The sequence below is a fragment of the Apium graveolens genome, chromosome 1 (genome assembly GCF_009905375.1).
Source record: "Apium graveolens cultivar Ventura chromosome 1, ASM990537v1, whole genome shotgun sequence".
In the NCBI taxonomy this organism is placed as follows: Eukaryota; Viridiplantae; Streptophyta; class Magnoliopsida; order Apiales; family Apiaceae; genus Apium; species Apium graveolens.
In genome coordinates, this window is record NC_133647.1 from 178,911,273 (window position 1) to 178,983,361 (window position 72,089).

Here is a 72,089-nt window from a genome sequence, read left to right on the forward strand (position 1 = left end):
TTGTTACTATATTTAGTTGTGTTGATTAATCGTAATTAGTACTATCTTTTATCAAGTAGATAAATTTCTAGTTGGATATATGGCCATTAAGCATGCACTAACTGACATCTATGTCGACTACATCCCCAAAATTATTTTAAAAACACTGATCTCATGGATTATTAGTTCATCTTTTTGTGGTTGTTTATTCTAGTTTGTGTTCCTCTTATAAAATGAGTGACTACCATTAGGTTGTTTAGTAGCTAGGCAGGTAGGATCATACTCTTTGTCAGTCATTTGATTTCTGTTATTGTCTTCCTTGATAGGATTAGTAACATTTTTGTAAATAATCTTCTGTCAAACAGTTTAATTGTTATGCATATATGATTACGCACTAGGTAAAGCATTGGCTGATCCTCTGTTTGTTAAATTTGCAGTACTGACTTAATCTCGTTTAGACTAGTAACTAGTTCTTCATAAAGTTGTTCAATTTCTATTATTGCATTTCCTAATTTCTGATGAAGTTAGTTACTAGTTCTTCATGTGTTATCTACTAGAGTGTGGTTGGGTATAGTTGACTAGGCGTTAACCGAGTACATCATATGAGTGTAATTACTAGTTCTTACTATTTTTTTACTAGAGTGTTGTTGTGCAAAACTATCTAGAAATTATGTTAGCGCATTACGTAAGCATAATTATTAGTTCTTATCATTTCTACTAAAGCGTTGTTGGGAAAATGTGACTAGGCTTTATATAAGCGCATTGTCACTGAAGATAAGTTAGTTACTAGTTCTTACTATTTTGTACTAGAGTGTTGTTGGGCAAAGGTGACTAGGCATTGTATGAGCGCATTGTCGCGAAGATACAGTTACTTACTAGTTTTTACTATTTTCTACTAGAGTTTTGTTGGGCAAAAGTGACTAGGCATTACATGAGCGGTGAGCGTAGTTACTAGTTCTTACTATTTTCTACCAGAGTGTTATTGGGTAAAAGAGACTAGCATTATATGATCGCATTAGGTGAGCATAGTTACTAGTTCTTACTATTTTCTACTAGAGTATTGTTGGGTAAAGGTGACAAGGCATTATATGAGCGCATTATCGCCGAAGATATAGTTACTTACTAGTTTTTACTATTTAATAATCTTTATTAATAAGCGAAACCTCTTTTTAAGTGGTACTTTGGTTTCACTTATTTTTTGGTTCCACCAGCTTTTGGTTTCACCTTTTATGATTCATGTTATAACTCTAAGGGTAATATTTTTCTCATTTTTTATTCCTATATGACTTATAATTCTATATGCATTATTTTTACCCATTTTTTAAATTTTATAAGTCATGCTTATTTATTATTTTTATAGGTTCGGATCTTATTTTTAATTATATTTTAAAATAAATAGGTTCATAAATTGGCCCAATGAAATAGATTTCGATTTCGAGAAATATAAACCCCGACCAAGTAAATAGGTCATGTGTTTAAATTGAAATAATTTAAATTAGAATTTTTTAATTTGATGATGGAATTTGATTTTAATAATATGATATGGATATTATAGAAACTATATTTTGATTTCACCATAGAAAATTATAAAGTTGTTCAAACCGTAATATGATTACAATTTTATTTTCGTAGAATTCTAAATTATTTCTTGATAGTGTACTTGATTTCATCTTAGTACGGTTATGCCGTATTTTGGTTGCACCCACAGATTTCTCTTTCATAGAGTTTTATGTTGGTTTTTAACAAAATATAGATTATTGGAATCATATAATAAATACGATATTTCTATTTTTCGTAGAATTATTTTTTATTTTTTATTAAATAATAAAATAGAATCATTTATACAACTATATTATAATAGACGAAACATTAAAAATTTGGTAATAGGTCGGTCGGTACTTGTTGAATTTACTTAATTGCCCTTACTTTATTATTCATGTTATTTTTTACTTTATTACCCTTATTAATTTATACTAATTTATATTAAAGTATATTCTAATTAATATTGAAGTCTATCCTAATTGTTATAACAGTTTAATCTAATTTACAATCGATTTTAAGCCAAATATATAAATATAAGATGAAATAATTACATTAAAATATACTTATGATACCGGATCCATGCAGAATGGGAACAGAGGATGATGGTAGAAACTTCAGCCTTAGCCCAACCCCATTATCTTTTCCCCTTATAAACCCCGCAACCATGATTTGTGAAAAAAATATTAAATTATTATTATTTAAAAGTTATTATTATGGGGCCTAATTGATTATTATTAGTATGGGACCTAATCTATACTTCTTTACTATCGATACTTTTATACATACTTTACTATTTAATCTTGTTTGGGAGAAAACACGCGGTAAAATTACATGCAAGTATACGCGTTCGCAAGTAGTATAAGATATAAATCAGATTCGTTCCCACAAAGACCCTTTTAGTTAACTTAAGATTATGCACCTATGCAACAATGGTATGGCTATCGCTCAATGCCAAGACAATAACAAGTTGAGATATTTATAACTAAGATTAAACTAACATGTAATTAACTAAGAGATTAAAAGTGATTGAATTAACTATATGAGACAAATATGGGATTCTAAATTCATTAAATACTTCATTCAAAGTCATTGTTCTTAACCTTAGCATGTAATGGTGATGACAACTAATCAGATAACACGAAACTAATAAACACCAACTTTCATTGTACGAATACCCTACTACCAGACATCCACAAAGGAGATAGAAGCTGAATAGATACCAATTATGTTGAAACCCTATATGTCTATAGAATTTGACAACATAAAGGTTTAATGCGCAAGTTATCTATCGTGATTACATAGGGCAAGTAAGATGGTTAAAATTATCTACGAATCATGCATAACAATTATACATAAACCTATGCTAGCATGGCAAGTTCTAAATCTCTATATTTACTTTCGCTTCAATAGAGATTAACACGCTATCTTATATATTAGCTACGCACATAAGACGAATAAGCACAACCAATACTATGATATCATACAATCACCACACACTTAAATATCAAAACAATTAACAATAGAAATTCATAAGTAAATCCGTTAGAACCCCATAACAACGATTAATTTATAACCGAACTCATCATCACCATGGGTTCCAATGAAAGTATAATAAAAAATAATATAAGAATACGAGGGTTCAAAGACAAATCGAAAACAAGCATCCAAGTATCAACTATACTAAAAAAAATAAAAGTCTTCTTCTTCGTAGCCGTCTCGTGCTCTCTAGGTCTTCTTATTTCTCTCCATGGTCTCCTTGTTATTAAAAACGTCTTATTTAGGGTATATATAGGCTTCAGGATCGAACTGGGCTTCAAAATGTCCAAAACGGACTCAAATCAGGAATCTGGCTGAACGGACCAGCGCGGCCGCCCCGCATACCAGCGCAGGTGCGCGCTGTTTCTGGAAGTCTGGCGCGGCCGCCCCGCATACCAGCGCGGGCGTGTCGTGCTACTGGATTTTTTCTTGTTTTGACTGCAGATTGAGTTTCGTTCGTCCAATTTCGACGATCAAATAGTCCACGCGAAGCTAACAAGATCCTCCACAATTTGGGAATGGCCTTGACTTCATACTGTTGGCTCTTTATAGCATATATTCAATAAAAGCTCCATTCTTCCTCCAACTAGTGCCTGAGATGCAAAAACACAAAAACACATCAAAAATACCAACAACTTGAGTCCAAAACACCAACTTAAGCTTGTAATGAAGTGTTCCAAGTAGATATAAAATCCACTTATCACACCCCCAAACTTGAATCGATGCTTGTCCTTAAGCATAAACAGACTCAAAACTACAAAACAAACCTAATCCATGAATGCAACTACGTGAATGCAACTAAATGATAATGTAATCGATCCCCTCAGAATAACCATAACCAACCAACAAGCGAATGCCTCTAAGAATGCAATGACTCTAAACAGAGTTCGAATAAACCCCACAAACCAACTCACAAACCAGAAATGTGTGTGCAATGCTTAACAGATATATTCTCGATACTAGATCAATAACCATACTTATCTTATCATCAAAACAACCACAAGTTTATAAATAGAATAGACGTTAAACACATAATGGCTCACAACACCTCCTTTCTACTAGACTTATACAAGGATTCACGCTATTATTGAACACATAACAAGATGCTTATTTGACCGTGCAATGAATGAGGTCCACAACAGACTTATACAATAATACCCATGTGGCGATCCTGGACTATAAAAGTCTTAGGTCACTAGGCACAAAAGAGCTCACTCTTGATCAATTATGCATAAACACATATTTTTTCTTTTTTTTCAATAATTTTTGAATGAGTGTGTTTCGCTCCATCTCATTCAACCCTAGACTACTCATAAAAATATGAGCCGGCTACTAGTCATTTGACGCCTAGCCTTATTCACAACTTGTAACACCCCCAGATCCGGGGTCGGGGATCCGGGTCGTCACGGTCTTTCTTTCCACAATATCACTTCACTTAATTAATAAAAATAACCTTATGTTGTGACCCCACACTAACACACACCACAACCCGTTATAGTCTCAGAGATGAAATTGAAATAAGTACAAGTCTTTGAATCCACAATTTAAAAGTTATTACAACCCAAAACGATTACTTGATAAATTTACAGTTAATTGCCATTATCTGCCACAAGTTATAATTATACATAATTGATTCTCAAAAGTAGATGGTCTGGTCTACAATAGATCTACCTCTGCAGCTATAGCAGCTACAACATCATCGGGAAGACGCGAGACGCTTCCCACGCGCTTGCGCTGGGTCTGCTGGAGTCTGGCCATCTTTCCTAACTGTTGTTGTGTGATGAAGAAATAAAGCAAGAGTGAGCCTTACAGCTCGCAAGATAATATGTAGTGATAACAATAATATAAGTATCTAAATGGATACTTACTAGAATCTTTTATCATGTGTAAGATAATTACTTACTAGATATAAGTAAAAACAAGGGATGAAGTTACCAAATACTTCCCTACACTTATATCATTTATAAAGCTACTTGAACTACCACTGTTCAAAGTATTAAGAGTTTTCAACAGTTCATCACATAGATGAGACTACAAGATAAGATTTGAATAGATTAAACCTTTGAAATATTATTAAGGGAAATGAAGTTATGATATACTTCACTAAGTTCTGATATATATATATATATATCCACATATACATCTTCTTTATACATTTCCTGAAAACCTCTGTCATGTAAAGTATGAACAGAGTTTGAAACATCCAATAAATTTTGGGAAAGGAAAAGAATTTTGGCATAAACCAGGTATCTTGCTGATCAGGCAAGGATACCAATAAGTAACCTTTTCTACTAGTAGATGGACGAATTCCCCACTGGTCATCACCCTGGTCGTAATAGGACCTTATGTTGGACTGCCACTCAGCCACTTATGCATTTGATGGACTCCCACTGAGCCACTTACACTATCATGGACGCCCACTGAGCCATGTTGCTTATGCCGACTCAATAGATGGACTTACTTCCCGAACGTTGGGTAAGTAATCAAGTCATTTACCAAAACTGCAACCGTGTTGCGAATATAAAATACACCACAGAGCCGGATCCCTCAGGTTTTGAGCGAGTATTTAAATCCCCTTAAAAAGGAAGATCTTAAATATAAAAATGAGTTTTGGGATCCGCTCTAACTTTTAAAAATCATTTTGAAGACTCGAAAACACTTTATAGAGTGTTTGGAGTAAAGCTGATTTAATGAAGTAAATCAGTCCCCAGAATATTTAGAAAATGACTGAATATTATTATTTAAATAATATTCCCATAAAGAATAATCTTTATAAAAATAATTGAAGTAGAAGTTTTAAAACTTATACTTGAAACGAGTATTAAATAACCAAAGATATACTTATATGAAAGTACTATCTTTATTTGAATAATCGAAAATAAGTTTGATTATTTACACCTTATTCTTTAATAAAATAAAGAACAAATCTCAGCAAATAATCGGAGTCATAGATCATCAAATGAATATTCAAAAATATTCATTAAATAATATAAACTGAGTCATAAGCCCTCGAATGAATATTCAAATAATATTCAGATAATAAAATAAAAGGAGTCATAAGTCCTCGAATGAATATTCAAAATAATATTCATTTAATATAAAGGAGTCATACGCCTTCGAATAATATTCGAAATAATATTCAATAATAAAATAAAGTTAAAGTTATCGAATAAACCTTATTCGATTAATAGTTTTGAAAACTATGACCATATATATATATATAAGTATATATATATATATATATATATATATATATATATATTTATATCCATATATACAAAATCTACTCGGGATCCTCGACTCCCGGATTTAGAAAATATTTTCACCTTTGGGTCCCTGTACTAAGGGTATATGCAAATTACCGCTATCCTCTAGCATAGGTATTATCAACTGAATCAACAGATATATATGAAAAGAATACGAAACAGGCATGCATATATATATACCATAGCAGCATGCTTCAATATATTGCAACATTTGCTAATTAACCAACATGCATCTATCGCAAGATAATGCAAATACATATATACATCACAACAATAGTTATAACTGGTAGAAAACTTGCCTGAGCGACTTGGGGTGATAAAAGGCTCGGGACGAGTCTGGTAACCTATAAACAACAAGTAAGTTGGAATTAAACCAAAGTCACTTGTAAATCTATACTTTAACTAACTTAGACTCTAACGCTTGTTTTGCGCTTACTGGCTCGCTTAAGTCACTCGGGTACCCTCGGCTCCACCATTTTTAATAATTTAACCTTTACGAGTTTTAAGGCGATTCCTTCGCGAGTGTCTTACCAACTGCCTAACACACTTACCATAAATGTTTCATGCATTAATTAACCCTTTTTGGTCTTTAACCTTTGTTTCAAAGTAAGGCGAGGGGAAAAGTTTCGTTCGCGAAACGCCGTTACTTGAAACGGTCGTTTCTCCTAAACCGTGCATCGGAATCGAACGAACCACATATCAAAACGAAGCTCGTAACATGAGCTATCTAAACATGGCAATGGTCATAATCTAGCAGGGGGTTCTCGGGTCCTAATGTTATGCACAAAAACAGTCTAAGGAAAATCGGACGTTACGACGGCTATGTTTACGCGATTTCCCCATTTAAAACCATTCAAAACCAACCCAATTCAACCTCAAATCCAACATACAACCAACATCCATCCTTATCGCATCATAACAACCCCAACCAATTCAATTTTAACATTCATACTTATGCCTAAGCTTGAATTTAAGTATACTACATTCTTTTAACCAAAACAACAAGATTTACCAATCCGATTCAATACCATTTCAATCCCAAACTCTAAATCACAAACATCAAGCTACAATATCACCCTACTACTCAAAATCATCTTATAATACATAGGAATCTAGGGTTTGGAGATGATATACCTTCCTTGAAGTGGTGGGAGGAGCTAGGAAGCCTTAAGAAGTTTTGAGAAGTCTTAGGAATGCTTGGATCTTCAAGGAAAACAAGAAAAATTTCAAGTTAAAAACTTGAAAACACTATTCATAGTCTTCTTCTTTGATTAAATGAAGAAGATGGAGAAGGAATTGATGGCTTAAACTCATGATATAGCCCTAACTAAGCATGAAGATGATTAGGGAATTAACTCACCAATTTAGGAAGCTTGGATCTTGAATTTTTGAAATTTCTTGCCTTTTGAATAGTAAAAAGCCGAGAGCTCTCAAGAACAAGCCTTGATTTCTTTTTGATTTTTGATGAAGAATGAATTTGCTTGGCTTGGTTGATTTGTTTTTGTGTTTGATTTAGTCAATTACCTTGTTGCCCTTGAATTTGTGTGGTTCTCATTCAACCACACCTCCTTCCTTCCCATGTCATGCTTGTGTCATCCTCATGATGTCATCCTCCCCTCCTTGTCCCCTTCTCATTGGTTGGGTGACATCATCCTCTCTAATCCCTTTGATTAACTTCCTAATTGTTTGCCTAATGACCGCTGATCTGTTATACGGTTCGCTTAACTTTCGTTTTCGTTTATCGTTTGAAGGATCATACCCGGGATCTTATTACTTAGGTTCCCTTAACCTTTCTAAATACATTATTTTCCTTTTTATGATCCTCTCTTATAATCCATTAATTTAAATCCTTCGTATCATGTTATCTTATACTCAATTCTCTCCGTATCTAGTGTATTTCCGGGAAAAATCAAAGTGTTCGGAAATGGGATTCTGACGATCTTTACATACACTCATATATCACATAGAGTACTGATAAAATCTCAGAATATCCATAACAGAACCCCTACATAGTGTGGCATGAAAAGTTTCCTCATTCAGCAAAAACACTATTCATAAGGGTTTCAAAATTTCCCAAAAATTGGGGTTATTACAGTCTCCCCTCCTTAAAAGGATTCCGTCCCGGAATCAAATTGAAAATAAATAGGGATACTCTCTTAGCATTGCACTTTCTAACTCTCGAGTAAATTTTCCCACATTGTGGTCCTACCACCAAACTCCGCCTAGTTTGATAACCCTTCTCCTAAGTACTTGTTCCTTTTTCACTCTATAACCCTTCCTGGTTGCTCCATATAGGTTACGTCTGGTTGCATGTCTATGCGCTCATATGCCCCTAATTATCTGGCATCTGAATTACACTTTCTTAACATTGATACGTGAAACACGTTATGACTTGCTACATGTTCTGGGGTAAGGCTAGCTCATATGCTAACTTCCCAATACTTCTTAATATATCCAAGGGTCCAACAATTGGTGGACTTAGCTTTCCTTTCTTTCTGAATCTCATTAACCCCTTCCAAGGGAATACCTATAACAACACTAGGTCCCCTACTTCCCATTCCTTGTCCTTTCATGTCAAATCAACATACTTTTTATGTCCATCTTGGGCTACTACCAGCCGTCCTCTGATTAGATCTATTATATCCTTGGTCCTTTGGACCACTACTGGTCTGAGCATCTTGCGCTCTACAACTTCATCCTAACATAAGGGAGATCGACATTATCTTCCCTCAAGGATCTCATAAGGCGACATCTCGATCATGACATATGATCTATTGTCGTAAGAAAACTCAATCCGTGTTAAGTGATCATTCTAATTTCTTTCAAGTCTATTGCACAGACTCTCATTATAGCTTTTAACATTAGAGCTTTTGCTTCTCAATACCCATTCTTTTCCAGTTCGTAATCGCTATTACCTTCCGTTCCTAATATTATACTGGTTATACCTTTGGCTAGTTAGCGTTCTATAACCTTTTAATAACCACGTCAACCTTAGTATCACGAATGTGTTTCCATTCCGAATACCACCAAAACTTTATTACTCCTTTTTCAGCTGTTTCTATTTTCAAAAGCTTAATCCTTCATATAGAAGTAAAGGAATTTGTTGAGAGATCACTATGATCATGAACACTTGTTATATCGCATAGTGAGTACAGAAGGTGGCTAGCCTTTAGTACTTGACAAGCAATTAAACAATAGATGGTATCCTACTAGGCTTCTATCACACAGATAGATAGTCATTCGGCAATACCTCCCCTTTCTGGAAGGGTTGTTCTTCTCAGCTTACATGAAATGAAAAGAAGAGAAAAGAACGAATTGAAGAGAATTGTATATATGAAAAAAATATACTGCCATAAAATATCTGGCTTGGAACCTACCTCTGAACTATAGAGGTTTGTCATAGGAGAACGAAACATATGAGTATTTATATCAACATCAAGTATTATAGCATCGTATTTCATATGCCTAAATATTTGCTATTCCGTCCATCATTCTATGGACCCATGCTCTTCCTCGAGCTTATACACAATCACCTTTGAAACTCCCTCGATTTCGAAAATCGAACCTGGGATCTCATTCTAGACATTATCGTTACCAGAGTTCTATGCTTGCACCGTAACCTTCCTCGTATAATAATACGACTCTCTAATGATAAGAAAGAATAAATATACAATAGGTAGATACTCTACTTAATTAGTCTATCAATGATAACTTATACACTACCACGACCCGATTAGTGGTACTCAATCTCAACACCCATTCCAATACAACTCTCATGGTTGTAATCAGCTCAATACTCGCAGAATCATTGCTGCCTTACCATGGTCCACCACTGACCTACTGTAGTCATTCATTTTCCATGAAGTCTTAATAGCTAACCATACGGAGTCCATACATGTCGTATCAAATCCTTCTAAGGAGGTAACATAATCACCATTCATGATTCATGGAGTACACTCCTGATTCTGACATACATACATGACATGAAGCAGATAAAATTTGCAGAAGAGTTTCGCTCAAAGCAACGATAGCAGGTTAATACCATTCTTAATCATATGCCTTCAATAGAAGACTTAACTCAAAGGTTTGTTTAGTCCTTTTTGAAATATGGTCCTGGCTTATCTCAAGATAGTATCTTCTGAGATAGATAGCCCGCTCATGGCGATTACACGAATTAAACCTTTACCAACTACTATTACGGTTGGGTATTGCACAGTCATCAGAAGGAATGACAATCTTCCAACCCAAAATACAACCATCACAGCTTTAACCATCATCACTGTATCCCTCTCGCACGAGCGCCTATAATTATCCTCTTACATTTAAAGTGTCGGCCACCTCTTTGGCCTTTCCTGATAGTAATATTTCCTTACAATCAATGTCGTCTTAACCACTTTCACTAATTTTCTACCCTATTTCCGATCACTGCTTGAGTGAAGATGTTTTCCTTAAAATCAGATGGGTAAAAAAAAATATCACCATTTTTCCATAAGTTATTGCCTCAGTCTTTAGAGGCTAATCACTGTCAAGACTGACTCTCAATCATACTTAGAACATCTTTTATCCTAGGCCCTAATTGCCCTGAACAATTTCGACCTTTACTGGTTCGATTCATACTTTCTCGTGGTTTAACACGTGCCCCACTTGGCATCATTATAATTACATCATATTTCCTTTATCCACATTTCTATTCTTGAGAATTTTGAATATTACCTTTTTCCTTGTAAAACCTCTAAGGTTATCCTTAAATCCTTCATCAGGTACACCCTAGGCACAGGGCATATCAAGATACCATTTATTAATACCAGGATCATAGTCTATATACTTCTGAAAAAATTTTCTCCATTGATCCTTAAAGGTTGTTATTACATTAATCCTTTCCAATTCATACTATCAAAACTCATATTATCCCTTTTAAGGGTGAAATGCCAACCTTTATGCATTCCCCTAGGATTCATTTTAAGTTACCGCTGTTCTATCCTTAATTCCACCTTTAAAAGGTACCTACATCCCTCCATGGATAAATCAAGTCATATATCCCTGATAAGGGTGTCTTATTCAATCATTCCCACCTCGATAGTATATGTCTAATTTCACAATAACATCTGTATTCAAAATGGGGTCAATCAATATGGCCTCCATAAGATAACAATGGTTATCCGTTTGTCTTGCCTAATTTGGTAACGATAACAAGGATGTTCTGGAAGATATTGGTCGTGTTCAACGTGAACTTCTTCTTAATAATTCCTTAGTTACTTTTGTTCTTTATCTCAACAGTCACCTCAATGTTAGGATATCTTTCATACCTGGCGTCTCCCTTTCTGGGTATCAAGCCACCGGTCTTACACTTCACATTCTTGAAGGTCACTTCCTTCATCCAATTTTCCTAATTTCTTACTTCCTTGTCTCCTCAGTCTATCCGCGTCTCATTATTTATCCTTCAAACTATCTCAAGGTTTCCTCAAATCCTCCCAACTTACAGGGGGTAAACTATATATATCTCTTATGCCTTCAACCATCAACTTTAACTCATGGTGAATCACCCTCATCCTGATGAATGCATACTTTTCTATGTCTATTGCTACGAGTCTTTAGGGTTTCCTCATACCCAACTCCCTTATCATTCCTCAAACTCTATTGTCGTTATATTCCTTTCCACTTCAATTTCTTTTTTATTTTCCTTTCTCTTATCATTATTTCATGAACCAACACAACATAAGAATTGATTTCAAACATCCCGTCATTCTGGATTCGTGTCTTCAGAACGAATCTTGACAACTTTTACATCTTAGATTCATAATTCATCATACTCGTCTGCCTTTGTTCTGGCTCTAAAGCTTTTACACTATCTCCTTATCTTTGGGAATTACTTTCCCGAAAACAATTGACTAAACTTAAATCAGTTTATTATAATCTCTTGCTCCGTGCCTTCCTTGGTCTTTCACCAGCGGGTGGTCTCTTTCTTAGGAGGGTAAGTGATAAAATAGTCTTTTGTGGTTCGTCAATCATTCAGAATCTCAAATGATTCCTCTATTTCCTTTAGCCAGGCTCTTGCCTCGACTAGGTCAACATGTTTCTTGGAACTCTGAGAGCTTAGAGACTTAAAGGTCCTGAAAGAATTTCCTATCGCATTGTTTCCTCAAGGTGGTGGTTGGGGATAATAGTCTAAGTTCTGTCTAGACAGGTCCATAAATTGCCGTATAGGAGTACCGTCTCGGGTCTCCTTTCCTTACTCGACTTTCTGTTTCCTTAGTATGAAATGTTTCAACCTTCTCCCATAATCGGGTTTATCTTATACATTAAAAACCTTGTTTTCCACTCTATTATGTTATGGGTTCTTTCTTTCTTGATGGCAACCTCCCTGACTATCACATTCTGGGTTTGCCCTAAATCCTATTCCTCAAACTATGGCTCTCATCTAAGTTCTCATCCTTAAGCTCTTGAACTTTCGGAACCCAAATTCTATAGGAATACCTCATTATTCCCTTATCATCTTTCTCGGTATTAATCTCATATTTATTTGTTGGCTCTCTGCCTTCATTCATCACCTTTTTCTGGCACAATATGCTCTTTTCCAATAATTCGGTCTCTATTGCAATCTCAAACAGCTTTTCGGTACCGGCTCCGGTTACCTTCACTACTATTTCCATTCTCTCAAAATCTCTTATCAATTCTCCCAAAGACATTATCATCTTGAGTCTCTCCTTTTTACTAAGGGCATCAGCCACCACATTGGCTTTCCCCGAATGATACAGAATCTCCCAATCATAATTCTTGATTAGCTCTAACCGCCTCCTTGGGCGTATGTTGAGCTCTTTCTACGTAAAAATGTACTAGAGCTCCTATGGTTTGTGAATCTCACACTTCTCTCCATACAAGTAGTGCCTCAAGTCTTTAGGGCAAAACTATTGCCACGAGCCCAAGCTCATGGGTGGGGATATCGAATTTTAAATTCCCTTAATTGTCTTGATGCAGACGCGATTATCTTGCTGTGCTATATAAGAGGCACCCTAATTCCTTATGCGAAGCGTCACTTACAAATCACAAAATCCCCTTTTCCATCCGGCAACGCCAACATAGGGGCCATCACCAACCTTTGCTTCAGTTCTTAAAAAGCTGTTCTCGCATTTCTCTGTCTATTCGAACTTCTCAGTCTTATGAGTAAGCCGCGTTAAAGGGGCTACTATCTTTACAAACTTGAACGAACCTCCGGTAGTGACCGACCAATCCTACCTCTGGTAGTCGACCTAACCATGGTCATCAATTCATCAGTGGTCCTTTATTCATTCTTGTCAGGATCCTCTATGGGATCCTCCTCAGCAACTATCCCTTCTAGGACAACATTCTCAACCGCTACATCCTCAATATCAATATCATCCGGTCCTGCATTAGGACACTCTATCGGATCCACAATCTGATCTCCAATTAGTAATAAACATCATCGCGTTGTTGCTCCTCAACCTCAGGGTTCGGAGTCCCGCTACCATCTACGATAACGAACTACGCTTCTATCACGATATTTATAAGGGTTCCCATAAGGGTTTTAACTGTCAGTGCTACGTTAGGTAGCCCGACTATGAACTTGGCAAGAGTTCTTATTATCTTAGTGAACTTATTATCTTAACGTCCCATCATCTCTGAGGTTTATAACGCTTAGCTCTGATACCATTTCTGTAACACCCCCAGATCCGGGGTCGGGGATCCGGGTCGTCACGGTCTTTCTTTCCACAATATCACTTCACTTAATTAATAAAAATAACCTTATGCTGTGACCCCACACTAACACACACCACAACCTGTTATAGTCTCAGAGATGAAATTGAAATAAGTACAAGTCTTTGAATCCACAATTTAAAAGTTATTACAACCCAAAACGATTACTTGATAAATTTACAGTTAATTGCCATTATCTGCCACAAGTTATAATTATACATAATTGATTCTCAAAAGTAGATGGTCTGGTCTACAATAGATCTACCTCTGCAGCTATAGCAGCTACAACATCATCGGGAAGACGCGGGACGCTTCCCACGCGCTTGCGCTGGGTCTGCTGGAGTCTGGCCATCTTTCCTAACTGTTGTTGTGTGATGAAGAAATAAAGCAAGAGTGAGCCTTACAGCTCGCAAGATAATATGCAGTGATAACAATAATATAAGTATCTAAATGGATACTTACTAGAATCTTTTATCATGTGTAAGATAATTACCTTCTAGATATAAGTAAAAACAAGGGATGAAGTTACCAAATACTTCCCTACACTTATATCATTTATAAAGCTACTTGAACTACCACTGTTCAAAGTATTAAGAGTTTTCAACAGTTCATCACATAGATGAGACTACAAGACAAGATTTGAATAGATTAAACCTTTGAAATATTATTAAAGGAAATGAAGTTATGATATACTTCACTAAGTTCTGATATATATATATATCCACATATACATCTTCTTTATACATTTCCTGAAAACCTCTGTCATGTAAAGTATGAACAGAGTTTGAAACATCCAATAAATTTTGGGAAAGGAAAAGAATTTTGGCATAAACCAGGTATCTTGCTGATCAGGCAAGGATACCAATAAGTAACCTTTTCTACTAGTAGATGGACGAATTCCCCACTGGTCATCACCCTGGTCGTAATAGGACCTTATGCTGGACTGCCACTCAGCCACTTATGCATTTGATGGACTCCCACTGAGCCACTTACACTATCATGGATGCCCACTGAGCCCATGTTGCTTATGCCGACTCAATAGATGTACTTACTTCCCGAACGTTGGGTAAGTAATCAAGTCATTTACCAAAACTGCAACCGTGTTGCGAATATAAAATACACCACAGAGCCGGATCCCTCAGGTTTTGAGCGAGTATTTAAATCCCCTTAAAAAGGAAGATCTTAAATATAAAAATGAGTTTTGGGATCCGCTCTAACTTTTAAAAATCATTTTGAAGACTCGAAAACACTTTATAGAGTGTTTGGAGTAAAGCTGATTTAATGAAGTAAATCAGTCCCCAGAATATTTAGAAAATGACTGAATATTATTATTTAAATAATATTCCCATAAAGAATAATCTTTATAAAAATAATTGAAGTAGAAGTTTTAAAACTTATACTTGAAACGAGTATTAAATAACCAAAGATATACTTATATGAAAGTACTATCTTTATTTGAATAATCGAAAATAAGTTTGATTATTTACACCTTATTCTTTAATAAAATAAAGAACAAATCTCAGCAAATAATCGGAGTCATAGATCCTCAAATGAATATTCAAAAATATTCATTAAATAATATAAACTGAGTCATAAGCCCTCGAATGAATATTCAAATAATAGTCGGATAATAAAATAAAAGGAGTCATAAGTCCTCGAATGAATATTCAAAATAATATTCATTTAATATAAAGGAGTCATACGCCTTCGAATAATATTCGAAATAATATTCAATAATAAAATAAAGTTAAAGTTATCGAATAAACCTTATTCGATTAATAGTTTTGAAAACTATGACCATATATATATATATAAGTATATATATATATATATTTATATCCATATATACAAAATCTACTCGGGATCCTCGACTCCCGGATTTAGAAAATATTTTCACCTTTGGGTCCCTGTACTAAGGGTATATGCAAATTACCGCTATCCTCTAGCATAGGTATTATCAACTGAATCAACAGATATATATGGAAAGAATACAAAACAGGCATGCATATATATATACCATAGCAGCATGCTTCAATATATTGCAACATTTGCTAATTAACCAACATGCATCTATCGCAAGATAATGCAAATACATATATACATCACAACAACAGTTATAACTGGTAGAAAACTTGCCTAAGCGACTTGGGGTGATAAAAGGCTCGGGACGAGTCTGGTAACCTATAAACAACAAGTAAGTTGGAATTAAACCAAAGTCACTTGTAAATCTATACTTTAACTAACTTAAACTCTAACGCTTGTTTTGCGCTTACTGACTCGCTTAACTCACTCGGGTACCCTCGGCTCCACCATTTTTAATAATTTAACCTTTACGAGTTTTAAGGCGATTCCTTCGCGAGTGTCTTACCAACTACCTAACACACTTACCATAAATGTTTCATGCATTAATTAACCCTTTTTGGTCTTTAACCTTTGTTTCAAAGTAAGGCGAGGGGAAAAGTTTCGTTCGCGAAACGCCGTTACTTGAAACGGTCGTTTCTCCTAAACCGTGCATCGGAATCAAACGAACCACATATCAAAACGAAGCTCGTAACATGAGCTATCTAAACATGGCAATGTTCATAATCTAGCAGGGGGTTCTCGGGTCCTAATGTTATGCACAAAAACAGTCTAAGGAAAATCGGACGTTACGACGGCTATGTTTACGCGATTTCCCCATTTAAAACCATTCAAAACCAACCCAATTCAACCTCAAATCCAACATACAACCAACATCCATCCTTATCACATCATAACAACCCCAACCAATTCAATTTTAACATTCATACTTATGCTAAGCTTGAATTTAACTATACTACATTCTTTTAACCAAAACAACAAGATTTACCAATCCGATTCAATACCATTTCAATCCCAAACTCTAAATCACAAACATCAAGCTACAATATCACCCTACTACTCAAAATCATCTTATAATACATAGGAATCTAGGGTTTGGAGATGATATACCTTCCTTGAAGTGGTGGGAGGAGCTGGGAAGCCTTAAGAAGTTTTGAGAAGTCTTAGGAATGCTTGGATCTTCAAGGAAAACAAGAAAAATTTCAAGTTAAAAACTTGAAAACACTATTCATAGTCTTCTTCTTTGATTAAATGAAGAAGATGGAGAAGGAATTGATGGCTTAAACTCATGATATAGCCCTAACTAAGCATGAAGATGATTAGGGAATTAACTCACCAATTTAGGAAGCTTGGATCTTGAATTTTTGAAATTTCTTGCCTTTTGAATAGTAAAAAGCCGAGAGCTCTCAAGAACAAGCCTTGGTTTCTTTTTGATTTTTGATGAAGAATGAATTTGCTTGGATTGGTTGATTTGTTTTTGTGTTTGATTTAGTCAATTACCTTGTTGCCCTTGAATTTGTGTGGTTCTCATTCAACCACACCTCCTTCCTTCCCATGTCATGCTTGTGTCATCCTCATGATATCATCCTCCCCTCCTTGTCCCCTTCTCATTGGTTGGGTGACATCATCCTCTCTAATCCCTTTGATTAACTTCCTAATTGTTTGCCTAATGACCGCTGATCTGTTATACGGTTCGCTTAACTTTCGTTTTCGTTTATCGTTTGAAGGATCATACCCGGGATCTTATTACTTAGGTTCCCTTAACCTTTCTAAATACATTATTTTCCTTTTTATGATCCTCTCTTATAATCCATTAATTTAAATCCTTCGTATCCTGTTACCTTATACTCAATTCTCTCCGTATCTAGTGTATTTCCGGGAAAAATCAAAGTGTTCGGAAATTGGATTCTGACGATCTTTACATACACTCATATATCACATAGAGTACTGATAAAATCTCAGAATATCCATAACAGAACCCCTACATAGTGTGGCATGAAAAGTTTCCTCATTCAGCAAAAACACTATTCATAAGGGTTTCAAAATTTCTCAAAAATTGGGGTTATTACACAACTAGCAATGAAATCCAAGTTTTTCTCCAGTTTAAAAATTCAGTGTTCTTTTGTCATTACGAGAATACCAAAAATTCTAGATATAAACAAGTGATTAAACCTCAACAAAAAAACAAATATGATCATGATCTAGCTCAAAAGCAATCCTATTAGACTTTATGAAAAAAAAATTCTTGGCATGCAAATCAATTCATTAGACTTAAACATCCCTCTATTCGTCATCACTACACTCAAATTAACATCAACTTATCAATCAGAAATAGTTCAACCTAAGGGATTATGGTATATGCATGCAAATGCAACTATATGAACTCACATAAACACAAACAAATATGTCCTATATGATCAATCATGTAAAAATATGAATGAAATACAACTAAACATGCAACATGAAACTATATGAATCTATATAGACACACACAAACTAATCCTTACATTATCACCCCCAAACTTAAAATTTTCAAGTCCACATTGAAGGTAATAATAAGAATTTCAGGCATACTTAGTTGTCAGGAGGCTCACCCTCTTCGGGTGGAGGATCAGGTGGCCAATCAACCTCGACACCAGTGTCTCGGAAAACAGTACTACAAGCGTGTGTCAAATCTTCAGCAAAACGTTGGTGGATGTCATGTATGGCCTCAATACACCGAATCAACCTTCTATATTGCGCATCACCAAGACCAAACCTATCAACTGTCTGTCGTGCACGAGAAGAACCCTCTGTAGGCACGGGAGGAACCGGCCGGTCACCTTTGAGATTTTTATAGATATATTCCAACCCTTTGTCAGGGGGTGCACCTAAGAATGCATAACTCAAGTGATCTGGCAGTGGGTTGAGCTCAAGTATGGGAGCTTCTTCAATAGGCGACTCGAGACGCTCCTGACAAATTTTCAGCTCTGCAAACCCAAGAGAATCGAATGGCATATCCAACTTCCTCTTCCATGGAGGGGCTTTCAAAACCTGCAGTTGCTCTGCTCCTCCTTCATTTTCAATAACTGATTCCCCTATTAAGGATCTCTCTAAGATATCTGACTTTGGCAACTGCTCAAGCTCCGAATTCACAACAGAGTCGACTCACTCTACTTTAAAGCACTTCTCTTTATCTGTAGGTAACTTTATTTCCTTAAACACACTAAAAGTGACCTTCTGATCTTGAACCTTCATCTTAAGCTCTCCTTTTTGTACATCGATCATAGTTCGGCCTGTAGCCAAGAATGGTCTTCCAAAAATAATGGGAATCTTCTTATCTTCCTCAAAATCCAGAATTACAAAATCAGCAGGGAAGATGAGCTTATCCACCTTAACCAAGATATCCTCCACTACTCTTTGCGGATAAGCGATGGTCCGATCGGCCAACTACAAAGACATGTTCACAGGCAAACCAAGTTTCTTGAAGACAAATAAGGGCATCAGATTGATGTTAGCTCCGAAGTCACACAAACACTTATCGAAGGACATATTACCAATGGTGCAAGGTATCGTGAAGCTTCATGGATCTTTAAGCTTAGGAGGTAGTTTCTGTTGCAACACAGCACTGCACTCTTCCGTTAGAGCAACGGTTTCCAACTCCTCAAATTTAGCTTCTGAGATAGAATACCCTTCATGAACTTAGCATAACTCGGCATCTGTTCTAGAGCTTCAGCAAAAGGTATGTTGATATGCAGCTTCTTGAAAACTTCCAAAAACTTGGCAAATTACTTGTCGAACTTATGCTTTTGAAGCATTTTAGGAAATGGCGGAGGTGGGTAAACCTGTTTATCCCCTATATTACCCTTAGGAGGATTGTTTGTAATAGCTTTCTTTTTCGGTTCCACCTCGGCATCCTTCTGCACCACTTTTTTTAGCTACAATCTCATTTTCTATATTTGGAAAAGGTGCAGATGCACCTGCATTCTAGACAAAATTTTCAGATTCTTCGTCTTGCTAAAATTGGGGGCTTGCGACCTTTCCGGACCTCAAGGTGATAACGTTCACCTGTTCGTTAACTTCCCTCTTTCCTGGATTGGCTTCTGTATCACTAGGAAGCGTTCCTGATGGTCGATTTAATAAGGCGTTAGCAATTTTCCCTATTTGGTTCTCCAGAGTCTTGATTGAAACAGCCTGGCTTTGGCATATAAGAGCCTGGTTTTTGCACATAAGCCTCAACTCCTCCAATTCAGATTTTTCATTCGAAAATAGACCTGCACCTCCATGAGTTAGTTGTTGAAGTTGGAGTTGTTGTCTTGGTGCAATTTGTTGCTGAAAACTAGGAGGACTGAATTGCTTGTTTCCAAACTGCTGGAACGGCTCTTACATTGCATTCTGATTGTTGCTCCAGCTGAAGTTAGGATGATTCCAGTTGTCAGGATGATAAGTTTCTGGCATTGGTTGCTGCGATCTCAGAAAGTTGCACCTATGCAACAATGGTATGGCTATCGCTCAATGCTAAGACAATAACAAGTTGAGATGTTTATAACTAAGATTAAATTAACATGTAATTAACTAAGACATTAAAAGTGATTGAATTAACTATATGAGACAAATATGGGGTTCTAACTTCATTAAATACTTCATTCAAAGTCATTGTTCTTAACCTTAGCATTTAATGGTGATGACAACTAATCAGATAACACGAAACTAGTAAATGTCAACTTTCGTTGTACGAATACCCTACTACCAGACATCCACAAAGGAGATAGAAGCTGAATAGACACCAATTATGTTAAGACCTTATATGTCTATAAAATTTGACAACATAAAGGTTTAATGCGCAAGTTATTTATCGTGATTACATAGGGCAAGTAAGATGGTTAAAATTACCTACGAATCATGCATAACAATTATAAATGAACCTATGCTAGCATGGCAAGTTCTAAATCTCTATATTCACTTTCGCTTTAATAGAGATTAATACGCTATCTTATATGTTAGCTATGCACATAAGACGAATAAGCACAACCAATACTAAGATATCATACAATCACCACACACTTAGGTATCAAAATAATTAACTATAGAAATTCATAAGTAAATCCGTTAGAACCCATGACAACGATTAGTTCATAACCGAACATATCGTCACCATGGGTTCCAATGAAAGCATGATAAAAAAACAATATAAGAATACCAGGGTTCAAAGACAAATCGAATATAAGCATCCAAGTATCAACTATACTAAAGAAAATAAAAGTCTTTTTCTCCATAATCGTCTCGTGCTCTCTAGGTCTTCTTATTGCTCTCTCTGGTCTCCTTGTTATTAAAAACGTCTTATTTAGGGTATATATAGGCTTCAGGATCAAACTGGATTTCAAAATCTCCAAAACAGACTCAAATTAAGAATCTGACTGAACACAAACTATGTAAAAACACAAATTCAGTTAATAATAAGAAATCTAATATGCAATTAATTAGTAATATTGATTTAATATTTTGTTAATTTTTTTATCAATCATGTTGCTCATTACTTGGCTAAAATTTCGCCGTAAAATATTAATTATGTCTTTTTGAACAACAGACACATAATAACGTTGAGTTTATTATTTTAATAAGATTTGAGTTAATGAAAATTACATATAAATTTAAAAGAATAATTACAATAATCGTAGAATTTTATTTAATATATATTTTAAATTATATTTATAATAAATTTCTATAATCATAATTTTATATTGCTATTTTGATCTCGGCTCGTGCTTCGCACGAGTTATCAACTAGTTGTTATTAATAAGAGAAATCATTGGGTACTTTGGTTTCACCCCTTTTCGATTTCATGAAATTCTGGTTTCGCCCCTTTATAAATCATACTTTACCTTTAAATATATTATTTTTATTCTTTTTTACTCGTATATCAATATGACTTAAAATTCTATATGTAATATTTTACCCCTTTTTTGATTCTTATATACCACATATTCATATTGTTTTTATATAAACGGAATCGAATATATATTGTAATTTCTAGATTCATACCTATTGAATTATATTTTAGCACCAAATGCAAATTTGTACAAACATAAAGAATATTTTATTAGAAAAAATATGCGGACACAAACTATATAAAAACACAAATCTAACTAATAATAAGAAATCTAATATGCAATTACTTAGTAATGTTGATTTAATATTTTGTTAAATTATCCGTTAATCGTGTTTCGATGTAAAATGTTAATTATGTCTTTTTAAACAACATATAAATAATAACGTTGATTTTGTTGTTCAAATAAGATTTGAGTTAATGAAAAATACATATAATTTGCCCATATGGGTTGGCTCAGTTGCTTAAAGAGGAATAATCATCCTCTTGGTCACCAGTTTGAATCCGAGAATTTATGATATGATTATGTCTCCTAGTCAGAGTCAGTATCTTAAATATGGTTTATCTTGGTTCACGTGACCCGTGGGATTTACCCAGTGCGCACCCGAAGGGTACGGCTCTACGATAAAAAAATACATATAATTTTAAAAGAAAAATTGCAATAACCGTACAATTTTATTTATTATATATGTTAAGTATAATTTAGAATAGCTTTCTATAATTATATGACTAGCATTATATGAGGGCAGTATATGAGTGTCGTCAAACATACAATTAGTTACTAGTTCTTATCCAATATCCGGTTGTTTGCCTAAAATACAATTGTTCATCGAAAAAATAATTATAGTCACTAATTCTTACAATATTCTTACAATACGAGCAGTTTTTGCAAGAATTATAATGGGAACTTTATGCGACTTATTTGGACCCCGTGTTGCTTCAGCAACACTTATGCTTCTTATAACATGGTGCAATGTTTTCTGCTCCCGTCGTTGGCACCGCTAATGGCTTATCTGGAGGCTGGGGAAACCTTGGTGGTGGGGCAACTCAGATCTTAATGCCATATGTGTGTACAATTATTCACCAGATTGGTGCAACTAAATTCACAGCATTGAGAATTGCTTTCTTCATTTCAGCCTTGTTCCAGACCTTGTCCGCATATTCGGTCTTTTTCTTAGGACAAGACTTGCCTGACAGCAACTTCTCACGACTTGAGAAATCCGGGGATAAGCACAAAGATAAATTCTCAAAAGTGCTCTACCAGGCAATCACAAATTACAGAGGATGGATCTTAGCACTAACTTACGGGTATTGTTTCGGGGTTGAGCTGACAGTGGACAATATAATTGCACAGTATTTTTATGATAGATTCCAGGTTAACCTTCACACTGCAGGAATCATTGCAGCAAGTTTTGGGTCAGCAAACATATTTTCAAGGCCATTAGGAGGTTACATCTCAGATGTCATGGCATCAAGGTTCGGGATGAGAGGTCGACTATGGACCCTGTTTGTTTTTCAAATTCTTGGAGGCCTCTTTTGTGTTCTCTTGGGAAGATTGGGATCTTTAAGTGCCTCCATAACTGTGATGCTTGTATTCTCTGTATTTGTTCAAGCTTCATGCGGTCTAACATATGGAGTAGTTCCTTTCGTTTCAAGAAGGTATCTTCTTCCAGAAGCACACTGTAAATTTTGTTGAAAAATAATCTTAAACTTATTTTTATTTGTAGTAAATTAATAATGTTTTCTTATTTGATTTGTTCAGTTGATGACTTAGTCATGCTGTTAGTGGAGAAATTGTAGGACTCATAATAAGTGGTATTAGTTTTCCTGATATGTTAGTTCCTTTCTATATATATTGTATGAAAAAGTAGGTCTTTTGCTCTGCAAATCTGTGTGTGTGATTTGTGTTTTAGTAGTGAGAAGTAAATAGATATATACTTATGTATATATAATCAGTTAAAATTCTACAAATTTATATATTCTATCTTATTTGCGAACTTAAAACAAGGCTACTTAACCTCAGGCCTTTCGTACCCCATCCTCTATAGAAACCACATGAGTGCAACCACTAACTCTCTGCCGACTCGAACCTGATAAAAACATATTGAACACTTTTCCCATCATCTACCTTCCATGAAATTAATCCCTACTCTGTAATTGTTACTATATTTAGTTGTGTTGATTAATCGTAATTACTACATCCCCATAATGATTTTAAAAAACGCTGATCTCATGGCCTTATTTAAGAAAATGAGTTATCAGTTCATCTTTTTGTGGTTGTTTATTCTAGTTTGTGTTCCTCTTGTAAAACACGTACTATCTACCATTAGGTTGTTCAGTAGCTAGGCAGGTATGATCATACTCTTTGTCAGTCGTTTGATTTCTGTTATCCTTGATAGGGTTAGTAACATTTTTGTAAATAATATTCTGTCAAACAGTTTAATTGTTATGCAGATATGATTACGCACTAGGTAAAGCATTGTCTGATCCTCTGCTTGTTAGATTTGCAGTATTGACTTAATCTCCTTTTAGACTTGTTAAAGTTGCTCAATTTCTATTATTGCCTTTCCTAATTTCTGATGAAGTTAGTTACTAGTTGTTTTTATTTTCTACCAGAGTGTTGTTGCTTATAGATTACTGGGTACGAGTGCATTACGTGAGTGTAGTTACTAATTCTTACTATTTTCTATTTGAATATTGCTTGACAAAGATAACTACATATTATATAAGCGCATTGCTGGCGAAAATACAGTTACTTACTACTCCCTCGGTCCCTTCCAATTGTTTATATTTCTGAGGAAGTGTCCAACACGCATTTTAAGGTGCATAAAAAGTATAGTTATGTAATTTATTTTTATAATTTTCTTTTTCTGAATAAAAGTTGAATGTTTTAATTTTTATTCAGAAAAAACAAAATTGTAAAAAAAATTACAGAACTATACTTTATATGCACCTTAAAATGCGTGTCGAACACTCTCTAAAAATTGTAAACAATTGAAAGGGACGAAGGGAGTGGTTTTTACTAATTTGTATCGGATTGTTGTTGGGCAAAAGTGACCAAACATTACTATTTTCTACTAGAATGTGTTATTGGGCAAAGGTGTCTAGACATTATACGATCGCATTAGGTGAGCGTAGTTATTAGTTCTTACTATTTTCTAGCAGTGTTGTTGGGAAAGGTGACTAGGCATTATATGATCACATTAGATGAGCGTGATTACTAGTTCTTACCAGAGCAGTATTGGGAAAAGATGACTAGGCATTATATGAGCGCATTGTTGCCGAATATACAATTATTTACTAGTTTTTATTCGTTATCCAACTGTTCTCTGGCTGTTCGCCTAAAATTTTGTTATTATTCGCCAAAAAAATGCCGCCGAAAATACAATTACTTACTAGTTCTTATCCATTATCCGGTTATTCGCCTAAAATACAATTGTTGTTCGCCGGAACAAATATTATTGTAGTTACTAGTTCCCACTATTTTCTACGAGAGTGTTGTTGGAAATACGACTTGACTTCAAATTATGTTAGCTCATTAACTGAGCATACTAGTTCTCACTATTTTTACTAATTAAAGTGTTAGTATTTTCTTCTAATAAAAGTGTGGGGCAAAGGTAACCAGGTATTATACGAGCGTATTGCCGTCAAAGATACAATTCCTTACTAGTTCTTATTATTTTCTACTAGAGTGTCTTTGGGCAAAAGTGAATAGTCTTATATTAGATAAGTGTAGTTACTATTTCTTATTATGGTTGGGCAAAGGTGACTAGGTATTATATGAGCGCGGTATGTGAGCGCATTGCCGCCGAAAATACAATTACTTACGCATTATCTCCGAAGATACAATTACTTACTGGTTCTTATCCATTATCCGGTTGTTCACCTAAAAAACAATTATTGTTCGCCGAAAATATAATTATAGTTACTAATTCGTACAATATCCTTATATGGCTGTTCAACTAGTCACTTGGCGTGATATCAGAGTTGATTGGAGGAGGTGGAAGTGCAGGGGCAGTTTTGACACAAGTAATCTTCTTCAGAGGATCAAAATTCAAAACTGAGACAGGTATAACTCTCATGGGCATCATGATTATATGTTGCACTCTTCCAATACTGCTTCTATATTTTCCACAATGGGGAGGTTTGTTTTGGGGTCCGTCATCTAAAGGTATTACGGAAGAGAACTACTACATGACTGAATGGACCGAAGAGGAACAAGAGAAAGGTTATCACAGAGCAAGCTTAAAATTTGCAGAGAATAGCAAAGGTGAAAGAGGTAAGAGGGTGAGTTCTGCTTCGGCGCCTTCAAAGGGAACTGCAGAATGAATCCTACACGCGTAATTCTCAGACTACACTTAAAAATTACGTACAGTGTAATATATTAGCACTCCATAAATCTTTGTCTGCTTAAATGTTTTCTAACAAGGTATTATGGTTGGGAAAACTTAGATAGAAGATTGAAGAACGTCATCTCTATTTTATTTCTAAGCCATTAGGCTGCCCCATGACTACTCGCATCCGCTGTATTCACCCTGTAGTAGCTGAACTGCTTGCTTCTTGTTCTGTCAAAGTATGTCTTATTGTATGAGATAAGCATAAAACCATAATTGCGTGGAAATATCACGGTGACGATAAATTTTGAATAAACAAAGAATATTTTAAAAACTAGAAGGGAACTTCAATATGTCTATTTTTCTCTGTATGATGTGTGCACGCTCGCTCTGCGCCGTGTTCCGGAAACGTCTTATGGCATGTTATGTGGAACGGTTTGTATTATTGTATAAAACAACGACAATGGTTGTCCCTATAGTTCATTAAATATAAAGGCATTTAAAACATTTCATCCTCTTGATTAATAGTATTGACTAAATATTAAACAATTAAAGTAGGTAAGTAGACAAGAAACTGATCAGTAAAAATGATCACTGCACAGATATTGTAGTCCGGAACAGAAAATTTGCGTGGCCAGAGATTTGAATAAAGACCGTGAAAGTTTAATGTGGTGATAAAACAGTAGTCAACGACCAGGCTATAATCTAATTTTGCTCCTATTAAATGTTTGAAAAATTTAGATAGAAGCAAGAAGAACATGATCTTTGTTCCATGCATCTGCATGTGTTTTCTTCATGGTACTACTTATTTCTTGTTATGTCATGGTTTGTCTGATTGTATGAGGCAACCAAAACATCCCTACAGTTTGTTAAGCATTAAAAACATAAATGGACATAGAATCTACTGCAACAAGAAACTCGATTAGAGGGGGGGGGGGACCTAACCTAAGTTTAGAAGATCATACAAACAAATCAAAGTCAATAGTACCTTGTTCCGTGACAAAACTACCATATTTAAAAGACGAAGGCTAATATATAGTAATAGATTTAGATATTGTTAGATTCAAAGAAGTGTCAGCAGCTAAACATGGACATCGTTGGTCTAATATTGGAAACATGGCTATAGTAATGCCAATGTGAAGGTAACAATATAGAATATACAAAATCATGGACTGATATACTAGTGATTCTTAGATTACTGTTAAATTCATGAATGTAATCCATGATCAGTCATCGGTAGCATAGAATTGTCCAGATATACTATCCATAACAGCTAATTGCATATCTTCTGATGGTTTCCAGTGACGCTTCCGTTGGTTTATAAACCAATTGTTAATTTGCTTCTGGTCTAAACCCGTTGCTTCAGCCAAGAAAATTTTATCAGCTTCCTGAAAAGAAAATGATTGCAGCTTATATAATCCTGATAGAATAAAATCATTCATTATATAATGAAAATGTAAACTTGTTGAAACATATACATACAGTTGGGTAAGGCCATTTGTTATGCACCTTCCACCAGTCGAGTAAAGTATCCCTTGCCTCCTTAGGTAGCTTTCCTTTCTGCTTCTTCTTTGAGAATTCCATCTTCAGTTTACTTATGTGACTACCAAACTTGTGCAAAAGCCTATCTTTCAGTTCTCTGTCTTCGGTTTTTGTTTGGGCATCTTGTACCTCTATCTCTCCTCCACTAAATTCGTCATCTGATGATACACCACCTTCATCTGCTAAAACAAGATACAGTTCATGTCTTTTGTATTTAGATTAAGAAGTTACAAAGATTTGGAAAACAAGTGCATAAATGATAGAAAGATTCCGGTGACATAATGTACAATTGGTTTGCGTTGTTAAAATCTTGAGTAATAGTCTCGTTAATGAATTAAGAGCCACAATTCAACTTCTGGCAATTTAGAATTTATACAATCGTTGAGGCTAGTAATTTCCATTACACAAGATACAAAAAAAATGTTATAGTATCTATTACTTGAGCACTTATCTATATGACTACTAATCAAGTACAACCGAATTAACACCCCTTGCACGATTATCTACAAGGCATAACTAGTTCATATGTGTTTAAACTAATGCAAATGTGAAGGCATTGTGATTTATGACTAAACATTTAAATTTATGTAACTGAATGTAACCCTGAAGAAGTTTATAATGACAAAAACAAGGAGTTCTTCATTGGAATATTGGAGAATAGGGACATACTTCTACAAGTGGCCCAAATTAGCCAGCCTTCACAAGTAAACTAGCAAGAGAGCAGTTATCTTAAAATGCCAGATTCCAGGCCCAGAATAAACCTACTGGCTCCAAGGTACTACATTTAAATATAATTAAACTTTGGTTCATAAATATATATTTAAGAAAATTATAACAAAAGATCATTAGGTTTAAATATGTCTATGTTGAGCCTAGAGACTGGAGAAAGAGTAACAAGTTGAGAATAATATCAGAAGGCAAGCCTTTTAAAAATATATATATATAAATTGGGATATTTGAAAAGTCCTAAAAAGCAGTAAAACATCAAGAAACACTTAAATATATTAATTTAAAACTGATATTGGTGAGTGCCGAGTGGTGAGAGTAATGGGTAAATGATTGGTAGAGAGAGTGGGAGAGACACTAGGATGTGTGGGCGAATATTCTGCAGGCCAAATAGTCGGGCCATACCTCCCTGTGATCTGAATCCAAGTGACTGACTTCACAGTCTCGGCACAGGGTACGGCCCAACAGAGTAGCAGTGAGAGATAGCTACACATACTGTCTTCACTATTCACTATCACCAGCATGGCCTGCCACGCGCGGCGCAATTACCCACATATTACATGGTTTTTGTTATTTCATTTAAATTTTAATATTGTGATTGTTTTTTATCTGATTTTGACTTGTCCATTCAAATTTAAGTACATTTAATTGAATTAATTGATTCCGATAATAATTTCGCTGATTTAAGTTCATTATTACGTTTGCTAACATAAATCCACTTCCTTATGTTGGTTAATTTGGATGTTGTATTTTAAAACTTATAAACGTTGTATTTTTTAAAGAAAAGGAACTTTGCATGTCTTTGAAACTAAATCATTTTGTAAACAAGAGTATGGTTATGAGTTTATTCTTTCTCCGTGGATTCGATCCTCATATTTATTTGTAAAATTATAAGTCATATTTGTCAAAATCATTTTGTAAACAAGAAAGGCTATGCAAGAATGTAACAACTATAAGTTCGTTTATGGGAGAAACTAGGGGGATGGGAGTGAACCAAATTTTAAATTTTAACCAGTATTTTCATCTTGGTATGGAAAACCCTAGTTAAATGAGGGCGGGGCCAAGTTAATAAAAGTAGTGGGGGGGAATATGGGTTAAGAGGAGACACGTTTAATGCAGAGGGGGCGATAAAGAAGCCCCAACGACTAGACAAAAAGTCTAAGATGAAATTGACAGCCACCACACCACCACCAGTGTCTGCACATATACGATCTAGATTGTGATAGATAACTAGTGTGTGTGTGTGTTAGTGTTGTGTCAAGAAACTTCACACTTAATGACTACATACACAAAAAGGCTGAAATACGCAGCGGGAAATGCGGGAGTCCATGTGAATCTCACCACCCGATCTATCCGGGGCCTTTTCCGATCACATAAAGCCCCTTGCCCCCCGGCCCTATCTATCCCCTTCTCTGCTCTCATGGCCCCTGTATATTTTTACACTCACTAATGTTTCTTTTTCTGGATCTCACACACACACGAGTGCTCACATATCATCCCAAAACCCTTATCTTTGACGCCCTCTATCATTCATATCATATCCCTTCAATTATTGTAGGTCATGCAAATATGCAATTACTCCTAGTAATTTTATACATACATTTTCATGTACCTATTCTCAACTGCTTGTTTAAGTCCGACTTCTCCAACATCTACATTTATATAGGCAGCTTGTGCAAATAGAAACCATATATACATGTACTCGCATGGCCTTCCCTTCTAAAAATATGCATAATAAGCTCATTTGTTCATGTGTGTAACTTTTACAAACAACATCCCACCACCATAAGTCTCTTCTTAAATCCGTATATTCACCTGAAATCGAATATAAGACCTTGCTCATGTAAATCCTTAAAGTCCCGGACTCAACCAGTTGAGCTACCCGGGTGGGTATATGTATAACTTCGTAACTTGCAAGAGGAAGGAAGTATCGAGAGATTAATTAAGTACTACATTGTATTGTGATTTCTTTACTTATGAATTATGATTCATTTAGTACTCCTTAGCACTAGATTGTTACTAAAAGTTAGCCATGTAAACAAGAAGTTTGATATTTATAAACCAAACCAAATCAAAGCAAACCAATTCGGAAGTCGTAGGAACACCTACCAATCCATGAAGAAACATGCCATAAACTAGTGTCATTATGCAGCCAAATCAAACTAAAGAGAACAGCTGATAAATATATCACAGTACCGATACATTAGATTAAAAAGAGGGGGGGGGGAAGTAAAGGAAATGCTTGAAAAGACCGGATGTCGTCGGGATAGTACTAATGTACAAGCATAGAGCATGCATCAAATGTTTAGAATATGAATGAATTGCAAAACTGGGACAAACTACAGAGAATGAATCAGAGGTTTCACAAAAACAGTATTTAGTCAGCTGAGCCAACTTATTCCTAAGCAACAGTTTTCACTCTTCCCACATGATTAAATTCTATTTACATAACCCCAAGTGGATATCTGCCATCTTGTCTATGAATATTCTTGTTAATTAGAAGCCATAAAAATAATTGCAATTAAAAGGAGCACACGAGGCCATCAGAGAATTAAGAGATTACATGCAACACGTTGAAAAGTTTATTTGTACTTCTAAGAAAAAAATAATAGTAGTTGCCAGCCCGCCCCTAACTGAGGATCATAATCACTTCTAATTAGATAAACAATACTTTTTGAGCTTAATGATTCCATTTCATTAGTAATGGAAACAGTTACAGCTCTTATAGCCTGACAAAGAAGCATAGAATATTATGACTTGGGATTCAACTTGAAACTTAATAAACAAACCTAAGAAAGATGAAAATGAGATCTCATTTGTACTTTGATTGCTTAATTTTTGTTTTGTATAATGTATAATATAGCAAGAGTGCCAGCCTTGGAATGAAACTGTGTGCGTGTGTGAAAACTTAAGGATGAAAAGATTGATTAATTAGAACAAAGGAAAACAGCTTTGTTACATATATATGCATATTCATGTTATGGCAAGTACAGAAGGTCTTGTGGTTTGTAATCAACACTTTCACGTGACAACAGATGTGAGATTCTGATGCCAAAGTGTGATGCCTAAAGATAATTTTGAAATTTGATGTAATGGCATACAGTCAGTCTTTTCTGATTAAAGAATTCATATTCCTCTAGGCAAGTATCTACAAAGTAGACATGGCCTTTGACTGCACCACCAAAGCCCACAAATAAATCCTTATTTAAAATGTCATATCTTATGCATACTAACGCCCCGCTCATATTTTTAGGGAGGAAGACGGATAAATGTAAATGGAAGTGAAACAAGTTATCTGAAATGATTTCACTTGGTTGCCCAGTGAATCTGAATAAGATGTCATGAAATTTCTTTTATTCATTGATCCCGAATTTTTTTTCTAAAGTACATAACTAAACATATGCTGGAAAATTTATCCCTATAATATATCAAAATGATCATTTAAATCATAGAGGAATGTTTTTCATATATAGTTATCTTCTATTTGTTTTACTTTCATGCATCTCCCTACATTCCAATTTAAATTTTAGGGTGTAAATTATGATATTCTGGCAAGTAGAATTTGCTTTCCACACTTTGCTTCCTAAAACAAATTCGGGAGAACGAATTCCATGCATATAAATTACGTTATTTCATTTTTCATCTATTCTTCTCCTTGATTTAAACTCTTCCGCAGAGTTGCAGACACAGTTAATATCACAGAAGCATCAAAATATACCAAGACCATCTTATGTAGAAGATTCATAAACTATATTCAGCTATTTGATTATCACTTAAGCTTACTAGGAATGTAATTAGAAAATTGAAATGGACAAATGACTGTCAATCTTTTCCTCATGACATGACACAGAATTTGATCTATTATACTGAGTGGTAAATCTAAGATTATGTTAAGAAGAGGGGGAAAGAGAGATCTCATATAATTCAACTAATTAAGAAAGATATATCGCCATACACTGACCACTTACATTTTTGCCTCATGCATATATCTATGTTTGTGTCTTTCCATTTATAGAATCGGAATCCTAAAAGATCCAAGGGTAAAATGCACAAAGTAAAAAACATAAGCAATTTTTCAATATAAATATAGCTACAAAAATTCTTAGCCTTATTTTATGAAGTGAGCCCGGTTCCTCCCAGTTCCCCGTTTTCTTTACATTTGTCTTTCAATTTTTAGCCTTGATGACTTAAGTCTAGTGTGGTAAATTTATGTGGATCACACTGTAACTGTAACTAGCCGCATCTAAAACTCATCACACAAGGGCCATCCAAAATTGATCGTCTTCTTGGGAAAAGAAGAAATTAAAAAATATATCTATTTATTTGACCTTATCTTTGTCTGTAGAACAGCAGAGATCTGCTTATACTATTTGCTATATAATATAACTTGCAAGAATTCTGCTCGGCTGGATCTCACTAATAAGATCATCTTTGTTGATGAATCATTAATTTGTTATACTAAACTGCCATCTAATTGTAATGTCAGCGCCTAGCAGAAACGAATATGGACGCAAGGAAAATGAATCACCTTCGGTTCACATTGTTTTTTTGTTGTTGCTTAATTACAGTTGATCGACCTGAACCGTACCAGTTGAGTCACACATCAAAAACTTAAATTTTCCAGTTTTCTTTCTTGAAAAAAAAGTTTTTAAGTTATTGGCAAGTATTCAAGCAGCGCGAAAAATAATAAGAGGTCAGTATGATTTTTGAAAACACTCGGATATTACAAACAACCACTCCATTGGTCTGAAATGAGACCGGCCATCCTTTAATTTTTAAGTCCTATACACAGAAGAGATACCAATAAACCGAGCTAGAAACATAATCTGAGAACATGCATGCCTAGATCAAATTCTCTCGAATTTATAGTCTTACTGATGACAAAGAGCCAAGGAGGGTGCAGTATCTAAAAGAGCAACAACTGTAACCATGATTGTTTGTCTGATTAATTTAATAAGAAAAATAATAAAATTATAGCCACAATGTTCTTTTTAAAAATTTAGAATAAAAAATAAGATTTACAACTATTCATCACTGTGAAATGTCTAATCAAAAGAGAGGGGGTTTGCTTCCAAGTTTGGTTCTCCCATGAACCAAACAAAGTGCAAAATAGAGAAGAAATAGATAATATATATACTACTACTACTACAGTTCTACAATATAGCCACTATGTTTGTCAGGAGAAATGAGAGTAAACCTAGACCAAGATATTGTACAAACTAATACACTATTTCAAAGTCCATTATTAAGCTACAGACTCTCATGACTTGCTTAAGGTTGTTACTTACAAAACAAAGAGAAACAACATATGTATCACTGCCAAATTGTGTTGTGCTTAAAAAATGCAACCTGGAAATAGGTCCCATTCAGTTCTAGGGTTTCTGTAGTAGCTAGGTTCAACACTGTTACATGTATCACTTGTTGAATAAATTTAATGTGAAACGAATTTCGTTCTAACTAGAAACATAAGGATCAAGATGGAGAGTCGGTAGTTGATTTTAAGGATAGACATCAACAGTGCATACCATTAACTAAGCATGTTCACTATCATGTGCGCCAATATAATTAACGCATCAAAGATCTCACAACGCTACCTCATGCCTATCTGATAATAATCCTTAACTCATCCTATTTCCGACTTGTGTCTGTATAAATAATAATCCTAACTAATAGGGGGAACCGTGATCCAGAAATTTATTCTGTGTAAAAAATGGCAACAGAAAAAGAACAATCGAAAAACACATTCCGATATTTTGTTCTTTGTTCTACGTGTAAACAAGGACAAGTAACTAAACATAACAGCAAAGTTGGAAAATTTTTAAAAGGAACGGAAGCAAAAAGGAAACAGGATAACAAACCTTTGCAGAGATCACCGAGTTGTGCTTCAATCTTACTCAGGAAGCTTGTTGCTTCATCGAAAGGCCTTGATAAATCCGACTTGTATTTCTCCAATATATTACAATATGTTTCCTAATTAGAGGGGGGAAAATTAACTAAGCCGAAAATTTATTAACCAAATATAAACATTATTTAGAGAATAATTAGTGAAAGAAACCATGAATTCATCAAGCTCCGGATCGGCTCCAACACAAGTAGATACGGAATCAATTTTGTCGTAAACATCATTTTCTCGTTGTATTTCATCTAACAAACACGATATTTCCGGCGGTGCCCCGACCTGTAATTAAATATTAACCTTCTCATGTATCATATACATTTAAATGTGCATATGCGTAGTAAATAAATAACCTCGTCAAATGAATAATATATGAACTGATGAGTAAGAAAAATGAAAGACCTTTTGGCAATCGATGTAAGCTTGGAGCAATCTAGGATAATAAGGATGAGACGCAATCTTAGCCTTAATAATTAAGCTAGGTGGCTGAGAAGGAATATTATAATTATTATTATGATTATTATTATGATAGTTGTTAACATGATCACGGCGGCTACAAGTAGTTGTTCTTCTAAGCTGCTCCGCGGTAGCAGAAGCTGCCTCCGATATAGCCGAAGCAGCTGACATCAGCTCATCGGATCCGTAAATCGGAAACCTGTCGTATTCCGGCGAAATCATCATCATCGGATTCTCAGGAATCATAATATAATCAGAGTCCGTCGAATTATGACCGTGCATTCCATCCATGCTTTAATAGAAACACAACGATGTAGATTTAGATGTTGAAAGTGATTAGTATATTAGGTTTTACATATAAGTTATATACACTTGTGTAATGAAAATGGAGTTGTGGCGTTGGAGATTTGATGAACAAGATGAAAAGGATAGTGAAGGTGCTTAAGGCTACTTTTGAGCCATGAGAATATCATAATACAAGAGTTGAGGACAGGGACATGTTCATCTCTAATTTTATTTATTCTTTTGGTTTTTTTCCTACTTTTTAAATTCTTTCTTTTGAAAATTGCTGGTTAAATATTTTCAACTCCACTAAAATTTAAATATTATTTTTATTATGAGGGAGAATTTGAGAAGGGTTTGAAGCTGAGAGACCTTCAAGTTCAAACTCTTTAGTGCCCTCTATACTCTACCATTAAATATTTAATTTATTATGAATTATATTTTAGAATGTAGGATTTTGAGAAATTATTATAATCAGCATTTAATAAAAGAAATTTTTTACTGTTTTTATATTTTAATTGTTTTAATGCAAGACCCGATATTATAACAGGCACGAAACTTTATAATAACGTAAATATAAAATCGATCTTTCTATCGTGTGTAGAGGAAAGCACTATAAATATTACTTATTTTACCGTGTGTAGAGGAAAGCACTATAAATACTACTCATTTTCGTGTGTCTCCCTATTTTTTGAGAATTTCATTTTTGACTTCTCTCATTTCTTTACGATTTAAAATTATTTTAAAATAATAATTTTATAATATAAAAATTAACTGTATATATATTATTTTATTCCACTATATCTATTTTATTCATTAAACATTGATTGATCATTTCACCTTACTCACTTTTCTTACTAAAATTTAGGCACCTTTTATGTGTCGACTTATTTTTATTGATGAATATTTTTGGGTATAAAAGAGTTTATCATTATTAATAATGCAAAGATAAATAATAATTTATTGTATATTCATGTGCACACTGTAGAAATTTCATAGAAAATATATTGTATATGCTTAGTTGTAATAACCCGTACTTCCGGACTATTAATTCTAAATACAAAAATTTAAATAAAATAGAATTTCTTGATCAAAAATCCTAGTACAATGAATACTATTATGAAATCGCAGCTAAAAACGGAAGTTCAAAAGTCAATCTACTCCAATTTTAAGGTCTCGAAACTTCAATGCTATCCAATTCGAATCTTAGGCGAAACCTGAAAAATTAAAAGAATGAGTTGTGAAACCCAGCAAGCAACTACCGTCCAACGGCTCAAAATAATATTTTTAATTTTTCGAAAACACACTCTATACATATAACACATTAACGGATCACATAGAATCACACAAATATTCGATAACAATTAGCATAAGATTCGCATTATATATTCTACAACAATTATCACAACAAAGCGCACAACATATTCTATAATCCACGTTATCAAAATTCTTAATCAATCAATAAATCTTAATAACAAATTCTTATATTTAGTCTCACAGTCCTAAATTACACCTTATGCCACACTTTACCAGTGACCGGCATCTTATACTTTATGTCACACTTCCCAAGTGATCGGTAATGATTCTTATTCGATGGGGGCTAGTTTACGTCACTCGTCAAGTGAAACCGAAACTTGACAAGGTATCGATGTGATCCGTAATGTGCGCAAACTAGTCCTAAGCTCTATGTATCACACTGTCCAGTGATCGAATTCTAATTCTTAAACGTGACTAAGACTGGGGATTTCCGAAAATTTGTTATCTTATTAATCACATATCGATATCACACTTATAACAACTAAACAAATATTGGAGAACATGTAATCACACATAATATGGAACGCTATAGAATATACGGAGCTACGAATATTCACTTTTAAAACACGTAGACAAACAAATAATACAAAGTAACGAATAGTTACTTACAAAATACGTGGGCAAACAAATAATATAAAGCAACGAATAGTTACTTACATAACACGTATACAAATAAGTAATACGGAGCAACGAAAAGTGTTAGGTAATAAATACAACACAGAGGGGGTGGTGAATGTGTTTTAGTTATTTTAAGGATTTTTCAAAGTTAATTGTTTGGTGAACAAAGTAGATTTGAAATGCAGCTATACTATGTTAACTGAAATAAAAAGTGCATACAGTATTTCAAAACTCACTTAATTTTGTACTAATATTAAGCTAGTGTTTTGTTACAAATTCTGGGTTCTTTGTAAGTAAAGAACTCAACTTTTTCCTTGAGAGAGTTATAAGAAATTCTAGATCTATTTGATCCATTTAAAAGCAAATGACTAGTGTTTACTTTATAGATTAGTAAACACAGGTTTACACAGCATGCAATTGTGTTAGGTCCCGAATTATTGTAGAAGGGGGGTTGAATACGATAATCACTAAATTAAAAATTCCTTCAAATCTTTAGCGGATACAGATTTAGTGCTCGGTTAGTGGTTCCGTGTTCTTGAGGTGAATAGTGTTTGGGAATATAAAACGAGGAACACAAGATATTCGGGGAAGTATATATTCATATATAAATCCGTGAAGGGTGTTGCTACACTCCGGTAAATAAATTAACCGGCTACAATCTAAGAACAACAAAGTTCCTAGCTTCTTCAAATATTTACAAATCAAATCATATACAATGATCTAGCTTTTATTTGTATAAGGATTTAATTATCGGATAATGATTATAATGCCCCTAAGAATATACAAGAATTAAATCGGGCATTATAACGTTACTCCGTGAGAAGTTAAACGGATATACAAAAAGTTTGAGCTTCTCTGTAAATCTTTGTTGCTAATTTTATCTCCTCTTGTCGGAGAAGAAGATAAAACTATGAACAATAAAGCTGATTTATTCTGCTCTTGTAGACTTTATATCTCAATTCATTTGGACAGGTGGCAGCTTTGTGTCCACATACATCCTTACATTGCTGCATTCTGATTTACTGGAAAATCAACCAAGTGTTCTATGGCGACTGGAGAGCATTTCCTTGACTTCTTCTCTATGGTGACCAGTGTATTCCCCTTGTACAGACTTCTATGGCGACAGCTCTGTGTAGCCTATGTTGTTGCTCTATGGCGACCACTGTGGTGCCTTAGAGTGATTATCTATGGCGACCATTGTGTTGCCTTAGAGTGATCCTCTATGGCGACCAATGTGTTGCCTTACAGTGATCCTTTATGGCGATCGTTGTGTTGCCTTAGAGTGATCCTCTATGGCGACTGCTCTGTGGTGACCTCAGAGATTACACAGGGGAAATGAATCTGTGGCGACTGAGGATGAGTATTTGTAAGGCATATATCATAGCCTATTTGTATATTCGAGGATTTAACTCAACTCAAATAAAAATGTAATAAGTAAATGGTGGATCTACCGTCAAAGAGATCTCGCAAAGTAACATCTGTCAAAGGATTCAGAAACAAGGTTCATCTACAGACTTGAGGAGTTAATTCACTGGAAGAAGTTCAAGAAATTGATCAAGCCTCAGTGATTCAAATCAAGATTGTGGATATAATCAAGTGACAGAGATCTCGTCAGGGTATCAAAGAATTACAAGGATTTAATCTGAAGATAATCAATTATCAAAGTCAAGACATGAAGAAACGTCATGGAAGTTAGTCACTCATGAACCAGACAGTACATCGAGTGTCAACATTGAAGTGGTGGAATTGATTCATAATTCTCGGTGATTTTCAGAAGATTTTCAGAAGAATGGTTGCTGCTCAGGATTAGTATTAATTCTCTATTAATTAATTAAGTCATATAATTTAATTAAGAAAATAAATTATATCTGCAAAGATTAATCTATTTATTAATTGAATTAATTGATTAATTAATTCAGAATTAATATTAAGAATTTTCAGAAGTTTAATTGGATTAAAAACAGTCTTAAATCAGCAAGACAATTGAAAATGAACTAGCATGACAATCTGGATTGTCATACCGATTGTCATGCCAAGTCATTTCAATAGTCATACCGAAAGTTCTACTGGGAAGGAGATTGTCTTGCTAGTTCAACTGATTGTCATACCGAAAGTCATTGTAGTTCAATCAGATTGTCTTGCTAGTACAATCAATAGTCCTACCGATTGTCTTGCTGAGCTCAGGATTGTCTTGCCAATTCAATGAGAGTCTATTGATTGATTTAAAAAGAACAGAAGCAGCAGACATTCATTTTATCCACACAGAACACAAGTCAAAAACAAGAACACAGCATAAAAGAAAAAGAAGACAATATTTCATCCTTCGTCTGCAAACTTCAAGATCATAATTTCTAGTTTGTAAAGTTAAATCCAATCAACTAGAAATCATTCTCTTGTTCTTGTGTAACTATCTAGTGGATCAAAATCCCTAGAACTTAATCTCAAATTGCGTTTAGCATTTGAATCTTTTTATTGCAAAAATAGAAAAAATTCATGTCGAATTTATTCTAGATTTGTGATAATTAATTTGAGATTAATTCCTTGTAATCGATACCGTTGTTGTAACACCCTTCAAGTTTAATAATATTTTTATTTAACTTGAATTTTGTTTCACATTTTTATTCCGCATTTAATTCGATTATTTGGTATTGTTTGTATTCAACCCCCCTTCTACAAACATATTGGGACCTAACAATTGGTATCAGAGCCTTCTGATTAACGAACAAATCAAGATCCTAGACTTTTGTGATTTTTTCAACTCCGTGAATTTTTATTTATTCAAAAATTCATAATGACTTCACAAAAAGTTGGAACCGTTAATTCTACTATTTGATAAAGAAAATTATATCATGTGGAAGAAGAAGATGCTATTATTTTTACAAGTTGCAAATCCCAAATATCTGAACTTGTTAAAGAAGGGTCTAAAAACTCCGATGGTTATTGAACCAGAGGTGATAGTAGATGATGTTGTGATTACCAAAGCTAGAACCTATGAGTTGGAGCAGATTCAGCAGAAGGAAGTCTACGAGAAAGATAGAATGGTCAGCACATCTACTGCTCTTGTAGCTGAAGGTCAACAACAACAACAATCTCAACAGTCGGAAAGAATGGTACAGTATTCCAAGGCTGAGGAAAATGTATTAGTAGCAGAATATGATCCTCCTACTACAAATCAATCCAGTGATGATTTTTATTCCTTGGAAGAGCTGGAGCAATTGGAAGATGAGACAATGGCCCAAATTGTCAAGATATTCTCCAATGTCAGATTCAAGAGAAATCCCAAGTTCAAGTACAAGTCCAACTACAACAGATTCCAGACAGGTGGATCTTCATCCTCTAACACCAGTAGTGGTGGATACAAAACAGGGATGGTTGATCGGAGCACCATTAGATGCTATAACTGCAATGAGTTGGGACACTTTGCCACAGAATGCAGGAAGCCAAAGCAAGTAAGGAATAACTCTTATGATTCAAATCAGAAGAGTAACTCTGAAAGGGCTTACCTGGAAAAGGGAAGAAGCTGGGAGGATATTGATAGTGAAGATGAAGAAGATGAGAATCTTGCTCTTATGGCTATTGATGGAAAAGCTTCATCGTCAAGAAAAGAGGTAAAATTTACTGATGCTGAATTAGTTTATCATCTAGGAGGTTCCTTAGATTGTGCTCGTCGTGATAATGAACTGTTAAGTCAGCAGATCAAAGACCTTGAGAAAGAGGTCAATGAATTAAGACTTGTGCACATTAATCAAGACAAGTTAAAAGAACAAGTATCTTTTCTAGAGAATAGAGTTGACTGTTATAGAAAACTCGAAACTATTCTCAAAGACAAGATCACCGGTCTTGAGACTAAGGTTAGAGCCTACTTTAATTCTTGTTCGAAGGCTAAAGAGTTCTACAGTAAGCAAGCTATTAATCAAACATCTGGAATAGGTTATGATTATAATGTTGCTATTGGAGAATTAGGCATAAACTCCCCTCCTCATGTCTATGCTAAAGGGAGGGAAGTACCACATGTGCTTAAGGGTGTTGATGAACCCCTCTATAAAGCATCAATTGCTGAACCATTTGATGCGACCTCTTCTGTTATTCAAGAAGAAATACATGCTGAAGATCATGCTAATGAGAATGTTGTTTCCGAGTCAAGTGTGTCGAAAGTTCCAGTCAAAGGTGTGAAAGCAACTGAGACTAGCTCAGACACACATGAGTTGGATAACAAAAATGCCATGTCTACCATGCATAAATTGCCTGCTGTTAATCACTCTCATAAAGCATGTGCAGTTTCTAATTGTATGTCCTATGCTTTCAATTTGATGTATGCTTATTTTAATGGTAAGCATGTTTCTAATGATAAGACTACTCCTCGTCAGCATATGAATAATAAGAAGCATGATAGGTCTAAGACTGCTAGTCCTTCTAAGGCTAGAAAGGAGACATTTGTGCCAAAGCCTAAACATAAATTTCTTAAGGCTGTTTACAAGGTCAAATGTTCAGTCATTGAGAAAGTTGAGACCATTAAAATTAAAAATGTTGTTTTTCCTGACAAGGACAATTGTACAAGTATGCCGGGCCCAACCAAGTTTGGGTTCCGAAGAAGGTATAATCCATTTGTAGTGCAGGGCATTAAACAGGTGTAACCGGTAGTGTGGATTCTTGACAGTGGATCATCAAGACATATGACCGGAGATAGAGCCCTGCTATCAAATGTGGTTGAGAAAGCTGGCCCACTGGTTACCTTTGGAGATAATAGGAAAGGTTTATCTGAGGGATATGGCTGTTTGTAAGCTGGTAATGTTATCATTGAAAATTTGTATATTGTGCTAGGTTATTATCAGGAAGCAGTATCTAACATATAGCACCAGTGACGAGACTTGAGAATATTATGACATATCACGCACCTGATGCACATTACACTTGGAATTGGACTCTAGTAAGATGTGTACAAGTGTACTCCTGGTTGGTGAGTCAAAAGAGGAAGTCAGTGCACCACAGTTCATGGACTTTGCAGCTGCAGATCTATTAGACTATGCAATCTCTTCTTCACACTCTCACTTTAGGTTGGTATGAACTAGTGTACTACTCAAGCAATCGTCAAGGACATGGTATGGCACTCTAACTGAAGTTATAATTTAATATGAACTAGTAGAGTCGTCATATTTATAACTCTCTTATCACTGGGCACAAACATATTTTTTATATGTGCAGTGAGTTTTAGGAGAAAATCAAACTTCTTTCTACGTTAATGATTTCTTATTTCATGTAAAATCCTTTGAAATCACTATTATACATCATCTCTCTCAAAAGATTAAATGTATAATTTTCATTCATTATATATCTTAAGTACATTTTATCTCTCTATTGCCATATGTTCTGTGATACAGGTTCAGTCTCCAATGACTTTCTTTCATTGACAGTCATAAGGTTGAAAACCCACAACTTTTATCCCAGACTGTAAAGACAAACACAGAAACAAAACCAACCAACACTCTCTTACCACTAAATGTAGTATGAATGAGCGTGAGGGAGATAGTGCCTTAGTGCACCACATAAGGAAGGTTCTATAGTCAACCCAGTAGCTCTGTCTCCTACATAGATGAGTAGTATTTAAACCGAGACAACTGCTAGCCCCCATACATCTTCTCAAAAAGATGTAATGGCTGAAAAGGCACAAAAACAGTTACTAGATTCATTCTCTCAACAGGGTGCGTCTATTGAAATTTGCCTGTCGGCCAGGGTATCCGATGTAGTGTCACCACTTCAAACATAAACAATTCTTGATGCACAAGGAAAGGTTACACACACAAAGGATGAGTTGACGAAAACAAGAGTTTCGACCATTTTAAGGTCAGATTCGATTGTTCAAGGTTCGTTAATGGACCAATTGCCTTTACAGGTGTTAGGAGAGGATACTGATCCAAAAGCCATATGTCAGTGGTCAGTGTCTACCTCCCCAGGCTTAAATCCCTTGGATGCATCTGCGGATAGTGGATCTGACATAGGTGCAGATCGGCAACTTGTTGACAATGATTCAGATATTACCTGATGAGTCACAAGGAAATGTCTTCACAGACATTAGAAGGGAACTTTGATCTTTATGCTAAATTCGTTGGATCATTGTTTACCTTCCCAGAATTCAAATCTGGAACCCTAAAAGGGAAACTAGCAAATTGTAGATTATGACTCAGATTCATCTGACGAGTTTAACAAGGATGGGAATTTGCGAACTCCCATTGCACCACCTGTGACCCCCTTAAGGATGGCTAAGGTGATTTTCCTTGCAGGTACAGCTGAATGTTGGAGCTATGAGAGAAGAGTGATACACTTGTGTGAATGAGTGTAAACACGAGTGGAGAGAAGAGTGAAACACATGTGAGGTACACTAAACAGAATCACACACTCACAGTGAGGAAGAAATAGAAACTACTTGTTATTTTTTTTCCAACCAAGTGAAATATGAGAACTCCTTCAGACAACGGCATACATTCCTTCTTTAAGGGGGAGATAAAAGCTTAAGTAATAGTTTGGAGGATTCCTCAACTAAGGGGGAGAAATAGCAGGGAGGAAGAAAAAGATCAAACATGTACACTACACCACAACATTGGTGTTTGTAACTACGGATCCTATTGTACGGGAGAGGTGGTAAACACAAGGTGATTTTCTAGTAAGGGAAGAAGCTGTTTTCTAAAAGGGGAGTACCATTGGTTTTTATCTGCGGATCCTATTGTACGGGAGAGGTGGTAAATGAAGGTGATCTTCTTTAATCAGTTGATTCTCATAGGGGGAGAAGCAAGACAGATATGCGCTTCTCAAAAGGAAATGTGGTTGTACAAATGAAGATGAAACTACTTGAAGATATGTTCAGTCTAGAGGAACATCTACTTGGAATCTGGAAAATGTTAAATCTAGTCCAGAACTTTTCTACTATTTACTTTGCATTTCTGTTTATATCTTTTTCTTATTTGTTAGTTGAGTTATCCTCTAGGTATTTGTTGTTATTGTCTAACAAACAAATAGGGGGAGATTATATGGCATATGTCATAGCCTATTTGTATATTCGAGGATTTAACTCAACTCAAATAAGAATGTAATAAGTAAATGGTGGATCTACCGTCAAAGAGATCTCGCAAAGTAACATCTGTCAAAGGATTCAGAAACAAGGTTCATCTACAGACTTGAGGAGTTAATTCACTGGAAGAAGTTCAAGAAATTGATCAAGCCTCAGTGATTCAAATCAAGATTGTGGATTTAATCAAGTGACAGAGATCTCGTCAGGGTATCAAAGAATTACAAGGATTTAATCTGAAGATAATCAATTATCAAAGTCAAGACATGAAGAAATGTCATGGAAGTTAGTCACTCATGAACCAGACAGTACATCGAGTGTCAACATTGAAGTGGTGGAATTGATTCATAATTCTCGGTGATTTTCAGAAGATTTTCAGAAGATTTTCAGAAGAATGGTTGCTGCTCAGGATTAGTATTAATTCTCTATTAATTAATTAAGTCATATAATTTAATTAGGAAAATAAATTATATCTGCAAAGATTAATCTATTTATTAATTGAATTAATTGATTAATTAATTCAGAATTAATATTAAGAATTTTCAGAAGTTTAATTGGATTAAAAACAGTCTTAAATCAGCAAGACAATTGAAAATGAACTAGCATGACAATCTGGATTGTCATACCGATTGTCATGCCAAGTCATTTCAATAGTCATACCGAAAGTTCTACTGGGAAGGAGATTGTCTTGCTAGTTCAACTGATTGTCATATCGAAAGTCATTGTAGTTCAATCAGATTGTCTTGCTAGTACAATCAATAGTCCTACCGATTGTCTTGCTGAGCTCAGGATTGTCTTGCCATTTCAATGAGAGTCTGTTGATTGATTTAAAAAGAACAGAAGCAGTAGACATTCATTTTATCCACACAGAACACAAGTCAAAAACAAGAACACAGCAGAAAAGAAAAAGAAGACAATATTTCATCCTTCGTCTGCAAACTTCAAGATCATAATTTCTAGTTTGTAAAGTTAAATCCAATCAACTAGAAATCATTCTCTTGTTCTTGTGTAACTATGTAGCGGATCAAAATCCCTAGAACTTAATCTCAAATTGCGTTTAGCATTTGAATCTTTTTATTGCAAAAATAGAAAAAGTTCATGTCGAATTTATTCTAGATTTGTGATAATTAATTTGAGATTAATTCCTTGTAATCGATACCGTTGTTGTAACACCCTTCAAGTTTAATAATATTTTTATTTAACTTGAATTTTGTTTCACATTTTTATTCCGCATTTAATTCGATTATTTGGTATTGTTTGTATTCAACCCCCCTTCTACAAACACATTGGGACCTAACAGTATTTCTTCTAAATCTTTTTTGGCGACCACAGGGCTTCCTTGTAGTAGTTCTTACACCTCTATGGCGACCAGAGTGATGAGTTCTCTTAGAAGACTAATTGCTATGTGGAGACCACAGTGTTTCCCTAGTGTGGGAAGCTCTATGGCGACTACATAGTGTAAATTACACCAACTCCTCTGTGGTGACAAGAGTGGTATTTCTACCTTAGAATATTTTTTCTTCTCTTGTGCCATTGTACATTGTATCAACACCTTCTTCTGTAATTGAATTAAAATCCCTTCTTGTATACCGATGTTTGATGCACTGGTCTGGTTCACAAACAACTAGCATTGAGTGAACTTAATTCAATTTATCTTGAGTTTCTGAGCTGATGCAATTTGGTTGAATATCCATTGCTTCTAACACTGATTGTCAATAAACAAATGTACTTTCATTGGAATCATTTCCGGTACTTTAGACAACGTCTTCATTGCTACTACAATCTTGAATACTTTATTCACTGTTCTTCACCGACGCTTGAACATATAAATGAACTTTTGTCAGTGAGTATAGCTTCAAGACTGCAATTGTCTTCTTTAATATTTGTCTATACCATGTCTTTAATTCTTCAGATTCCTGTACTTCATACACTGTCTATTTTCAATCAATGTCAATACACTGAAATCTTCTGGTAGCGCTTATACACTGAATCTTTATCATTTCTGAAACCCTGAAAGTCTTTAACCTTTATTCTTCACTGAGGCATGAAAATATTAATGAACTTCTTTCAGTGACCTGTAAACAGACTTCAGGCCTTCTTCTAATCTTCTGATTCTTTGTATTTGCCTTATCTTCATTCTTCCTGATTTCTTGTGTAGACGTAGTATTATTAACCTGTCATGTTATAGTGTTGTTATCGTGTTGAGTTATCACGTAACTGTTCATACGGCTATGCAGTCTCACCAATAAATAGAATGTACTAAACCCTACTTTAAGTTATCTCTAAAGGTTTCCATTTCTGGCTTAGTGTATCTTTGCAAATCCTGTGAATCTGTGACTTTCCTTTGTCAGTTAATCTTTTCAGTTGATCTTGCACTCTTCAAACTGCTTTTGTAGACTTTTCAATCTAAGTGATTAGATCGTTTCTTGATTGATAATCTTGAATATTTAACTTCTCTGCATTCTATACTTGAGCTTCATATCGAGATCTCCAGTTTGAACTATAGAGAACTGACATCTCGATAAGTATAATGATTTATCGAGATCTCTTAGTTCTCTATAAGTGTTTTGACTTGTCGAGATCTCTGAGTTCTCTATAAGTGAACTTGGCTTGTCGAGGTCTCCAAACTTCTACATATAGAAATGACTTGTCGCTATCTCTGAGATCTCTATAAGCATTTTTGACTTGTCGATATCTCTGAGATCTCTAATGAGAATTTGACTTGTCGATATCTCCAATCTTCACATCTTCATTTTGACTTGTCGATATCTCTGAGTTCTCTAATGCAGAAATGACTTATCGATATCTTTGAGATCTTTATAGGCAATTTGACTGGTCAATATCTCTGAGGTCTCTAATGATAATTTGACTTGTCGATATCTTTGATACTTTTCGATAAGCTATTTTGGACTTCTCCATATGTCATTCTGGAGTTCTCGAATGACTTCTCTATATGACTCGATCTGTGACTTGTATATATCTTGACTTAGAATATTTTTCCCAAAATAGATTTATTCAAGTCTAAACTTCTTCACAATTTCTCTGAGGCGTGATCTTCTTGATGTACTTCCAGAGTTTATTCTTAGGCTTGAGACAGTTTACAAAAAAATACTCCAGTATAATCTTTGAAATTTTTACAGACTCAAGTAATACAGTACAAAATACAAATTTAGATTATCATACGACTAATTCTTAGGGCTGTCAATTTAACTTAGTCTTGTTATAGTACATGCATGTCTTGCACAACAATCTACCCCAATTTGTGAGAAGATTGTTTATCACAAATTCATGCTTGGTAACAAGACTAACCCCAAGTTACAATGAACAATAGAACATTACATAAAAAATTGACTGAAATACAACTTTTATAAATTAAGTGATTTCTTGAGTTTGAAAAATACATTCATCATACAAATTTTTCATAGCCTGTTTCTTTTCTAATGAGGTCCTTTAACTCTACAAGTACTTCCAGTTCCTCAATGATTTGTGTCCCTCTTAGAGCTTTTACAAGCTTGAGCTTCTAATCTAATGAATAATTGTTCAAGAAACCAACTCTAATTCTTGAGAATCTGCCAACCTTGATGTGCAGAAAATGTCCATACTTGGTAATTCTGCTTATCTCATTTGCCTTGAGTTCTTCAAATTTTTGTATAAACATTTAAATCTCCTCAATATACTTTCTTTCCCCCTATTCTCTTTTAACATTTTCTCTTGCTCTTCTTTCTTCCCTTACTATCAACCATACAGCCAATACTGACCTTCATGTCATTGTATCAGTATCATTATCCTTCAGTAAATTTATCACCCTCTTTATCTTTATGGTTGAAAATATATCCATTAAATTTCTGCTAAGTAAGGTGTGTGATCCATCTTGATAGTAGATTCTTACTTCCCTCAATGATATAACCCAAAATTTGACTATTTCTTCAGCTAATTGTTGAAAGTGGTCTTCATCTGTGATACACCAGTTCAAGGGTAGAAAATCTTTTTGATTAAAGCAGTTCCAGATGGCCCTTTCAGTAACTTGCATTTTCTTTGGTTTTCTTCCAACAGATTTGTAATGAGTTTTGGTTAGTGGCTTAAAAGAATGTAGGTTTGAGATTTTTTTTAGAGAAGTTTGGATTGAGGTGATTGGTATTTTCAGTATGGTGTTACCAGTGAGTTTGTACAAGAATTTAGGCTTAGAGGTAAGAAGTGGTAAAGTGTTTTAGTTTGTTGGTTTAGGGGATTGAGCTTGGTTGATTTGGATTTTTAGGTTATTTTTATATGATTCTGAACCATCTTCCTTCTTCTTCCTTCTTCTTTCTTCTCCTTTCTTCTCATCCTTCCCTTTCTTTTTGACTTGGATTTGAGCCAGAAGGTTTTTGATCATCTTTCTTCTGCTTATCATCATCCAGGGCATTCCTATTGAATTGTGTTTTGGGCAACTTGGCTTCAGGATCTCTTAAGTATCTCCCCAAAAAATTTACCATCTCTATATCTTCTTCTGTCTTGTTTTTCTTGGTCTTCAAAGCAGTTTCCAGGGTCATTATTAGCTTTTTGTGTGCCATGACACAATGTTTGGGAACAAGAAAATTCTTGAGTTCCTTGGTATTTGGAAAAATGTAGGACACTCCCTTGTGAGGATAAAGATATGCTTCTGGAAAAACAGCTTCTTGAGCTTTTTGTAATTCCATCAGCAAGAGAGTGTCTTCATCCATTATTGTATTGACTTTCTCAATAAAGATGTCCAATTCAGATTCCATTCTTGATGTAAGAAAATTCAGGGACACTTGCAAGCATCTGTCTACACCTGAGTCATTGATAGTTATCACCACTCTCTTTTCTTGAAAATTCCCTTTGGTTACTAAGATCACCCTTATGAAATTTATGGTCTTGTTTAAAGCCCTTTTGTAGGTGATGAAGTTGTTGTTGAGAGAAGCCCTGAGATCCTTTACCAAATCTTTAAATTCCTTGCTTAGACTGGGTCCCTCAGCTGCTTTGATAAGCCTCTCCATTCCAACATCAACTTCAACAACTTGAGATTTGTCTTTATTGGTAACTTGAGCTTGAACAGATGTGGATGTTTGAGATGAATTTTGCATTTGTAAGTGCTTGTGAGAGTCCACCAAAGTCTGGATATCAGCATGTTAACTTGCTACCATTGCTGTGAGTTGGGAGACTTGAGATGTTAAAGACTCATTTGCTGACTGAAGTGTAGAAACTTGATTTTGGGGAGCTTGAATCTGTAAGTTTTTTTATGTAGTGATGGATTGTTGAGAGCTTGAAGGAAGAGAGGTTCCAAAAGTTTCTTGCACAACCTATTTGATACCCTTCATCAAAAGAGCAGATGGCTCATACATGCTTTGATGAAGTTGGTCTAGCTTTAGTCTTGTGCCATTGGATTTAGCAATGTGTTTTTTAACCACTTCATGCAAGGCCACAAAAAATTGCCTTAGATTCTTGATATTTGTGTCTATATAAGTGAGATTAAATCTTGACATTTGTTCTGCAAAAGTATCGAATCTTGATTGAATCTTGACTTGTGAGGGAATGATTTCGTCCATCTTGTCTCGTACCATCTTTCTGATCTTGTCTTTGATGATCAGTTAAAATCACTTCTAGTGCTTTACCAAATAGGTGAAAAGCTTTGAGTTGAGCTTTGGAGACCTCATTAAATGCATCATAGACTTCCTTGGGAGCTAAGGCTTTTGCATTGTTTCCCAGTATGGCTAGATAGTTTTCCCTGAATTTGGCTAAAATAACATCCATCTCAAGACTGTAGTCTATGTTCAGTCAAGCATCACAGTTGCCATCTTATTCAGCTTCATTAACAATTTTAGCCTGTTATTATTGGACCTCTGTCTGATATGTGAGAATTATGGCCTGATAATCCTGGTTGGACATGTCTGAAGTTAGTAGCTGTTGAGAGATTTGAGCAAGTCCAGATAGCTGATCAACTAGAAGACCATCTATAGTTGTTGGTTGAGCTTCAGCTGCCTATAACCATTGGGAGATGAGGTGTGGTTGTTGTGGTTGAGAAGTTGAGGGTTGGTCTGTTGGGTTGGAGGTGGATGAGGGTATGTGTGAGGAACCACCTGTGACTGAAATCACAGTTTGACTCACAGATTACTATATGGTTTTGACAGTTGTTTGTTCTCCACTTGTGGTGGGAACCTCCATTGGAATTGGAGGAGAGTTAGCTAGGTTACTGTCATGTACTCTAGCCTCAAACCCTTGTGCTCCTTTAAAAGCACTGTCACATAAAGTGATATACTTGCCTCTCTCATAGCAGAGTCATTGGCAATTAAACTCCTATCTTCAACTGTGAGTGCAATCTCAGCTAGGGTTTTGAGGGGAGTTTTCCCCCAACAGGAACCTCCAATTGAACTGAAGAGATATTAGATAGCTCACCCTCAGGAGTACTACCCTCAAACCTAACAACCTGTGAATGTTGATTTATACATGAAGGTGTATTTGTAACATCACAGGGTCTTCAGCAAAAACTGATGAAACCAATGTTATTGTGTTGGTGTCATCAAGGTCTACCCCAACATGTAGCCTCTCACCAACAGATTGTGGGTCCTGGGTGGTGAGCACAGTTTTTAGAACCATATCACTTGATGTTGACAATACTTGAGAATTAGATTCAAGTGTTTAATTATATGATGAAGAAATTTTCAAAATCGGACTCTGAATCTCATATTGGAGTGTTGGCAACTCCCCTTGAGTAGAAGAGGGAGCTTCAAGTGATGTGCTCTCCTTGTGTGTGCCCTCCTTATGTCTTCTTTCATACACTTCAATTTGTTCAAGTGATGGTGCAGACTCTGTACAGGGTGCACTAGGGTGAGTGCTTTTTTCAATAGAGACACCATGTTGAGAGGATGCCCCTAGAGTCTATTTTTGTCCCTGTTTTACAACTACACCCTTTTGAGAGGATACATAGGTGGCTTGAGTGGTCAGCTCAGTTTTTTTAGCCTTCTTTGTTTTCTTGACCAAGGGTGACTCTTGTTTAGTTTATTCCTCACCACTCTCATTTATAATTGACAGGTTTGCCTGCTTTCTCATCTTTTTACTCATTTCACCCTTTTAAGAGGATGAAGTGGTTGGTTTCCTAGCTTTTAATGGTACAGAAGAAAGGGTCTCAGCATTGGAAGGTCCCTGTTGGTGTTCCTGTGTTTGTTCTTCCACAGGTTCAAAAACCATTGTTGCACTAGATGTTGATGTAATTTGAGACCTCATATCAGGCATTGGGTAAGGGTAGGTCTTGAATCTATTCAACATAAAAGGAGTGATTCTAAGACCTACAGGTACCCTGTTCTTTGTAGTAAGTGATCCAAATAGAATTTTGGACACTTGCTTAGAATTGCCTATTAATGAACTATTAATACCATTAAGTAAAAGAATGTCCTTAACCTTATGATTTAAAGTGGATATTATAAACCTAGCAAAAAATATTTCCTTACCTCTTGTAGTCAGTGGCATTGTGAGCCTGGTGCTTAATTCTTCAAGGATTAACAAGCCCACATCCAAATGTCTGTTGTAGGCTATGGAGTGCACCAGCTTCTGCAGGTGAAGGCCCTTATGATTGAGTCAAATAAGAAAGACCACTCTCTCCTCAGATATTTCTTTATGAGACTAGCCAGATTGATCTTCTCACTGTAGTTGACAAAATCCATGAACTCATACAGTTCCTGTTGAGTGGGAACCTCCACCCTGTAAGGATGCCCAAAGCTGCATTCACATCTTACTCATTGAACTCGATCTGTTGGCCTCCAATAGAGCAGTTCACCACTATAGATGTACCATTAACATGCATAACTGTCCTCACTACAGCTGTTGTCCAAAACACATGCAGAACATCTAAGTAGAGGATTGGGTTAGCAGTCAAAGCTCCTGCAAGATAGGACTCAGATAAAAATTTTACAAACCCCTTTAAAATGTCAGGAGCTTGGTTAGAATCTGTGAAAGAAAGATAGTTAGTTCCATTCTTGGGGATTGCAGCTCTAACATTGTTTAGGTCACTTAGAGTTCTCGAATGCTTAAAAAGGTGTATGTCGAGATGTCTGGGTATTTATAGTAAAAGGTAAATGACTTATCGAGAACTAAAAATGGACATTTGGGATTTGCTTATCAAGAAGTCATATTAAGAGAATAGATACATATCGATATGTTATTTTCCCGACTCTTATCGAGAAATAGAAAATGACTTGTCAAAATGTCAAATAAATACCTAATTTTTCCTGAATGGACTGAATAATTTCCAATTTTTATTTGAATAAATCAAACAAAAATCAGAATGGATTTGTCAAAATTATTTTACCAAAATAATTTATTAAATTAAATTATCTCAGTTATGAGTTATTGATAAGTCTAAAATTATACTTGTAGAGAACTCTGTGAGTTTACACTTATAGGGAACTCTACAATGACTTATCGATAAGTCATAATAAAGATTGTAGAAAATCCTTCGAGAAGTCAGAAAAATGACTTATTGAGAACTCACTCGAGAAGTCTTAAAATGGCTTTTCGAGAAGTCAATTAGACTTATCGAGAACTCATTTCTCTAAATACTTTTGTTCTTTTTGACTATGTCTTGTACTAATTTCACATATTGAAAATGTAAATTAACACTTAGACAGTTTTCTTAGAATTGAAAAATTCCAAGCTAAATTTTGAATTTTTGAAAAATAAATATACAGAGATTTCTGAAATATTTATAACTCATATTCCAGTCAATTTCCAATTAAATCAAATTAATTTTGATTTACTAGAAATTAATCTACTACAAAATATTAGATGAGTTCTTGCCTTTAGGATGAAAAATTGAGCATACCAATTTCACCTACAAGTCTAGTAAAATTTGATTCATCCAAAGGTTTAGTAAAAATTTTAACTAACTGTTTTTCTATTGGAACAAAAATTAGCTCAATGGTACCATTTGCAATATGTTCTCTAATAAAATGGTACCTTACATCAATGTGCTTTATTCTAGAATGATTAACTGGATTAGCCACAACAGAAATAGCACTAGTATTGTCACACGTAATTCGAATTTTTTGTAATACTAAGCCATAATCCATTAGCCGATTTCTAATCCAAAGCACTTGAGCACATCAACTTCCAGTAGTTATGTATTCAGCCTCGGCTGTGGAAGTTGAAACAAATTGTTGTTTCTTGCTATACCAGGATACAAGTCTTTGACCAAGAAACTGACAGCTTTCACTAGTTCTTTTTCTGTCGACTCTACATCCAACAAAATCTGCATCTGTGTATCCAACAGTTTCAAAACTTGTTCCCTTAGAATACCATAATTCCAAGTTTGGAGTCCCCTTCAAATATCTGAAAATTCTCTTCATAGCCATCAAATGCGATTCCTTTGGATTGGCTTGAAATCTTGCACACAGACATGTTGCAAACATAATATCTGGTCTACTTGTAGTTAAATATAGCAAAGATCCAATCATTCCTATATAACATAAAATGTGTACACTCTTTCCTTTCTTATCTTCATCCAACTTAGCAGCTGTAGACATAAGTGTAGATGAAGGCGAACAATCAACCATTCCAAAATTCTTCAATAAATCCTTGACATACTTAGTTTGGCTGATGAAACTCCCATCACTTCTTTGACTAACTTGAACTCCAAGAAAGTAACTAAGTTCTCCCATCATACTCATTTCATATTCACTCTGTATTAGTTTAGAGAATCTTTGACATAGATTTTCTTTAGTAGAACCAAATATGATATCATCCACATAGATCTGAACTAGTATCATATCATTACCATGCTGTTTATAGAAGATAGTCTTTTCTATTGTACCTCTAGTGAATCCATGTTTAAGCAGAAATTCTGATAGTGTGTCATACTAGGCTATAGTTGCTTGTTTTAGTCCATATTGAGCCTTGAGCAACTTGTATATAAAATCTGGAAATTCTGGATCTTCAAAGTTAGGTGGCTGTTGTACATAAACTTCTTCTTCCAACTCACCATTAAGGAAGGCACTCTTCACATCCATTTGATACACTTTAAAATTTGAGTGTGCAGCAAATGCAAGAAAGATCCTTATAGCTTCAAGTCTTGCAACTGAAGAAAAAGTTTCATCATAGTCAATTCCTTCTTCCTGTGAGTATCCTTTTGCAACCAATCTTGCTTTGTTTCTGGTTACAATCTCGTTTTCATTCATTTTGTTCCTGAACACCCACTTAGTTCTAATTACACTTATGTTCCTTGGTGCAGGAACCAATTCCCAAACTTTATTTCTTTCAAACTGATTTAGCTCCTCGTGTATAGCAGATATCCAATCATGATCAATTAGAGCTTCTTCAATTTTCTTTGGCTCAGCTTGTGAAAGAAAATATGCATGTAGACATTCATTTGTAGTTGTACTTCTAGTCCTCACTCCAACAGTTGGATCACCAATAATTGCTTCTCTTGTGTGACTCATATCCCACTTCCTGGTGTGAGTTTGTTGACTTGAGTTTTCTGTATTTTCTTCACGACGTGCATGACCTATAGAACCTTCCTCTCTTTCTCCCCCCGAGTTTGTGCTATCAAATTCAGATGTTTGAGATGAGCTTCCATCCTCATGATTCACTTGTTCAGTTGACTCTTCATCCATTCGGTAATTTGTGTGACTTCAGCTCCATCCTCGGAATCACTATTAATGTTGAGATTTTCAAATTTTGGGGTCTCGGCTTCATTTTCATCAAGGCATTTCAAGCCTGGATACTTGTCATCATCAAAAGTTACATATGTGCTTTCCATATTTTTTTTGTTCAAGCACATAATCTTTATAGGCAATTCTCTCCAATGAATATCATAGAAAAATTGCTTCAAAAACTTTAGAGTCAAATTTTTCCACATATTCAGAGTTATCTTTCAAAACATAACACTTGCTTCCAAACACATGAATATGCTTCACAATAGGCTTTCTTTAGATAAGATTGAGTAGGGTGATTTGCCAAGATTTTTTTAATGAGATATTTATTTTGAGTATAGCATGCAGTGTTTACATCTTCTTCCCAAAAAATTATTGGCATCTTGCAGCATTGTTCTAGCAGCCTCGACTAATGTTCTATTTTTCCTTTCAACAACATCATTTTGTTGATGTGTCCTAGATACTGAGAATTCTTGAACAATGTTGTGAATATGTTGTGAACTTGATGATTTCATTAACAAAACACCTTGGTAGATTTTACTTAGTGAAAAATGTAGCACTCGACGGATAGGATTATAGTCCCGACGGATGACTCAATATAGTCCCGACGGATGATGATTTATTATCCATAGAGTGAGTAGCTTGTGTAACAATAAGTCTGTAGCACATTTTTGCATACACGTTGTTTAGATTCTGTAGTAGTACTCAAGTCATGTTGACTTTAACTAGATATGCAGAATAGGTTGATTAATTATACATAGATGATGTCTTGTAATTCTGCATAAATGAAATGAAGTCAAGTTCCAAATAGCTACCCGACGGATAAACAACAATGCCACTTGATGGATGATCAAGAAGGCAACCCGACGGATGATCATGAACGTGACGGATAAAGAATTCAAACATCTGTTGACAGTGACAATACAGTCACATGCGTCGAGTGTATGCAAATGGAATGTGGAAGCCTATTCAACTGGGTTTTAGAGAACAAAGAAGCCTTGTCATTTCCATGCTATTATGAAGATATTAAAAGATGCTGGAATAGAGTAATGAAGCAGCATAGTATTAGACTTGATAGGTTTTTGTTTTATTATCTTGTCTTATTACTTTGTAATCTTGGTGATATATAAACCAAGAAGTAGCAAATAGAATAAAGAGAACACTAAGCAAGAAATTCTGAGAGAAACATTTGTAAGCTGTATTTTTAGCATTTCTCTAAAAACTTAGTTGTTCATATTTGTAAGCAGTTGTGAGCAAATCTTGCTGCACAGAGTTCTCTTGATATAATATATATCTCTGGTGGATACATTCAAATCCACCAGAAAATTTTTAAAGACTTGTGTTTTTAATTACTTGTGTTTTGATTCATTCCAAGTTATTATTCTGCACTCTGCAAATCAATTCACACAGATATATATTTTAAGTTAGAACCCTTTTTTAAACCAAGAAAAAGTTTCAAGAATTCCATTCAACCCCCCTTCTGTAATTCTTGTTGCATTGTTAAGGACTAAAAATTGGTATCAGAGCAAGCTCTTGATAAACAAAGAGTTTAAAGATCACAACAAAACAGCAAGATGAACAAGACGGATGTTGGAGTCAAGATTCCTTTTCTGGATATAGACAATTACCATCAATGGAAGGTAAAAATGCATCTTCACCTTCTTTCTCAAGATGAGGCCTATGTAGATTGCATAGAAAGAGGCCCTCATGTACCAATGAGAGCTGCAACTGGAAATGAGCCATTTGTCCCTAAGCCAAGGCATGAATGGTCTGATCCTGATATTGAACAAGTCAGGAAAGATAAGAAGGCCATGAATATCCTGTTCGATGGAGTTGATGGTGACATGTTTGACAACATCATTAATTGAAAAACTACCAAGGAAGTTTGGGATACAATATAGATTATCTGTGATGGCACTGAACAAGTCAGGGAAAATAAGATGCAGTTGCTAATTCAGCAATATGAGCACTTTCATAGTGAAGATAGTGAGTCTCTCACTGACATCTTTAGTAGATTTCAAAAACTACTAAATGCTCTGAAATTGCATGGAAGGGTCTATCAGACAAAAGACTCCAATCTTAAGTTCCTTAGATCTCTTCCAAGGGAATGAAAACCTATGACAGTCTCATTGAGAAACTCTCAATATTACAAGGAGCTTACTTTGGAGAGACTGTATGGCATCCTGAAAACTTATAAGCTTGAAATAGAGCAAGATGAGAGGATGGAGAGAGGAAAGAAGAAAGGAGGATCCATTGCACTAGTTGCTGAGTTAGAGAAAGAGAAGGAGATGAAGATGGACGCTGTTGAATCAACTTCAAAGGTGTGTAAAAACAAGGGCAAGGGGCTGGTAGCAGAAAATTAAGATTCTTTGAGCCAAGATGACATGGAAGATATTGATGAACATCTAGCATTTCTTTCCAGAAGATTTGCCAAGCTCAAGTTGAAGAACTTTGGAGCAGCCAAGCCAAATAGGAAACATGGTGGATAAATCTAAATTCAAATGTTTCAAATGTGGCTTGGCAGGGCACTTTGCCAGTGAGTGTAGAAAGTCAGAATCCAACAAAAAGAAGTTTGAGCCTGTGGATTATAAACAGAAATACTTTGAGTTGCTCAAACAAAAGGAAAGGGCTTTCATTACACAGGAAAATGACTGGGCAGCAGATGGTGTGCATGAGGATGAGGATGTCAGCTATGTCAATCTAGCCCTAATGGCCAAGTCTGATGAAACAGAGACAAGTTCTTCAAGTAATCAGGTAATCACCACTAACCTTGCACATTTATCTAAAGCTGAGTGTAATGATGCTATAAATGACATGTCTACAGAATTATATCATTTGCGTGTTACACTTAAGTCTCTTACTAAGGAAAATGCTAAAATCAAAGAAAATAATTTGTTTTTAAGTGAGAGGAATAATGTGCTAGAGTCTCAGTTCATTGAATTTGAAAAATTAAGAATTGAGTGTAAAATTGTTAAGGATGAATTAACTGAGTCCTTGAAGAAAGAAGAGATCTTGAAGAAGCAGCTTGAACGAGAACAGGAGGTGATTAAGGCATGGAAAATATCTAGAGATGTTCATGCTCAAATCACCAAAGTTCAAGGTATTGAGTCCTTTTGTGATGCATCCTGGAAGAAGAATAAGGAGAAGCTGGAATCCAATTTGGTTGAAGTATTGCTAACAGATGTAGACTCGACGGACGATGAGGGTCATCCGTTGGATAAAAAAAAGGGTTACCCGTCGAGTGATATAAATTCTCATCCGTCGACTGTGAGCAAGCCTGTGAGTAAAGCCAAACTTGTCAAGTTAAATGAGAAATATGGATCAGTTTCCAAGAATTTTGTTCCAGGAGAATCCAGTCAAGTGAAGAAGGAGAAAAAGGCTAATGTTGGTCATATGACTGTCAAGAAATTGAGTGACAGACTGGAAAAGATTGAGGTTAAAACAGAGGCTAAAAGGAAAAATAATAGAAATGGAAAAGTAGGAATTAACAAGCATAACAACTACACACCTGATAAATACGCCCCAAGAAAAATCTGTGATAAGTGTGGTTGTGTAAATCATTTTCTTTTAATTACAAAACTGCCATGCCTACTTCCATATCTGTGCCACCTCATTTTCCCAACATGAATGCCATGCCTTCTATGCCTATGAATGCTATGTCTACACAGAATATGAATGCACAGTTTGCTAATATGCCATTTGCACCTAATCCTTATTATGCTGCATTTAGTATGCCATAAATGCCATTTAGCATGCCTTACTGGAATAACATGTTTACTAATAGCATGACATTCCCTGTTAATCAAAATATGCATGATAATTTTGCTGTAATGAATGGTTTCAAAGGTCCAACTCAAATGACTAAGGATGAATCTGATATCCCCAAGTCAAATGAGATCAAACCTAAGAAATAGAAAAAGAAAGCTAACAAGGCAGGACCCAAGGAAACTTGGGTACCAAAATCTACTTGATTTGATTTTGATGTGTGCGGGGAAACAAAAAGAATCTATGGTACTTGGATAGTGGTTGTTCAAGACATATGACTGGTGATTCTACCCTGCTCACAGAGTTCAAGGAGAGAGCTGACCCAAGTATTACTTTTGGAGATGACATCAAGGGTTAGCTTGTGGGATATGGATTGATTTCAAAAGACAATGTCATCATTAAAGAGGTTGCCTTAGTGGATGGTCTCAAGCACAATTTGTTGAGTATCAGCCAACTTTGTGATAAAGGCAATTTTGTAACTTCAACTCAGAAGCATGTGTTGTGACTAACAAGAGGAGCAACAAAGTGGTTCTCACTGGTGTGAGAAAAGGAAATATGTACCTAGCTGATTTCAACTCATCAAATGCAGAATTTGTTACTTATCTTCTCAGCAAAGCAAGTCAGGATGAAAGTTGGTTATGGCACAAGAAGCTCTCCCATCTAAACTTCAAGACCATGAATGAACTAGTAAAGTAAGAACTGGTTAGAGGCATTCCTCAAGTGGAGTTTTCTAAGGATGGATTGTGTGATGCCTGCCAAAAAGGAAAGCAGATCAAAGCATTATTCAGAAAGAAGCTTGATTCAACAATTGAAGAACCTTTGCAACTGCTACACATGGATTTATTTGGACCAGTCAATGTGTTGTTCATCTCAAGAAAAAGATTTTGCCTAGTAATTGTAGATGATTTCTCAAAGTTCTCTTGGACATATTTCCTAAAGTCTAAAGATGAGGCTAGTGAAATCATCATCAATCATATAAGGCAAGTCAATAATCATCCTGATTTCAAAGTTAGAAGAATCAGGAGTGACAATGGAACTGAGCTCAAGAATTCTGTCATGAGAGCATTTTGTGAAGAATATGGGATTTTGCATGAGTTTTCAGCAGCAAGAACTCCACAACAAAATGGAGTGGTAGAAAGGAAGAACAGATCACTTATTGAAGCTGCCTGGACAATGCTTGAAGAATCTAAATTACCAACATATTTCTGGGCTGAAGCTGTAAATACTGCAAGCTATACTTAGAATATTTCTTTGATTAATCAAGCAAAATGCATGACTCCCTATCAATTATTCAAGAACAAGAAGCCAACTCTAAATTTTCTTCATGTCTTTGGCTGCAAATGTTATATCTTAAGAAATCAAACTGATCAGAATGGGAAGTTTGATGCTAAAGCAGATGAAGGAATTTTTGTTGGATATGCTGTTGGTAAAGCATACAGAGTCTACAATCTAATAACCAACATTGTTATGGAATCAATACATGTTGTGTTTGATGATAAAAAGATTGAAGGACTCCAAGATGGAGATTACCATGAGAGCCTCAAATTTGACAATGTGGAGATGGTTAGTGATGACAGTGATGATGAAAATGATCAAAAACAGTATCAAAGGATAATTCAGAAAAATCTACTACCAATGAAGTACAAAATTCAACATCTGTCGAGTTGCATAATGCTTCATCCGTCGGGAGACAATCTGCCTTATCCGTCGGGAGACAACCAGCCTCATCTATCGGTACTCAAAATTCACCATCTGTCGGATCATCAAAAGAAGCTGGGAGTCAGAATAGATCACCTACAGAAAGCTCTCCCTTCTCAAATCAAAGATTCATTAACTCAGGGGGAGTTTCAAATAATCAAAACTCAATCACACATCAAGACAACAATGAGGCCTCTTCATCTAGAGCTAATCTACCTCAACAAAGGAAATGGACAAAGGATCACCCCTTTGAGCTCATCATTGGTGATGTATCTTCTAGAGTTCAAACAAGGAGAGAAACTCAAGAAGAATGTCTATACAGCAGCTTTCTTTCTAAGGAAGAACCTAAGAAGGTAGAAGAAGCTTTGTTGGATCCTGATTGAATTTTAGCTATGCAGGAGGAGCTAAACCAATTTGAGAGGAATAAAGTGTGGAAGCTGGTGCCCAAGCCTAAAGGAAAGAATCCAATAGACACCAAATGGGTATTCAGAAATAAGATGGATGAAAATGGCATAGTAGTCAGGAAAAAAGCTAGATTGGTTGCTAAGGGCTATTGTCAATAAGAAGGAATATATTTTGATGAAACATTTGTTCCTGTTGCAAGACTTGAAGCCATCAGAATCTTCTTAGCCTATGCAACCCATGCCAATTTCAAAGTCTATCAAATGGATGTCAAAAGTGCCTTTCTGAATGGAGATTTGGAGGAGGAAGTCTATGTCAGTCAGCCTCCTATTTTGAAGATCCAAATTTTCCAGAATATGTTTACAATCTTCTGAAAGCACTTTATGGACTAAAGCAAGCACCTAGAGCCTGGTATGACACTTTGTCTAAGTTTCTTTTAGAGAATCACTTCACTAGAGGTACTGTGGACAAAACTCTTTTCTTTAGAAATGTTAATAGCTCAAGTATACTTTTTTCAAATTTATGTAGATGACATTATTTTTGGCTCTATAAATGAAAAACTTTTCAAAAAGTTTGTCAAATTGATGCAAAGTAAGTATGAAATGAGTATGATGGGAGAACTAACTTACTTCCTTGGTTTGCAAGTTAAGCAAGTTAGTGATGGAATATTCATTAGTCAAACTAAATACATTTGATCTTTTAAAGAAGTTTGATCTAATGGATTGCACATCTGCAAAAACTCCCATGGCCACTGCAACTAAGCTTGAATTAAACACTACTGAAAAGTCTGTGGATATTTCAAGTTATAGGGGCATGGTTGGCTCACTTCTGTACTTAACAGCTAGTAGTCCAGATATAATGTTTGTTACATGTTTGTGTGCTAGATTTCAGGCTGATCCTAGAGAATCTCACTTAGTAGCTATTAAGAGAATTTTCAGATATCTCAAGGGAACACTAAAACTTGGCATTTGGTACCCTAGAGATTCTGGTTTTGATCTAACTGGTTATTCAGATGCAGATTATGCAGGTTATAGAATTGATAGAAAAAGTACAACATGAACCTGTCAATTTCTAGGAAACAAGCTTGTGTCCTGGTTCAGTAAAAAGCAAAATTCAGTTTCTACTTCTACAGCTGAAGCTGAATATATTGCTGCTGGCAGTTGCTGTGCATATATTTTGTGTATGAAGAATCAATTGCTAAACTATGATCTGCAAGTGGAAAGAATTCCCATTTTCTGTTATAACACAAGTGCAATTGCCATTACTGAAAATCCAGTGCAGCATTCAAGGACAAAGTACATAGACATCAAGTACCAATTCATAAGGGAACATGTAATGACTGGTACTGTGGAACTATATTTTGTTCCAAGTGAAAAGCAGCTTGCAGATATATTTACCAAGCCACTGGATGAATCCACCTTTTCAAGGTTGGTAAGTGAGTTAGGTATGCTAAATATGCTAAATTACTCTTAAATCTTTTCAGATAATTTGCAAGTTGTAATGCAGTCAGAAACTTAATTGATTTTTCAGTCTTGGATGAAATTTTGGCTAAGTCAAAATTTACATCTCGACGGATGATCGTTATCCATCGAGTTTGATCATCCTTCGGTATACATTTTTATTAATAAAATCAATTATTTTTCTGGAATATTTTATGACTCGACGGATAACTGATTTATCCTCATCCGTCGAATTGTCTGAATCTTAGTCGTTAATTCTCTGAACATTATCTATCGAGTATACTTATAGTTTATAAGTATAACACGACGGATAATTGAAGGAATTTTTACAGTTTATTTTTATACGGCTATTTTGGGCAATTCTTATTGCTTACTTTATTTCACTTTGTTATTGTTAACAGTTATTTTTGAGACAGTATAAAAGCATAATTCATTTTCATTGCTTTTATTTTATCATTCTCAAATCATCTGCTTTAAATTCTCTCTTTCTCTAAAGCAACTACCATCTCTATCTCTGCAATTTCCACTCTCTAACAATGGCACCAGTAGTCAAGATCATGTCACAAATTGGATACATCTATGAGAAAAACAACTTCACGACTCTAGTAAACAAGGGGATTTAACATTCAAGTGACTACCACAAAATGATGGATTTTGTGAAGAACTGCAAACTCAGCTATGCAATGCTAGAATCACCCACCATCTTCTGTGAGGTTGTTGAAGAGATGTGGATGACTGCTACATACAACTCTACTGATAAGACCATCACACTCACTATTAAAGGTAAGGAATTCTGTATCAATAGTGATGTTATTAAAGCATGTTTCAAAATTCCTGATAATACTGTGACTTCACCACACACAGATACTGATATTGTTAATATGCTTAATTCCATGAACTATGCACTCTCTACTTCTAAGTTAAGTGATATTAGGAGGTTGGGTCTTAGGAAAGAATGGAGTTTCATGTGTGATGTATTTACCAAGGTCTTTTCTGGTAAAATCAGTAATTTTGATTATGTCAATATTTCTATACTTAACATGCTTTACATGCTAGTTATAGATAAGTTCTTTAATTTTAGTGATCTTGTTTTATTTGAGTTGGGGTTTAAATTAGGGGAGTTAAATAAGAGGGGTAAAAATGTTTACTATGCTAGATTTTTCATGATGCTAGCTAACCACCTCTCTGAGGAAATTGTGCTTGAGAACCCAAACAACAAATTAGATTGTTGGGTTCAAGAGAGAAGAATTATTACAAATTTAAATAGGGTAAACCATCACAAGGAGGTGCCACTCTTCTATTTCTCTATAATGGAAGCACCTCAGGTAAGTGAGGTAAGTTCATCTGTGTTAGGTTACACAACACTGTAGAAGGAGGTTGAATACAATGTAGAATACAATCAAATCGATTTAAAGCACAAGTAACAGAAAACAGATGTATTCGATATAATAAACTCTGTTACAATGGAACTGTTCTCTCTCAGTGATGAACAAATATCACGAGAGCTGCTAGGTTACAATATATGATCTTCTCGATGATCGTAACTCTTATAGAGTAAACCTATGTCTGTGTTTATATAGACACACAGTTACAAGATAACTTCTAGTTGATATGGAATATAATTATGTCTCCTAAAATATATCAACCAGATATCTTATATAATTCTTCTAGTCCTCGAACTCTTTCCATGCATATCTTATTCCGTATTAGTTTTGATCTTATTTCCTGTAAATCAGCTTCCTTCCTTAACTATTAGTCCTCTAGTACTTAAGTTCTGATATCCATCTTCTGATATTATCTTCTGATAAACTAAGTCCTGATATCCTTAAGTCCTGACTTCCAGTAAGTCTTGATTCCAGTAAGTACTGATATTTCCTGTTAGTTAAGATCTGAAAACTAAACATGAAACATATTAGACATGACATATCAAATATATCCAATAATCTCCCCTAACTTGTAATTATGCAAAAATGTACAAGTTAATAGATTTGATGATGTCAAAAACATTTAAGTTCAAATGCAATAAGAGTGTAATAAGACTATAAATTACAACTTACAAAACATCCAGCTTTACCAGCTTTACCAACTTCACTGAATCAACCTAAATCCATAATGATTCTTAACAAAATCATTTATCAGATTATCTTCAGCTTTCTTCAGAACTTCAGCTAACTGTGCTTTGACCTGCATCAGTTCTTCTTCATTACTATCACCAATTTGATAAATGGTTGTTCTGAGAGCTTGAATGGATGTTCTTTCAAGTCTATCACCAAGTCTGATAACCTTGGGATGTGAAGAGTTTTCATTATAACATAAGCATCTTCCTTTCAGAATAACTTCCACCTTAGCAGAATTCTTCAGCATAGGAATTTCTCTTCCATCACCTTCAGTGATCATTGGACTATAATGAGAAGTCTTTGTACCAGAGATTTTGAATAGATCTCTTATAGCCTTCAAAATATATTCTGACCATCTTCTTGTAACATCAGATTTTACTTCCAGAAGATAATGAATATGTTGAAGTTCTCTAATAGACTTCTTTAATACATCAGAATCAGCTAATCTATAAGTCCTTCTATCATTGAGAAATAAGATCAATTTCTCTTTTAGATTCTCCTTATCATGAGCATCTATCACAGCTTGAGCAGACAATACCTTGTCAAGGTGCCTTTGTTTTATTTGTTCATATGGTTTGTCTGTCAACATGAAAGGATCTCTTAGAGTCACCTGTACTCCTGTTTGAATCTTCTCTTCGTCAGAACCTAATCCAGCTCTATCTCTAGGTTGCTTGGATTTCAACTCAAATGTAGCAAGTTGATTAATCATGAGATTTGATTTTGGTTCAACTGGAGTAGCTTTCTTCCATAACAGCTTATTCTTATCAGCAATTGTCAATTTATTCAAATCAACTTGAGCATTGTCAGCAGTTGATGTCTTGATAGCTTGATCAGAATTTTTTGTTTCTTCTGTACCTTCCTGTCCTTTATTCTGAACAACAACTTGAGCAGTGTCAGAGGTTGTTTTAGAATCTTCACTTATCTTTCTTCTTTTCAAAATTTGAACAGTTTCATCTTCAACAAGATTATCATCAGTTACTTGAACCATTTTACACACTGGTTTCATCAGATCTTGAGAAGTTTTCAAGTCCAGTGACTTGGTTGGTTCATCAATTTTTCCTTTCCCTTTGTCTTTGGGATTACTCTCAGTTTATGATCTAGTTCTGAACTTTAAAGTTTCAGAATTTGACTTTTCCTTGATCACAATGCCCTTTTCCTTTGGCCTTGGAGGTTTCTTTGCATCAGAAGCTTTAGACTTAGGATTTGTCTTCTCAGCAATAAATCTAGCTTCTTCCTCCTTGAAAGTTTCTAAATCCATTCCTGGATTGTGTTTCAGAAATAATCTTCTTGCTATCTCCTCATCAAGTGTCTGAATTTTAGGATCTTTATAATAAACAGTAGTCTGCTTCCCCTTTAATTTCAGAGTTTGCAAAAACTTCTGAGAGTCTTCAGATCCTGACTGAATCAGAATATCAGAACTTGACATCAGACTTTGCTTATCACCACTTTACTTCAGTCTTTGAGCATTCACAACATCAGAACTTGACTTGTTCTAAATAGAAGATTTTCCTTGAACTTTTCTTTGACCTCTGCTCTTTTCAGAGTTTCCCTGGTCATCACATTTATCATCCTTTTTCTTCAGTTCTTGAGTAGGTGAGCATTTGGACTTAACTACCTTCTCCCCCTTTTTGGCATCATCAGGAAGTAAGAGAGAAAGAAGAAGTTCAACTGAAGATTGGATTTCATCCAATTGAGCTTTCTAAGAAGCTTGATTAACCTGAACCTCAGCAATTTGGGCATGTTGCTTCTCTTGATTTTTCTCAATGGCTGCAACTTTTTCAGAAATAGGTATGATATACCTGTTTTGTCAAGCTTGAGCACCTGATCAAGCTTATCAGCTTGTTCTCTGAGTGTATCAACCTTTTAATGAGTAGCAGTGTGTAGACCTTGAAGATGTTTTGTAGACAGAGCTGTGATCTTGAGTTGTGTCTTGAAATTAGCATTTGTGAGCAACTCATCAGTTTTTGCAATATGCTTTGTCATAATTTTAGAACATGGAATAAAATCTGATTCATTCCACTTCTTGGTCAACTCAACACCTCTATGAGTATCCTCCCAAGGAATAGGTGCTTCCTTTTCAACAAATTTCTTCACCAATTCGTCCTTGCCCAGAATAGGTACTGGAGTCTCAACAGAAACACTGTCATCATAACTTGAGGAAGACTCATTCTGTTTTGATAGCTCAACAGTGTGTGAAGCAACTGGAGATTCAGGAATTACATCATCTAAATTCTGATCAGCAGAATTTATTTCCAGAGCTGGTGTCTTTGATGTAGATGGAGCTTCCAGATAAAGAACTTTAGGTATATTCAAATTTTGAATATCTATTTCAGAAATATCAGTTTGTTCTTTAGCATCATCTGTAGTTTTAATAGGAGAGACATGAGGGGTAATAACTGTGTCATTAGCAGTGTCTTTGGCTTGAGCTGGAAGGGCTTCAATAATAATTGGTTCTTGTGAGATCAGAGATTCCTGATCCCCTTCCTCAGCTTCTTCAGTATCTTCTGATATAGCCTTAGCCAAATACCTCATTGCCTTCATTTTCTTCAATCTCCTTTCCAATGAAGGAGTTGCTTTAGCAACATCAGAATTTACAGCTTTCCTTTTCAAAGTATCAGAACTTTGAGCTGCTATTTCTTTCTGAGAAGTAACATTCTCAGCTTCAATTATCACGGGTTCAGATGCATGAACTCGTGCTTCAATTGTTTCCTCTTCACTCTCAGACTCATCTCTGAGAATCATCTTCCTTCTCTTTTGTGGAGGTTGGGGAACAGACTTTGTCTTTGAAGGTTTAGAAGATGAAGGTCTGGTTGTTTGTGCCGATGGTTGAGAAGTCTGAGGTGTTATTGTAGAGGTGGTAGGTGCTGATGGTTGAGGTTCCGATGGTTGGACATCAGGATATAGTGTAGTGTATTTAACTGGATCATAGATTATTAAGGCTTGTTTGACAGATAAAGGTATTTGGAGGGGTCTCAACACAGCCTTTTTATTATCAGTAGATAATAAGTCATTAAAAGCTCTTTTGGCTAGTTTGAATGATGGAAGTAATTCATGAGCTACTTGGGACTTATTATCACAATAAAAGCTATAAATAAGCTAACAGAATTTAGAAAAATAGACAGTATTTCTATCTTTTATCATCATATCCCCAATAAAACCTAAAACAGCACTTGCATAATCAAAATTAGTTTGATTAATGAGAGCATACCCGATTTGTTGACTCAGAATGGGGATGGCATCAAAATTAGAACATTTGTTTGCAAAAGCCTTGGTGATGCAGTCAAAGAAGAAAGTCCATTCCCTCCTTATGTAAGGTCTCTTCAATTAACCCAGCTTAGTAAATGTCTTTTCATACCCCAGACTGGCCATCATATTTTGAAGAACTGGCTCCTCAACAGTAGAGTAAACGCAGTTCTCAGGCAGCTGCAGTGCTTGGCGTACTATAGCCAAAGTTACGACATGCTCGTCCTCCCCCGATGAAAAGATAATACTTGGGAACCCTTGAGCACCACCATCATCATATACTGCACTTCTCCAGAACTCCAGCACTTGAGTTCCAGAGACTGCATCAGGTTGGGTTAGAGCGTACCCAATATCAGAATTAGCGAGAAAATCTTGAATGAAGTGAAGTTCCGATGGAGCTTCAGCCTTGCTAAGAATGGCGGAGTAGTTGTTAGGAACAAACTTAGCTCTATTGAAAATTACGTCTTTTGGTGCCATCTCTGTAAGAAATTAAGTGAGACAGAGAGTGTTTGCAAAGTGTTTGATAAAAGTCCTGAAAGAAAACCGCTTCAGAGAATATTAGAGAAAGAGAGAATAAGAGAGATAAAAAATAGAAAAGTAAATAAAAGATTAGAAAATCTTTTCACTCCCATATATATGCTCTCTCCACTCAACAGTTATATTTTTGAAGCATGGGATACACTTTACACCTGGAAACGCATGGACAGTCAGTAAAAGGTTAAAACAGGAGTTAATGGGCACGTAAAATAGGCAATAATTATCGTGCACATGCAGTTATTCAAAAGCAACACGTTAACCACTAACCCATTATGATTATGACTGTTTTTATCTCACCCCAATTTTATTCTGATTTAAATATGACTGTTTCATAATTTACCACATAAACTAAGCAGATTTAGAGAAAGAACCTAAAACCATTCCAAGTTCATTTAGCAATCTTATTAAAGTAGCTTCACATAGTGGTTTTGTGAAGATATCTGCTAGTTGTTGATCTGTTGCAACAAAATGCAATTCCATTGTACCTTCATCCACATGTTCCCTTATAAAATGGTACCTAATGCTGATGTGCTTTGTCATTGAGTGTTGAACTGGATTACCTGTCATAGTAATAGCACTTTGATTATCACAGTAAATAGGGATTTTAGAAAATTCTAACCCATAATCCAGTAATTGATTCTTCATCAAAAGAATCTGTGCACAACAGCTTCCTGCAGCAATATATTCTGCTTCTACAGTTGATGTGGAAATTGACTTTTATTTCTTGCTAAACCAAGAAACCAATCTGCCTCCAAGAAATTGGCAGTTTTCACTAGTGCTTTTCCTGTCAATTTTGCATCCTGCAAAATCTGCATCTGAGTAACCAATTAGCTTGAAATCTGATTTCCTAGGATACCACAATCCTAGATCAGCTGTACCCTTAAGGTACTTAAAAATTCTTTTCACGGCTAATAAGTGAGGTTCTCTTGGATCAGCCTGAAATCTTGCACAAAGACAGGTAGCATGATATCAGGTCTACTTGCAGTTAGATAGAGTAATGAGCCAATCATACCTCTGTACTTAGTAATATCTACTGATTTATCAGTATCCTTATCTAACTTTGTTGCAATGGCCATGGGAGTGGATGCAGTTGAACAATCTTGCATTCCAAATTTCTTCAGTAAATTTCTGGTATACTTGGATTGACATATAAAAGTGCCTTCTTCAGTTTGCTTGACTTGAAGGCCCGGAAAATAGTTGAGTTCTCTCATCATACTCATTTGATATCTTGACTGCATTAGCTTTGCAAACTTCTCACACAGTTTAGAATTTGTAGAACCAAATATGATATCATCAACATATATCTGTACCAAAAGTAAGTCATTTCCATGGTTGAGGTAGAATAAAGTCTTGTCAATTGTGCCTCTATTGTAACACCCCCAAATCCGGGGTCGGGGATCCGGGTTGTCACGAGTTCCATTTCCCTTAATAACACCCAATCTTAATAAAAAATCAACTACTCCGTACTGTGACCCCATAATATACACACACACGCCACAAGTTATAGTCTCAGAGATGAATACCAAAAATAACACAAGTCATTTTATTCCACATTATAAGCCATTACACCTCAAGAGGGTTTCTGAATAAATTTACATTTCTTTGCCATTATTACAATTCATATAGATACATAAGTCCGGTACAACAAAAGTTGAAAGCCTAGCCTACTGGTAGTTCCTACCTCAGCTACAACGGCATCAACGCCTACAGGAAACTGCGCAACGTTTCCTCTCCGCTCACGAATTGGGAGCTTGATCCTGTTCATCATGTCTATCTATTATTGTGTGATGAAAGAAGAAAGCAAGGGTGAGCAACAAGCCCACCGAAATAATATGTATAATAATTAACAATATATGAGCATTCTCATAGTACTCATGAAAGTCTTGGTCAAGAAGAAATGAACCAAGTTTGATATCTTAACGCGACCAAGTCGCAAAATATTCAGTATATATGTACATATACTTTTCAAAATCTTGGAAGTCCTCTTCCATGCATAATAAACTGTTAGATATATTTGATAATGTCATTGCTAATATGTTTTATGTTTAGATTTCAGATCTTATTTGAACAGAACAAATCAGTACTTAACTGATCAGTACTTATACTGGAAGTCAGAACTTAAGGGATATCAGTACTTATGTTATCAGGAGATAGATATCAGAACTTAAGTGCTGAAGGACGATCAGATAAGGACAGTAGCTGATTAAAGTTAAGAAGATCAAGATAAACATAAGAAGAGATATGCATGAAGAAGGAATTCCGTGAAGAATGGAATACTTGGAATAGAAGATATCTGATTGATATATTTTAGGAAGCAGAATTATATTCCATATCAATTAGCGAATATCTTGTAACTGTGTAGTATATAAACACAGACATAGGGTTTACACTAAAAGTGTTATCATTATCGAGAATATTATTTAATATAACTCTAGCAGCTCTCGTGATATTTTGTTCATCACTGAGAGATAACAGTTCCAGATTGTAACAGAGTTTATTGTTTAAATAAAGTTTGTTTTCTGTTACATAAGTTCTTGAAGTTTGATTTGATTGTAATAAACACTGTATTCACCCCCTCTACAGTGAAAGTGTGACCTAACAAGTGGTATCAGAGCTATCTGTTAACACACATACAGTTAAAGATCCAAACACAATCATGTCTGACACAGAAACTCCAACTAAGCCTACCAAAACTGAGGAATCATCAAAGACATCAACTCAGAGTCGATATGAGACTATCAGAGTTCCCATATTGAGACCATCTGAATATCCCATATGGAAGGTAAGGATGACCATGTTTCTGGAAGCAACAGATCCAGAATACCTTGATAGAATCAAGGAAGGGCCTCACAAACCTACCAAGCTCGCTGTTGTAGTTGCAGGTGAAGCAGCAATGACCGTACCAAAGGAAAAGAATGATTACACTGCTGAAGATATAGCATCTATTGCTAAGGATGCCAAGGTACGTCACTTATTGCATAGTGCCATTGATAATGTAATGTCAAACAGGGTAATCAACTGCAAGACTGCTAAGGAGATATGGGATGCACTGGAGACAAGGTGTCAAGGAACTGAAACAGTTAAGAAGAACAGGAAGACAATACTCACTCAAGAGTATGAACACTTTGACTCTAGGACTAATGAGTCATTGACTGATGTATATGATAGATTTGTCAAACTCTTGAATGACTTGTCATTAGTAAATAAGGAGTATGATCTTGAAGATACAAACCTCAAATTCCTGTTAGCTCTTCCTGAATGTTGGGATTTGAAGGCAACAACAATAAGAGACAACTACAATCTTGATGAAACAACTCTTGATGAAATCTATGGAATGCTCAAGACTCATGAACTTGAGATGGAACAAAGAAGCAAGAGGAAAGGAGGAAAGTCAAGGACAGTTGCTCTCAAGGTTGAAGAGGAATCCCCCAAACCACCTTCCTCAAAGAAAGATAAGGGTAAAGCTCTTATCATAAAATCTGATACTGAGTCATCAAGTTCTGAGAGTGATGATGACTCAGATTCTGAAAGCTTGCCTGAAACTGATGCTGATGAGGAGATGATGAAGCTGTGTGCTCTTATGGTGAAAGGAATCACAAAGATTGCATACAGGAAGTTCAGGAAGGGAAAGAAGTTTTCCAGGAAAGGCATAAGTTCTGATAAGAAGAATTTCAGAAGATCTGAAGGAAGAGGAGGAAAGTCTGACAGAGGAGATTACGCTAATGTTAAATGTTATAATTGTGGTGAGAAAGGCCACATATCTCCTGATTGCAAGAAAACCAAGAATGACAAAGGCAAAGCTCTTGTCACAAAGCAGAAAAGCTGGACAGACACCTCAGACTCTGAAAGTGAGGAGAACTATGCATTGATGGCAAATGCTGATAAATCAAGTTCTGAGAGCAGTTCTGAAGCTGCTGAAACAAAGGGCAACAGGAAAAATATTTTAGTTCTGGACAGTGGATGTTCAGGACATATGACTGGAAATAAGGCCCTGCTATCAGACTATGTGGAGAAAGCTGGCCCAAGTGTTTCTTATGGAGATGGCAACATTGGAAAAACTTTGGGATATGGCAATATCAATCTTGGGAATGTCATTATTAAAGATGTAGCTCTGGTCTCAGGACTTAAACACAACTTACTGAGTATAAGTCAAATCTGTGACAGAGGTTATCATGTTGATTTCTTTGCAGAACATTGTGAAATAGTTAGTAAATCTAAAGGGAAAATTGTTCTG

General features: G+C 35.3%; 2 protein-coding genes across 2 annotated transcripts; one reads left to right on the forward strand and one right to left on the reverse strand.

The window, feature by feature from the left end:
- The first annotated feature begins 22,735 nt into the window (after positions 1-22,735).
- On the forward strand, positions 22,736-26,091 carry LOC141712238 (high affinity nitrate transporter 2.5-like). Its single transcript, XM_074515093.1, has 3 exons — positions 22,736-23,421; positions 24,217-24,271; positions 25,729-26,091. Exons 1-3 carry the CDS (start codon positions 22,736-22,738, stop codon positions 26,089-26,091), a joined length of 1,104 nt encoding a protein of 367 aa, XP_074371194.1.
- Positions 26,092-27,130: 1,039 nt separating this feature from the next.
- On the reverse strand, positions 27,131-35,209 carry LOC141672149 (homeobox protein knotted-1-like 6). Its single transcript, XM_074478657.1, has 5 exons — positions 34,663-35,209; positions 34,420-34,542; positions 34,223-34,334; positions 27,579-27,817; positions 27,131-27,484 (listed from the first exon to the last, which is right to left on the reverse strand). Exons 1-5 carry the CDS (start codon positions 35,005-35,007, stop codon positions 27,323-27,325), a joined length of 981 nt encoding a protein of 326 aa, XP_074334758.1. The 5' UTR covers positions 35,008-35,209; the 3' UTR covers positions 27,131-27,322.
- Positions 35,210-72,089: the final 36,880 nt, after the last annotated feature.

Coding starts and splice junctions, on each gene's coding strand:
- LOC141712238 (XM_074515093.1), top strand. CDS start 22,736: ATGTTTTCTGCTCCCGTCGTTGGCACCGCTAATGGCTTATCTGGAGGC. Junction 23,422..24,216: donor GTTCCTTTCGTTTCAAGAAG/GTATCTTCTTCC, acceptor ATTGTTATGCAG/ATATGATTACGCACTAGGTA. Junction 24,272..25,728: donor CTCTGCTTGTTAGATTTGCA/GTATTGACTTAA, acceptor CTGTTCAACTAG/TCACTTGGCGTGATATCAGA.
- LOC141672149 (XM_074478657.1), bottom strand. CDS start 35,007: ATGGATGGAATGCACGGTCATAATTCGACGGACTCTGATTATATTATG. Junction 27,818..34,222: donor ACTCGGTGATCTCTGCAAAG/GTTTGTTATCCT, acceptor TTGTTTTAGCAG/ATGAAGGTGGTGTATCATCA. Junction 27,485..27,578: donor ACAAATGGCCTTACCCAACT/GTATGTATATGT, acceptor TTTTCTTTTCAG/GAAGCTGATAAAATTTTCTT.